At 39.3% G+C, this 56573-nt stretch overlaps 1 protein-coding gene across 3 annotated transcripts; it reads right to left on the bottom strand.

Annotated features, from left to right (window-relative positions):
* Positions 1-4130: 4130 nt before the first annotated feature.
* Positions 4131-56354, bottom strand: LOC125456894 (kinesin-related protein 4-like). 3 transcript variants are annotated; one of them, XM_048540408.1, is made up of 12 exons: positions 56248-56354; positions 53624-54631; positions 42170-42349; positions 35309-35393; positions 32349-32524; positions 28881-29112; positions 25858-25978; positions 22873-22961; positions 22084-22218; positions 17022-17187; positions 11425-11658; positions 4131-8806 (listed from the first exon to the last, which is right to left on the bottom strand). In XM_048540408.1, the coding sequence occupies exons 2-12, from the start codon at positions 54593-54595 to the stop codon at positions 8749-8751; spliced, it is 2448 nt and encodes an 815-aa protein (XP_048396365.1). In that variant the 5' UTR covers positions 54596-54631; positions 56248-56354; the 3' UTR covers positions 4131-8748. The 3 variants fall into 3 exon arrangements, with proteins under 3 accessions (XP_048396365.1, XP_048396366.1, XP_048396368.1); XM_048540409.1 differs by having other exon boundaries at positions 32349-32521; XM_048540411.2 differs by lacking the exons at positions 53624-54631; positions 56248-56354 and adding an exon at positions 49008-49162.
* Positions 56355-56573: the final 219 nt, after the last annotated feature.

Here is a 56573-nt window from a genome sequence, read left to right as displayed (position 1 = left end):
TAATAGTCCATATTGCTGTTATTCTGACCAAAATGGATGACCTCACATTTACCAACATTGTTTTCAATCTGCAGACCCTTGCCCACCTTATGTGACCTCTGCAGACTCTGTGTCCTCTGCACGCTTAATTGTACCATTCAATTTAATGTCATCTGCAAACTTTGACTATACTTTGTCCCCAACTCCAAATCATCTGTGTAAATTGTAAACTATTGGGGTCCCAACCGTGATCCCTGAGGCACACCACTAACCACTGATATCCAACCAGAAAAACATTCATTTATCCACATTTTTTGCTTTCTGTTAGTTATCCAATTCTCTATCCATACAAATACATTACTTGTAACATTGTATACCTTTATCTGATGCAGCAGCCTTTTGTGCGTCACCTTCTCAAATGCCTTCTGAAAATCCAAATACATCTCGTCCACCAGGTCGCCATTGCCCGCCGCGCTTCCAATGTCCTGAAAGAATTCTTGTAAATTAGTTAAAGATGACCTGCCTTTCATGAACCCATGCTGCAACTACCCATTGAGATAATTTCTATGTCAGTGTCTTGTTATTTATTCCTTAATGATAGATTCAAGCATTTTCCCCACCACAGAAGTTAAGCTAGCTGTCCTATAATTCTCCATCTTCTGTCTCCCTTTTTTAAGCAGTGGCGTCACATTTGCTGTTTTCCAATCTGCTGGAACTGCCCCAGAGTTTAGCGAATTCTGGGAAATTACATCTCTTTTAGTACCCTAGAATGCATTCCATCAGGGCCAGGAAGCTTGTCTATCTTTGGCCCTATTAGCTTACCCAACACTACCTCCTTAATGATAATGATCGTTTCTAGATCCTCACCTGCCATAGCCTCCTTGTCATCAATTATGTTATGTGTTCTATACAAAGGTTACTGTTGGGAGCTGAACAAGAACATTTTGTAAGCTTGTAAAGCAGTATTTTGGATTAAAGGTATCATAATGTTCATTGTGTTTAAACTATTTGAACTTAGGTTATAAACATTTGAATTAGTTTGTCCTAGTTTATCTTCATTTCTTTTAATTAATAAATGTCTGTTTCGTTGTCAAAATAAAACTTGCAACATTGTGTGCTTCTGTCTCAATGAGAGACCACTTCATTAAAACTAAAATAGTGCAAAATGCAATCTATGATCCAGGTTTCAGCCTGCGAACTGATTTAGCCAGTCATAACATCAGCAGGGATCTTTACATTTAGGGGCTGTTGGTGAGGTTTTGAATTCAGTGGATTTAAGAGGGATTTTTTGTTGTTAAATTAGCAGCTTTGAGGTGATTCTGTCCTAACAGAGATCGAGTCTTGTGTTAGCTCTATGTCATTTTCAAGTAACATCACCTACAAACATACATAATTCTTTGATTTTCTTGAAAAAAAATTCTGCACAAAAGGTTATGATTATTTTGGTGGAGTTTAATTCTCGAGTAGTATAATTTGAAAATTGTCATGCACATGGAAGATAATGTTATAGTCGATGCTTTATCGATACCATATGTGAAGGACAGTAAGTGATATGGTGCCCATATACTATTGCAAAATATAATTGCTGTATAACTCATCTGTTTAATGTCATCATGTTTCCAACGTTAATATGACCTAGATATAGTGTGAAGATTTTTGGTGGGAAATTAAACTACCTCTTAGAGATACAATTTCATTATTCTTTAGAGGAGATTTGATATGAAGTGTCCAATTGCATACACATCATTGATTTTAGAGTTTGCATTTGCATTTTGGGTTTGAACTAGTGACATGTTGGTTTTCTATTCTTTGTAGGAATGACTTCAATAATTAATTTGTCAGCCTTTCTGAAGTTTTTATTTTAAAGAAGAAATGTATGAAAGTAAGAAGGTGGAAAGTGAAGAAAAGATAAATCCTATTATGGTTCTGGGAGGACAGAATTAGGTAAAGTGGAATGGACAAACTCAGGGTCTTGTTACCTAATATGGGGCAAATCCTAGATTGACAAGAAACAACTACGACGTACAGTGGTATGTAAAATTTCTTCAACACAACAGATGTGACGAATTGGAGAATCTGGGAAAGTGGAATAGAGTTGTTAGATGGAGTATAATTTGAAGAAGTATAGTCAAGATAATTAGGATTTCATGCATTTATCATGGATATTGGTGGATAGTCCATCATTAGAAATAGAGTTGGAGAAGTTAAGTGAGGAACCAGATTTAGGAACTGGTGTCTTTTAAATATTCCATTGATGTGGCACATGATTTGTATTGTTTCAAGAAGAGGAATTGGGTGGCCTTCCTTTTAGATATACTTCGCAGTATCAATTCTCAATTGCTATTTGAGGAAATCACTTAGTATTTGGGAGAAAATGCACATTCAGTACAAACCGTAGCCAAGTTCCTGATCCTTGCTTAGCATGTTTTCATCTTTGTGATCACTGTCTACACCAGGGTTAGAAAATGAATCTTTTGCATTACCAAAAACATAATCTCACTGAACTGGCTTCTTTTCCAAATTTTGCTCAGAATGACATCTACACTAGATGGCACTGTTGAATTCTCCTAAACCTATGGAGTAAATTTTATATAGCCTTATGAATATAAGTCAATAACATAAGTGCTAATCTATTCCCAAGAACCTCGTTCTGCCTTGATTCCATTTAAATGATTTACAACCCATATTATATCTGTCAATATTCCTTTCTTTGCTTGCTTTGCCACAGACCATTTTAAAAATAAACTGGTGACGAACATGTGTGAAATGGTGTTTACGTTAAATTTATATTGCACTGAATGAAATTTGTTGCATTTTGTCAGAGTTTGAGTTTAAATTCTACGTAGTGGCATGCATGAATTCAAATGTTGGTGCCTATCAGTCTATTTCAACCAATTCTGTTGCACTTGTGCTCTTCAATCATTTCATTCAATTATAGCCAAGCATTTTATAAAATCACAGAATGAGTGCAGCACTGATGGAGGTCATCCTGTCTGTTTCGGTTCTTCATGAAAGCAGATCAGCTCATCCCATTTCACCTTTCCCTTGTAGTACTGGGGAATTTTTCCTCTTCATATGATCTTCCAGTTCCTTTATGAAGGCCCTGATTTTCTTGAGAGAATTTTTTTTAATTTGCTAAGAATGACCTCTTGAAATAGAGCCAAGTTTATTGCCAGAGATTTTTAAAATCAGTATTTTGAATTCTTTAATATTTTCCAGTTGTACTTTGAAGGAAATAACAGAAGAACTACACTGAACTGTGTTCCTAATTCACTCAGACACTATAGGATGACTCCTCCCTCACAATCTAAAATGTGTAAAATATCAAGCAGAGGACCTGAAGAGGACAGCTGAGAGAGGGGGAGGAGAGATCTGCTCTGGTGCCAACAGGGATCGGAAGAGGAAAATCCTGGGCAGGTGGTGAAGAGACACCAGTGTGTCTCTTCCTGAACTTAAACAACATTTTCCATTATTGTTACTCTAGTTACGAACAGAGGGTCTTCTGTTATAAGAGTAGTGAAAAGTTAAGTTGCCTCAGTGGAATTTGATTGAGTAATTCAGGTGATTATTTGTTAATATAGAACTTTACCATTGGAAATCTGTTCAAAGCTAGGCAATTTTTGGTTTCTTTTCTTCATGAATGGGTATGTATCTTCAGTTACTGAGTGTAAGTTATAAAATTATGGCCTCCCTTAAGTCTGGTTTCATGCCTCTGTGCTCATGCTGAGGATCTGTATTCTCAGAAAGACAATGTTGGAAGTAAGGCCACAATATTCTCGCTCCAGTTCTCAGGGTTTTTGCTCTGGCTGCTGACAGTACTGAGCCACTGTTACTATTACTATTCCTGCTTCAATTTGAACAGTTTGGGTCTCATTAAGGAGTTAGTGATGCCCACTGAGGGGAAATCACCCTGGACTACACTAAGAATAAAAGAAACAGCATTGTAATTACTTTTTAGAAGAAAAATCATTGAGCTGATCTTCTTTAAATTCTTCCTGGACTTAATTGCTACTCCCAATTTGTCATTCCTTGACCCCTTTACCCATCCTGGAAAAAAAAGTAACGTGAAGCAAGTGAATAGAGTATCCATTTATTGTAATGTGTACCTTTACAAAAAAAAACATTGAAAAGCTTTGTCAAATACCATGGCACCAAAATTAGTCATAAATAAGAAGAAATAAAAGTAAAACTTCATCACAGTTCAATTAACAGCTCCTGGGTTTGGGGTACGCTGGTAAACCGGACCAAAACCACAATGCAGTGCCAGGCCAAGACGGCCCTGCCATGGTGAGATGAGACCTCCCCTCCAGGTCTGGACGTCTACACTGGGCTGCTGCAAGGCCTGGAAGCTGCCTTCAAAGAAAGGACAAGATCTTCATGCTAAGTTGAGACCTCCTCACAGGGGCTAGCCCTCCACACCACACCAAGACTGCTCCTCCTGGAGAAGACCACCACACTCGGAGATTGTCACAATGGAACCTGCCTCACTAGGCCTATACCGCCATTCTGGGCTGCCGGAAGTCATTTCGTCGCTAGGCCCAGGCCAAGAGAAGACACCTTCCGTCCAAGTATTTAAAAGAAGGTAAGGTACCATAATAAATGGGGACATTTAAAACATAAAAGCATAGAAAGAACAATAAAATGTAAATGGGATGGAGTAGACTCCAGGGCTGAGGAGCTTGCATGTTGTGCTGCTATTCCGCTACCACCTTGGAGTTGACACCTGGCTATTTCTTATGAAATGAAACTGTTCTCAACAGTAGAAATACCAACAACATTACTGAAGCACTATTTCTGCAAAGTTGTTGCCCTTATGAAGCAATGATGAATTCTGTGGTTTTGGTATGAACAGTCCACCAGTATCTCAACCAAATCACTGCAGCCTACTTTAAGTACTGGCATGTGAGAAGTGTAGGAAAACTAGTTGATATTCTGCCCTGATGGAACTGAGCTGATTAGAGGAGTAATGAGGGCATTTTTCCCCCACTGATCTGACGGATGAGATGTTAAAATTGCCCATGAGACTATCGCCTGATGTGATGCACTCTGTGCAATTTTATCCTGCTGTTTAAAGTAGGCAGGAAAACCTTCAAAGGATGTCATTAAGCTACCTTAATCAGAAACCTGCAATTGTAAAACCAATCAAGTGGGAAGGACCATCCAAGCCGAGGAGTCGAAAGAAAGATAAATGGTTTCACTTTTTCTTCGATTTTCCTCTTGGACCAGGTGGATGAGGAATTCTGTGATTGTCAGGCTGTCCTGAACTTTGTCTGGCGAATTTATCCATACACCTGTAAGCATTCCTTGGCTCTGTGGCAGTGACCTCCTGATGTCTGACAGTTCACAGATTTCAGTGGGAAAATTTGACGGAGCTGATGCAGATAAGACCCAGGAGTTGAGATTTCTCAAGCCCGATTGTGTCAAGATCTGCACTAGTTTCCACCCACTATACTGATGCCCCAAGTCAAAAGTGGGGTTAATGTTCTTACTGGCAGATAAGATATCGAATAGGTCTTGAATGCGACTTGCGGTTTAAAAAAAACTCATCGACAAATCAGTATTCAACGCACTTCCGTTATTGACTTAGTAAAAACACTTTAAGTCATAATTAACCAATAACAGTTCATTTACTAACAGTTCAGATATTACATTCATTTTAACAAATTGAATTTGACAACATTAAACAAATGACAACTAACAAACAGAGCATCGTATTTACATATAGAAAAGTCACGCAAAACAAAATATTTGCCAGAAAGTGCCAAAATGATTTCAATGATAATGTATTAGAGAAATAACTTATTTATGGTTAATCTGAACAAATCCCACCCTAGTGTATAGATCATACCAGGAATGATTTCATGTCCACACATATTCTCCGTTTCAATATGTAGGGTCACAATCAAAAGTATCATTTCATTCCTAGTGCAAAGTTTAAATGACACAACCACACCAGGGAATGTGCTGAATATCTTTTTCCTTTGTAATGTAGTCTATGGTCACAGATCTTTACAATGGTGAAAAACTGAAAGGCAGGAGAATTGAGATGCTAAGACAACAAAGTGGTACCAAAGATGTCCTGTCAATGAAAATCCTGAAATCACATTGACATGATTTATATATAAAAAGGAAAATATGCCCTTGTTGTCACAAGCCCGGTTTAGTCAGTAGTTTTCTGTCTGCAATAGTTGGTTTTCAGTGATGCCTGATTGATTCTCTGAGATTCTGCTCAGAAAAATAATTTATAATTTATTACCTGGAAACTTTAAGGTCAGTATATAATGACACAAGTTTCTATAATTCTGAATAACTTAACATGAATATCACATGGTATTTCAGAAAAAAAAATCACTATCTGCATAAGGAAGGAGAATTGAAACTTACGCTGCAGTTTGCTGGTAACATTTGATTTAGCAGGTAACATAAAATGCACAGTTGCAATTAGGTATCTGACAGAATTATCATCAGCATAATCATTAAATATTCATGAATATCTTGTATTTTTGCCTTTGAAAACACAGGAAATTACAAACTTTCCTCAGTGTTCAGTCATTGTGATGTACATACAGGTATAGAGAACTGTAGATTCTTAAAGTCTACTTAATAGTAGGAGGTGAAACTATAGATACGACTTGATGTGCAAATGCAGAGTGTGGCACATAATGGTTGAATATTGTTGGAGCCATAAGCAACTTAGCTCTGAATTGCTTGTGAGTACGCTGTAAGTTCAGAAACAGAGGAGAATATGTGTCCCTGCAGGTTGCAGGATACAAGGGAAATTGCCTTGGAAAATCCAATGCACCCACCCTTTTACTGTGGATATCAGACAAGGCGGATAAAGAAAAGCTTACAATTTCAAACAAAAGATGGATCGTGCGCTCAATTGCTCTTTAAAATAAAACTCGAGGTAAAATGGGGAAAAAAAGGTGTTGGGGTTAAAGTGCAAATCAGAAGGGTGAACAGTTTTCAGCCTTGAAGGGAGATTGGGTGAAGAATGCCAATTTGAAAGGGGCAGGGTTGAGGGGAGGGAGCTGAATGTTGAGTTCTAACTTGAATTAATTTAGAGGATGTTACAATGGGATTTTTTTTTGGATAACACTTTGATTGACAGGAATGTTGGAGTTTGGACTGTAACATTAAATTTAGGGGAATTCAAAGAAGCGATGTGATGTATGCCTTAGCCTGCCTGACACTAAATCTGTGTGTTTTATTTTTTAAAAGATCAAAGGAAGGCTCAGACTATTTTATTATGGGGATACACAAGGAATTTACATTTGGAAACAATGACTGCTATTTCTAAGCCCAAAATTCCTAGTTTCCCAAAAGTCAGTAAGATGCTATCAAAATGAACTTGTGGATAGTTGTGCGAACATAGCCCTGTGTTTCTAAGGTGAAAGGCCAGTGTGATCAAAGATAGCAGATTAGCTTTGTATACAAGTAGAAATACTAATGTGTTTCCCTTTGCAATGGAGAAAAGGATTGAGGAAGCCATTGAAAGATCATAGTTGTATGCTTTCCGATAAACTCAGAAATATCACACACTAGGAGAGTTGCGATTGTGGGGTTGCAATCAGCTGAGAAGGGTGAAACAAAAAAAAAGATAAAATCTGTACCTTAAGCAGAGAAAATACCGACCCTATTGTTCACCATGTGGGCTGAAAGTGGGAGCTCAAGTTCAGTTCAAAGACTGAGTTTGTGAGGAATTTAAACAAGGTTAGAGGATACATCTGATTGAAATTAAATGGAGAACCCATAGTAAAATTCACATTATGAAAAGTACCATTAGGAAAAGAAAAGGAATAAATCCCTTTGGAACAGTACTCATTTTGGATTGATTGAATGAGGATTGGATGCTCATTTAACAGACTGTGATGTAACAAATTTAAGTTTTCAGTTTGTCATTAAATGTAGAAACTAATCTGTTTTATTTGGTAATTTAAAATATCAGGTACCGATGAAAACAAAGTGGTGCTTAATGGTAATAGTGCTAAAATATGTCACAGCAAAATGTTATAAGGTGAATTCTTCATGTGTGTCACTCTTTCAGCTAATAATTGAAATTTCAAATTTCACTTTGAAAATTTTCAGTCATTATGGAGATTGCAACAAAAGGAAGAATAATGGTAGGTGTCAAGAATATCTCTGAAAATGAATGGGCAATTGACTAATGCATGTTGTTTAACTTGAACCAATAAACATAAGTTTGCATATATTCAACATTTTCCAAGGGCTTTTGCTTCTGGATCTGCTTAGATTGCATTGCCAACTCTCGCAACCATTGGTTTTCATGGACCTCATGGTTTTTCTTGTCTGATGTCAATAAGAACTTTGAAAATGACTGCAGCTTGATTTACAAAACCCCTGTGGAACTGCATATCTTTACACATGATAGACATTGCAACTGGGCTTACTCTTGAGTTGTTCGCTTTTTGCCCTCGTGTTAGCTTTTTCGCTACATTGCTAGTTTGGCATATTCGAAATTATACATCAAACAATTCAATGGCTAATTTTAATCAAGTCTAATTCTTTCACAAATGGTTTTAACTCAATCACTGGTATTCTTGAAAATCAAATCTTTAATTAGCCATTAAGTTTCACTGAGTCCAGTTTCGCCTCTTCTAAAAACAAGATAAAATGAGGCGCATGACGTCACTTCATTCTGAGAAGAGGATGCTGCTTGTTTGAGATGGAAGGAATTTTAAGTCTGGTGGAAAGCGGGTGGCTTTTTTTCTATTTCACATCAGAAGTAACTTGCCTTCCTTTCTATTTCTACTCCCACGCCATAATAACTTTATTGAAGTTTACAAAGACACCTTTGTTCAATTTACTGTGAAGAAAGCAGAAAATGACAGTTAAACAGCTGTAGTGAACTTGCTATATGGTTTATATTTTGTTGGGAGTGTTGATTACTGTCAAAGGTGCGAGTAAGATTTTCACCTATACATCAATGCATACATTAGAATGTCTGAACCTCGTTTCTCACTGTCTCTACAGCAACTATTATGTTTTTACATATTAAGCTGGACCACTAACATCAGCGAAATCGTACATGCTCCATCAAAGATCTTGAATCAAGACATGCAAGCATCTGTTTCAGTCAAGGTTATATTTATGCTTCATATCTCTTCTACTAATCTTTTCTGTCTGAGATAATAGCAGAGAACGTATCTTGTACTTGGAAATGTAACTTAAGCAATGAGAAACCCAGTTCAAAACATTGCTGTAATAGCATTCTACCCACTATCAATCTGTCTACACTGTAGAGATGTTGGATAGAGATCAGCAAAAGATTTTTTTTGTTGTCCAAGCTCTGGTCATGTTCTGCCTCCGGTATCTTAAAACTAACATCTTGCAAGCTACTGCATTGCCACAGGGTTTGCCAAGCAAGACAAACTTTTGGAAAAGCTGGTTCACCTTTCAGCCTTATTATAGTTAGCACTCATCACTGACAATCTGTTCTCTGTAGAACGTGTGATATTTAATGAGACATGGTTCCCATTCTATGTGATTATACCAGTTCTGTTCCACAGGATTATCTAATAACTCCAAGTTGCTCTTGTGACCAGTATCAGTTCCTCAATGCTTGATATTAAAAGACGCAGATGATGTATTAGTTTCATTGTACTTATCAAAACTACAGTGCAATCTGTAATATACGACATTCCAAAACTATGTAAGACCTGTTACGTTGTACTAAAATACTTACAAAAATTGCTCAACATCAAAGAACTTTAAAACTGATGTATCAAGCCAAATGAAATGAACTGGATATTTCATCAGGTTTACTCAAATAGATGGCTCTTATTCATATGAATATGTCCTTGTGCTGTATGTGCAACTTGGATTATACAGCAAACTTCTAAGATTAGTCTGCATTACCCTTGGAACCTATTTAGTTTATCATCATCACAATTTTTACATTTAACTTTTTTTTAGGAAGCTGTTTTTAATTTAGGGTGGAAGGAAGGAGTCATATTACCTCCTCTAACATCTGCCTGACAGAAGCCTGAGTAACGTGGCAGTTTAAGATTCAAGAGAGGCCTATGTTAACTTTGCTAGGATGAAATGGGAAAGGATCGCACACTCGGACACAATGTTTCAGAGTCCCTACAGTGGTTAGACAGTTATTCTCCAAACTCTAAGGAAGATGAAATGTTGACAATGCCAAATTGGAAATTGTTATACTTTGAACTGTCCATTTATTTTGAAAAGAAAGAGTTGTTGTTGATATGAAGAATAGCTCATTTGAATTTCTACTTGAATACACAGCCCATGTGATTCATGTTGTCAATGAAATGTGTTTTTAGAGGATAAGGGTGCAGACGAAGCTATTGTCACTGAATATTGAGACAGAAGTCAGTCTTTCAGAAATCCAGGAGTGGGAGAGCAATTTAGAAGTTAGCAGTTGCTGTAGCTCACTCTGCAGGAATGTAGATTGGAACTTGTGCTCAGATTAAAAAGATCAAATTCAAGAAGAGTTAAAAACAAGGTTGGAATGTTCACCCAACTTGTGCAACAGGGAGAAATGCCGGAAAAAAACCTTCATCATTAAAGTCAGTTCTGAGTTTACATATTATCAAGTTGAAAAAAGAAAATAATTGTTGTAAATCCTCAGGAGATAAGAATCACTTTGCACTGATTCTGGGAGAATTGCATGTCCTTGTAAATTGCAGTGTAATATCTCATCATGATTTTTTTCCAATTTTGTTAATAGTAAATGGGGAAATTCTGTTCATATAGCTTAAAGTGTAAGCTGTCTCCAAAAATACTATCCAGTCAATATTGCTTTTAAAATTTGTTACATCAGAAGTCTTAAACTGCAAAATCCTGCCCTTCATTCACTTATTAATTTCAAGTTTGAATTTCTTTTAAAACTAATCAGTCTCTATGGGAATCATCCTGATCACTTTTATTTTTTTCATCAGTCATATCTGTGATTGAGTTACTTATGCAAGAATTTGAGATATCATATTTCACATCAGTTGGAGTAACTGTTCTTCCTCGTGGATGTAGTCTACAAGATTTTAATGAAGATCACTTTGGGGTTATCGTGGTTAACTGTTCAGATTGAATTCTATATTTCAGTATTAGAATAGACACTCTGAATTCTTTTTGAGATTACTGATATTATCTATGACTCAGAAATATCATAAGAGTGGCCCATGCAAATATGCAAAACTAAATTAAATATGCATCCCTGAGAGCTAATAGACATTATGAATTTGTTGTTGGTACTGTTACTATGTATTCAATAAACTTTGTTTCATAATCAGTAATGTGGCCAAGCTAAATATTCAGAAATACTTACTTCACAGAAGTTCACCACAAATATGATGCATGTTTAGTGTTAACTCCACTATATGAGAAAAGTAAACACTCCAGTGAAATATGCAGCCTTTGAATGTATTTTGCTTCAAATCAAAAAGTTGGAATGTTTAAACGTACCAAACAAAATAACAAACTCCTTCAAATGTTCCATTATGCCGCCCTACTTCATCACCTTCCAGTTCTACACCCAGGTATGCTTCCTGTCGACCTGGTAAGTGACCCAAGTATTTAACCAATCCTTTGCTGATTTTCCCTGCAGGGCGGGAGAATTTAACAAGATGCCCAATTTTCAGATCTGCAATGCTCCTGGGAGCGAATGGACGTCGGGGCAGCACTCCCTTGTCAATAGACCTGTTTAAAAGAAAGATAATCTTTTAATTCTGCTTGGAACTGAAAACCATTCCAAGGATGTTTCAACTACTTCAAACTTATTCACATTTCCAAAATAAGATTTCAAGTTTCCCTAATAGCTTTTGAGAAGAAGGTGGTGAGTTGCCTTCTTGAGCCACTGCAGGGTGTATGGAGAAACATAATGCTCTTGAAGGGGTGGTATTCATGGAATTTACCTAGCAACAGTACAAGAATGATAATATATTTCTACATCAGGATGGTGAGGAGCTTAGAGAAGAAATGCAGGTGATGGTGTTCCAATGTCTCTGCTGCCTTTGTCCTTCTAGATGGTAAAAACTTGCAAAATAATTATGCATTAAAATATCTCCTGTTAAGGTGGAATACAACGTTCTGTAAAAGAGGGTGCTCAGAGATGTGTGTTGTGGTTGCTGTAGGAGAGAAACTTAAATCAAAACTTTTTGAGGGTTAGGAGTAGTCAACTTCTCTATACCGTATCTTGAAGAAAAATTGAAAGCTGTTTCTTGAGATGTGAAGGCAAAGGAGATACTGCCATGGGGAAGTAGGTGGACTAGTTTTGTTAACAACCACACGGGAAGCTCAGAGATAATGGGAACTGCAGATGCTGGAGAATCTGAGATAACAAGGTGTGGAGCTGGATGAACACAGCCAGGCCTAGCCGCATCTAAGGAGCACAAAAGCTGATGTTTTGGGCCAAGACCCTTCATCAGAAAAGGGAGATGAGGAGACGGTACTGAAATAAACAGGGAGAAAGGGGGAGGTGGACCGAAAATGGATAGAGGAGAAGATAGGTGGAGAGGAGCATATAGGTGGGGACGTAGGGAGGGGCTAGGTCAGTCCAGGGAGGATGGACAGGTCAAGGAGGCGGGAGGAGGTTAGTAGGTAGGAAATAGAGGTGTGGCTTGAGGTGGGAGGAGGGGATAGGTGAGAGGAAGAACAGGTTAGGGAGGCGGGGATGAGCTGGGCTGGTTTTGGGATGCAGTGGGGGCAGGGGAGATTTTGAAGTTGGTGAAATCCACATTGATACCATTGGGCTGCAGGGTTTCCAAGTGCAATATGAGTTGCTGTTCCTGCAATCTACGGGTGGCATCATTATGGCACTGCAGGAGGCCCAGGATGGACGTGTCGTCTAAGGAATGGGAGGGGGAGTTGAAATGGTTTGCGACTGGGAGGTGCAGTTGTTTATTGCGAACCGAGCGTAGGTGTTCTGCAAAGTGGTTCCCAAGCCTCCGCTTGGTTTCCCCAATGTAGAGGGAGCCACAACAGGTACAGTGGATGCAGTATACCACATTGGCAGATGTGCAGGTGAACATCTGCTTGATGTGGAAAGTCATCTTGGGGCCTGGGATGGGGGTGAGGGAGGATGTGTGGGAGCAAGTGTAGCACTTCCTGTAGTTGCAGGGCAAAGTGCCAGGTGTGGTGGGTTTGGAGGGGAGTGTGGAGTGGACAAGGGAGTCATGGAGAGAGTGGTCTCTCTGGAAGGCAGACAAGGGTCGGGGTGGAGAAATGTCTTTAGTGGTGGGGTCGGATTGTTGATGGCGGAAATGTTGGAGGATGATGCATTGTATCCGGAGGTTGGTGGGGTGTATATGATGACTAGGGGGATTCTATTTTGGCAGTTATTGCGGGGGCGGGGTGTGAGGGATGTGTTGCGGGAAATGCGGGAGACACGGTCGAGGGCATTCTCGACCACCGCGGGGTGGGTAGTTGTGGTCCTTGAAGAACTTGGACATCTGGGATGTACGGTAGTGGAATGCCTCATCCTGGGAGCAGATGTGGCAGAGGCAAAGGAATTGGGAATAGTGGATGGAATTTTTGCAGGAAGGTGGGTGGGAGGAGGTGTATTCCAGGTAGCTGTGGGAGTTGGTGGGCTTGAAACGGACATCGGTTTCTAGGTGGTTGCCTGAGATGGAGACAGAGAGGTCCAGGAGGGTGAGGAATGTGTTGGAGATGGTCCAGGTGAACTTAAGGTTGGGGTGGAAGGTGTTGGTGAAGTGGATGAACTGTTTGAGCTCCTCTGGGGAGCACGAGGCAGCGTTGATACAGTCATCAATGTAACGGAGGAAGAGGTGGGGTTTAGGGCCAGTGTAGGTGCGGAAGAGGGACTGTTCCACGTAACCTACAAAGAGGCAGGCAAAGCTTGGGCCCATGCACGTGCCCATGGCCATGCCCTTTGTCTGTAGGAAGTGAGAGGAATCGAAAGAGAAGTTGTTGAGGGTGAGGACAAGTTTGACTAGGCAGATGAGGGTGTCGGTGGAGGGGGACTGGTTGGATCTGTGGGACAGGAAGAAGCGGAGGGCCTTTAGGCCATCTGCATAGGGAATGCAGGTGTACAGGGACTGGATGTCCATGGTGAAAATGAGGTGTTAGGGAATGGAAATTGTAAGTTCTGGAGTTGGTGGAGGGCATGGGTGGTGTGGCAGATGTAGGTAGGGAGTTTCTGGACCAAGGGGGAGAAAATGGAGTCCAGGTAGGTGGAGATGAGTTTGGTGGGGCAGGAGCAGGCGGAGACAATGAGTCGACCAGGGCAAGCGAGTTTGTGGATTTTGGGAAGGAGTTAGAAGCCGGTGGTGTGGGGTTGGGAAACAATGAGGTTGGAGGCAGTGGGCGGGAGGTCACCTGAGGTGATGAGGTTGTGAATGGTGTGGGAGATGATGGTTTGGTGCTCGGGGGTGGGGTCATGATCCAGTGGGCAGTAGGAGGAGGTGTCGGAGAGTTAGCGTCTGGCCTCAGCAATGTAAAGGTCATTGCGCCATACTACAACTGCGCCTCCCTTGTCTGCGGGTTTGGTGATGAAGTTGGGATTGGAGCGAAGGGCTGTCCGTTCTGCGGGGGAGAGGTTGGAGTGGGTGAGATTTATTTCAGAATCCTCTCCCCATCCCCCTTTCCTGATGAAGGGTGCTCCTAAGATGTGACACGGGAAGCTCAGGAGGGTTTAGTTCCTGTTAAAAGGAGAAGGAACTCTTGACGATGTATAGAATGGAAAGTTTCTGTGGTATTCCATAGTGTAACGGCTGTCCAAGAACACTGAAGGTTTTAATCTAACGGGATGGAGAAAAGTGAACAACTTCTGGAAAGCTGGATGTGCCTCTGGGATTATGTTTGTCATGCAACATACCAACTGCAAGTGTGGTGTTGAACAAAAGTGTTTCCTAAGATATATTTCAGTTGTGTTTGTCAGCGCAAAACTGATAATTCTCCTCAGTTTGACCTGTTCAGTGATGTTTGATCTGCTTTGATATTTAGTTTGTTTGTTATTGCAAAGGCTTTGAAATGTAAAGTTTTGCCCTTTGGTTACTTTGGTTGGTCGTTGGGGAATTTCTCCTTAAAAGCTCTTGGTCTCAGTGGAGATATTAACAGTTACTCACCTTCAAGCTTAAAATCAGGTGTACACAGATTGCTAATAGAAGCTCTAACAGTATTACCAGTGATTGTCTATGCTTTTAGTGTGCAAGGGACTTTTGAACCATAAACTGGAAAGTGAAAGTTGGGCACTGGTACATGGCGAAATGTTCTGGGAGAGTTCTTTTGCAACTTGAAGGTCAAGTGAAATTGTGCATTTTACCCTCTAGCTACACAAGATTATGCTATTTTTTTTGAAGCAGTGAGGCAATACTTTATGAGACAAAGTGGCACCAGACGTCTTTTGAAATGAGGAAAGGGCCACCTGAAAACAACCTAAGGATTGGTTCAGCTGCTGTTTGTCGTAGAACCGTGATTGTCTAGAGACTCTGAAAAGAAGGAATTCTGATACGATAAAGGAACTCGGTCCACCTGATGAGCTATTGAATTAAAGACCAACCAATACCAAGATATCATCATTGCTCAAAATCAAAAGATCTGGGAGGGGAATATAAAACTCTTCCCATACCTGTGTTCCAGACTTTGATTTATAGAATTAACTTACGCTATCTATGTTTTAACATCAATAATATTTATGTCACACTATCTGTTTTTGTCTGTCTTATTCTTGAATGACTGTGTGCATGCTTGAGTTTTAAAAGGGGTATAGCTTAAGATTCATAATTAAGAATTCATTTTTACAATTTTAAAAGAATAAGTCTGTATATGATAAATCATTATTTTCCTCTTAATGATGAAACTTGACGTGAATTATTTTTGATAACATGGTGGAGGGATGGATGAACACAGCAGGCCAAGCAGCATCAGAGGATCAGGAAAGCTGACGTTTTGGGCTGAGACCCTCCATCAGAAATTTCCGAAGAAGGGTCTAGGCCCAAAACGTCAGCTTTCCTGCTCCTCCGATGCTGCTTGGCCTGCTGTATTCATCCAGATCTGCATCTTGTTATCTCAGATTTTCCAGCATCTGCAGTTCTTACTATATTTGTGAATTATTTTTATCCTTATTAACAGTCAGTCAGGAAAATTAATCACTTTAGTAATTGTGACTGCTTGTGGAACAGTAAGTGAGTGGAATAGTGATTATTCCAATCGTGTTGTGATGTTTGCACACTGTTAATCCATTGCCTGACACCCGACAGTGAAGATTGTGTTTTGATGTTGCATTTTTCTTTGTATGAAGGTTAAACTTAGGTTCAGTTGAATGTTAAGTAATAGCATGTCAGTTTATATCTGCATAGATTTTAATCATAAATGATTTTGTTTCATAGTTTGGCTCCATGTATATGGTTATGTATAGGTTAGGTAATAAATATTAATCAATATTTCTAATTCTGTTCCTGCAATCCCACCTGATTGCCCACGGATAAGGAGAGTAGACGTTGCTGATATTTTAAACCACGTGGAGACCCTATTTTACTAATAATACTATTTAAGCGAGGGATTAGTAATGTTTTAATGCACGAATTACATTGCTAAAAGGCATATTCTCCGAAGCACAACAGTTGGATAAAGCATTAAAATTTAGGTTTAAAAATTTAGCCTGGCCGCCCACATTAAAAGGGAAAGTAACTGGAAAAAAATTGTGTTTGTGTACATTGCCACAAAGATATTTCAACTGATAACTAAATTTTGTGTGAACAGCATTGCTTTCTGTACCTGTTCAAAACTGTTGTGAAGTACCACTCATGACTATATTCTGATTTGTATGTTACAACTGTACACAGATCTATTAGTTAGTCAGCTGAGGGTCAGATCTTGTGAGCAGAAACTTTGGGTCATTTTCATCTTCACAGATTGGGCAACAGTGTGTCAGAGCAGAACATCCCAAGATAGACTGCATCTGAGTTTCACTCCTTTCAAATTATGCAAATCAGACAGATTCCATAAAGGGTAGACGATCTGTCACATTAAAACAAAACATGACAAAGGCAATAATTTTGGTGCTCGCTGATCTAAATTGTCAAAGATGATTCCTCACTAACCTCCCTGTGTTTTTTCTGTTGAGGCAGCTGACCCAAATTTCAGGGGATGAAGCTGTGGAGTTACAAGGAATTGAATTGGAACACTGTGGGAACTGATATTGACCATTAATTTGGCTTATTGATGATGTATCATCATCGCTGTCCCCATCCAGATCACACAGGTTACCTAGAGAGAGAGAGAAAATAATCAGTTAGATAAGGCCATAAGACATAGGAGTGGAAGTGAGGCCATTCGGCCCATCAAGTCCACTCCACCATTCAAATCATGGCTGATGGGCATTTCAACACCACTTCCCTGACCTTACCATGCTGTGCCAAAACTGCATCTTGACCAGAAATTAGTCAGTCTAAAGGCTGCGCATGAAATAATGTGACTGTGAGGAAATGCATTTTAAGGTAGCCAATGGTTATGGGCTGGACTGCATTGCGTAAGAGTTTGATGGAGGCAGGATCAATGGAAGCATTCAAAAGGGAATAAGACAGCTAGTCGAACAGCAACAATAGGATCTTTCAGCAACTGGTTTACAAGGATATCCAGATTTCACTGTAACTCCCCCTTTCCTAATTTATCACCATTCAGGTCATGCATCTTCCAATTTTTGCTACCAAAGTGGGTAATCTTACATTTATCCACATAATTCTTCTGCTGTTTAATGCTCTATCCAACTGTTGTGTTCAGAGAATATGCCTTTTAGTAATATAATTGGTGCATTAAATCATTACTATTCCCTTGCTTAAATAGTATTATTGGCAAAATAGGGTCTCCACACGGTTTTGGCCACTCTGTCAGCTTGTCCAAATCACACTGAAGCATCTCTGTATCTCCTCACAGCTCACGCTCCCACAGAGGCATGTAAAGTATGATTTCATCAAAAACTTAAAGGACTCTTCCACCAGAAACTCTAAACTCGATCATTCATTCAAAAATGTCTCAGAGGAAACAATTTATTAGTGGGGAAGCTCAAAAAGTTGGCTCTCCAAATTATGTTTTCAAAATGAATTCACTTGATGACAAAGGGTTTCATGCCAAAGTGATTTTATTATTCAACTATATCTATTACCTGCTTCTAACAGTATAGTGGTGAATGATATCAGACATGTCAATGGACTTTTGCTGGTCATTCTTCCTTTAGGGCTGTTGAGTTCTAGCGGGACTATTAAGTAGGTCCATTACCACTGTGCATTTGGGCAAACTAGTCCAATGGTCTTACAGTGACACGAGTTAGGAGTCATGCTTTACCTCATTTCCAAAATCCAAGCCAGCCTCCAAACACATTTAGCTCTGACCATTTGTCTGGAAAAGCATGACCGGGGTTATACTGTTGGCTTGTGTTTGGGAAAGGAATAAGCTGGGTGCTGAGGTGGAAGCTTCTCATGTTGGGCTCAACAAGAGGGCATTTAATGGTGCCCTTCACAATAATGGCCCTGGTTAGACACTGAAAAGGCTAGCAGAAGTCATTTGCCCATTGCATTAAGTCCTGTTGATATACTGTTTCCCTGTGAGAACTGGCATTAACTGCATTCCCGTTGTGTTACTAAGAACTATCGCTGTGCAAAGCAGACTACTAATGCTCCTTCAAGACACATGGGCCAAAACTGCATACTTTGACTTGGACATGGCTTGCCTTGTCACTTGTTACGCACTGCTCAGGCCATGAAGCCAGTGCCAGGCTACCTCATATGGCACACACACACCAGTCCCTTCCCCTCAATAATGTCACATCCCTTAGGGTTAATGACAACGTAAGCCATGAAAACCATACATCCAGATACGTGTAACTCCTTATCAGAGGATGACCGACTCAATAGAAGGCAGCCATACTGATATTCAGTGAGTATGACCTTAAGTGCCTCCCATCAGAGATGGATAACTGCAAAAGCACATTTTACTCAAGTGCACATTGCCTCCGTCGATAAGACAATTGTTATAATAGTAGCAATGATCTGGGTGGAATTATAGAAATTATTATATGCTCAAAAACCAAAGAAATTCACCTGCACATTCATATGCCAGGTTGTCTAAATGTTGCTATTTGTTGGTCACTGTCTCAAGGAAGAATGAACAAAATGAAAATTTCACTACAGCAAAATGCGCAAAATTAAGGTTCTGGTGCAATAGTAGGAACCCTACCTTGACTAACTTTTTTAGGAACAGGGACACAATTAGGCCAAAATGTTGTGCAGGATAGGTGAATTGGCTGTGGTAAATTGCCCATGGTGTCCAGGGATGTGCAGGCTAAGTGGATTAGCCATGGCAATTACAGTGTTACAGGGATATGGTAGGTGAATGGGTTTGGTTGGAATCATCTTTGGAGGGTCAGTATTTCCCAAAAGGCCAAATGGTCTGCTTCCAGGCTGTAGGTATTCTACAATTCTATAATTCAGCTCCTTGACCCTGTTCCGTCATTCAGTGAGATTGTGGTGGATCTTTGACTTAAATCCATATTCTTGCTTTTGGCCTATGTCCCTTTTCCAACCTAATCTCAAAAAGTTTTGCTATGATCCTTAGCAGTGCCCATATATTACTGTCCAAGGATTTCTTCAAACAGTTTTGCCTCAACAGGTTTGAGAAATATAATGCCTTTTGCCTTCAGGAATAAAAATGGGAGAATTAACATGAGAGTCAAGCTGTATGCAACTTCTCTTGGCCTTCCGAACTTCGTGACCTTATGAAGTTAAGATATAGATTAGTATAACAAAGAGTAACAATTGCTACTCACAACATGCAACTCATTGGAGATACAAGGATATGAGTATATGATCGAGGAGTAGGCCATTCAGCCCCTCTAGCCACTCTTCCACTCAATAAAATCTTGGCTGATATAATTGTGGCCTCAACTCCAAATTCCCACCTACTCCTGATAGCCTTTCATTCCATTGTTAAAAATATTAACCAAGGACCCTGCCTCTACTGCTCTCTGGTAAAAAGTTACTAACATTCATGATCCCGAAAGAAAATAAGTCCCTCCTAAACTGCATTTCCCAGCTCTAACATCTCACAAAAAGGAAACATCCTTTATCATTCACTCTTCTAAGGGTAAGAGAACCTCCCATTCTTCTAAACTCCACTGGAAAGAGGCCCAGTTTGTGCAATCCTTCCTCTTAAGATAATCTTCCCATCCCAGAACTTGATCAAATGATCCTTCTCTGAACTGCCTGTAACACATTTACATCCTTAAGTAAGAAACCAAACTGTACTCCGACTGCAGCCTTACTGATGCGGATGCTCGATGTCCACACTCATACATTCTATTCCCCTTTTCATAAATACCAACATTCCATTTGCCTTCCTAATCACTTGCAGTATCTGCATTTTAACAAAACTTGGGATCACATGGGATAGCCACCCACCTTCCCCCTTCTTTGACAAAAACTGAAATATGGTAGCAACAGATTATTTTGTACAAATTAAAACTACTTGTTTAAATAAAAACTAAAAGAACTGTGGATGCTGTAAATCAGGAACAAAAACAGGGGTTGCTGAAAAAGCTGAGAAAAGTTCTGAGGAAGGGTCACCGGACCTGAAATGTTAACTCTGATTTTTTTTTCACGAATGCTGCCAGACCTGCTGAACTTTTCCAGCAACTTCTGTTTTTGTTCCTACTTGGTTAATTTATTTGAATAGTAAATAAATTTTAGAAGTCATTACCAAATCAATTGCATAGAGATGCTGAACTTGTTCAACATTCTACAACAAAGTCAGAATGAAGTTTTTGTTCTTGTCTGTGTAATTTTAATTAATCAGTTATTAACATGATCTTTTATTTTCTTTTTCTATAAAGTTATGAGAAATTTTGGTGAGGTAAATTGGAAGTGTGCGTGTGTGTCTGCGTGCATATGAGGGCATGTGTGTGTTCCAGAACCTGAGCATTTAAAATAGCTAAGATTTAAGTAACTGGCAAAAGAACCACAGGGAAGATTGGAATAATTTTCTTTGTCATGCATTATGTATTCTGGAATTTGCTGCGTGAAAGGGTAGTTGAAGCAGATCTATTCATAACATTTCAAGAGTAAAATAAATAAATAGTTAAAGAGAAGTTATTTGGAGGGCGATATGGAAACACCTAGGGAGTGGATGATTCCATGAAACAAAAAGTTCAAAAATAAAAAGCTAAAATATAAATGCCTTTTGATGAAAGCATCATTTCAGATGCAGTGCAGATGATGCATGTGTCAGCTCATCTATAGAGCTTGAACGGAACTAAAGACTAGAGGAGAATTTCCTGTTCTAAGGCTTCTGTAGTCAGAGCTGTCGATCATCTATTATTAAAGGTACAGTGCCAGAATTCTAGGAAATACTGTGAGCAAGTAATCATTTTACATGGTTTATGAATGCATGTTAAATATGTTGTTTAATAATTAAAAGTAGATCTGACTTTAACTTTAGCAATTTCAAGTCTGTACAAAATAATAAAAAACAGACATAATCATGTTTTGTTACAGTGAGACTGAATAAGGCAAATTGACCTCTTTTGCTAATGAATCCTTCTCTAAAATGTTTAAGTAGAATTTATGTTCCTATTACAATGTCAGCTGAGAACTGGTGATATTTCAATTCATATCTTTTTCTTTAAAGAAATAGACTACTATCAGGAAGCCATACAGTCGAGCATCTGCCTCTTCTCCTTTTCGATAAGATTTGCTAATTGAAAGGAGTAATATGTAAACTTGGAATGTAAAGCTTGGCCTGGACAGGAATGAAAGGTTAAAAGAGTCATTGGGTTCCGCAGCCTTGAAGTCCAGGAGAAAATGTAGAAAGGGTTCGTTATAGTGAAGCTTGTTTTCAGTAGCACAAAGCAAGGAGAACACATAAGGTAGTGCACTCAGAACCTAGGAGGAACCACAAAGGACATTTCAGAGTAGAGTCGGGAAAGACAAGAAAGTTTGCAAACATTAATTCTGTGAATATATCCTCAGCAAGCTTGAAATGATGTCAAAGGATTATTTAAATCTAATTGATTGTTGGGAGGAAGAAATGTGTAGCCCATCAATGAATCGAGCTTGCAGAATGAGAAAAGAGCCCAGCTGTTTATTTCCTAGTGAAACTCATTCTCGTAATTACCTTTAAGACACTGTTTTTTTGAATTTGAGCCCTGATCAAAGTTCAAATCATTGCAAGATGCAAGTAGAACCTCTGTGTTGTCGCTATCCACTGAAATGGGAGAGTCGTTGCTTGTAGCTCGGCTTTTATCTTCATCTGAGGGCAGAAAACACAATAGTACTGTCAGGATCATACAGGTGGCCTGATCTAACCCTGCCAGTGTGCAGCCATGCTTAATTCAATTTCTCATCAAAAGTATTCATTAAAAGGCTCAAAGGAGTCAATTGCCTACTACTGCTCCCGTTCTTATGTTATGTTCTTTGAATGCTTCCTTTTTTTCATTCATTCATGGATGTTGGCATTGCTGCCTGGCCCAGTATTTATTCCTATCCTATTTGCCCTTGAGAAAGTGGAAGTGAACTGTTTGTTCTGTTCTTCTTAATGCTGCTTTTTTTTTCCCCCTTCCTGTGATCTCCGAAACTCAATTAAAGAAATATCAGTTCTGGAAAACTAATTTCACCCAAATTCACACATCACTATCCAAGCAGATTTGCCCACAAATCACCAAATGCTAGCATTTGTCTTGGAAACAATAAATGTAAATTTTAATAAATATGACGCTAGACTGCAACTCCAACCTAGCTATAATTGGTTAAAATAATACATCTCCTCCTCTCCACTCACGTATTATACTGCACATAAAGAAGGCTTAAATGATGCTAGTTAATTTTCTGTGAACAACTTTACCTGCTGTTTTCTTTACCTGCTCTTCAAAACAGTACTAACTGATGTTAAGCAACATGAATTTACCGTCCCATGTTTGTAGACTTGGATTAAAGGTCACTCGCTCACTCGATTTGTTTGAACTACTCCTCTCTTCAATGTTGAAATATTCAAATCTGTGCAACAGTTTTGAAAACAAATCAAGAAAGTCAGTAAATTAGTCCACAAGTTAAAATAAACAATTGACATCACCGTCATAAGGGAGTTGAGCACTATCCTGTCTGGCCTTGATGTAGCAACAGCATATCTGAAGAGACAGGACACTTAGGCTGATACTGTGTGCAGACTTATCCACTTACTCTCCCACTACTCTCAAGGCACTGCCAAATGAACTCAGTTCTCAGATATGAGCTGACAGGAGCCCAGTTTTTTGCACTCTGTCCAACAAGCGAGAACAACAATCATCCTTTAATCAACATTAAGAGGCACCCAGAGTAGGAGCTGGGGAGAAAACAGGAAAATGGAAGTGATAATTTGAGAACTGTGGGTTACTTTTTAAGTTTCTGACCCACTCTCAGTCAGGGAGCCTGGAAGCCTTTGGAAATCCTAGATGTTTCAGCAGCTTGTTTATCAGTGGTTTTTTTTAATGTAACCACTGCATCTGATTTCTGGGTTTCCTGCCGAATTGAAGGCAAAGTCTATTTCAGCTTAAAAGGAGCCGTCTGGAAGCAGGTTGGCAGTATAACAGATCTCTCCCAATAGAGGAGGCTGCAGAACCAGAGAACAAATTACCAAGGCAAAAGGACGATTCAGCACTTCTGCAGAATGAAAAAAGGAAATCAGCGCCTGAAAAGAGGCATTCACATGCACTTACTCTCCCTTCCCAAGCCCTTATCTGCAGGTTGTTTCTGATACTGATACACCTAGCACCCATCCCTCTGTATTGAGACACCTCCTTGCATCCAACAATGACACACACCTACAACTCATTGCAGGGTTACACCTATCGCCCTCTCGGTGATCTTCCAGATATCTTTCCATGCTCTCAGAAACTTTCTACTTTGAATGTTCTTGCATCTCTTCCTTGTTTTCCTTCTTGCAGGTCAAGAGCACAGAACAAGAGAGGGGCAAAAATCAGAAGCAATGCTCGAGAAATCTCTACTTTGGCACTTATGTGAGTGGTGATGAATACAAGTCAGTTTCAGTATTCTTATGCCTTTGACAATGCAAGGAATGGGTTACTCAGTGATAAAATTCAATGTCATCGAGCCAAGTGACATATAACACTCAAACATGTTGACTGAATGTTAGAAGGTCATATTATCCCAGCAATATGGGATACTGACCCTCAATGTGTCAGTTCTAGAAGCATGAAAAATAGGAGCAGGAGTCAGCCATTTGGCCTTCGAACCTGCTCTGCCCTTTGATATGATTATAGTTGATCATCCAACACAATACCTCATTCCTGTTTTCTCCCACTCCCTTTAGCCCTAAGAACTGTAACTAACTCAAGTAATTCTAATGTGGGTCTATCATCTCTTACAGATCTTTAGAGCTGGTGCCAGGGGAAAATGAAGATTCTTCAGAGGAGGTCGCTCACTCTGATGCAATGCATCATACCACCCTCCAGCAGCTGGGATACCAACATGGAGGGGCACATTGCACAAGCAAAGAGGAGCTAGTGCTGGAGGCAGGTAGACCAGTCGGAAATCTCTGTTGGATAGCGCAGCATCCCCCAAACACTACTTTGCTGAACATCGACACTGTACCCCCACGGCTATCGATACAGCGGACAATTCTGGAACATAGTTTGACTTGTGCAGGATGAAAATCCAATGGCAGCTCCTGGGAAATGTGTACACACCTGCACAATGACCTTTTTGGCTGCAGTTGAGCTGAGCATTGTCAAACACGGTATTGGTCACATACACATGCAAATGAAATGATTCTAGATTTGTTACCAGCAGATTCCTGGACGTGCCAGTCAAAAAAAAATTAAAGGCTTTCATGAGACAGTTATTGAACTTTGCAGTTGACCTCGTCTACTTGGAATGAGGCTGCAAACATCAGAAACCACTGGATGGTAAGCTGTCAGCTTCCAGAGGTACTGGTGCTCCCTTCCATCTAGGCATCTTATCCTCTGCCTTTTCATGTACTTTTTGTTGTAGTACCAACAACCGGCAGCCTGTTGTCATGGTAGTATGCTGCCGTATAAACCACTACCAAGTCTTAACAAGAAGAGGCACTTGTCTGAACGGAAAGATGTAGATCATTGCCTGAAAGCAATGGGTACGAGTTACATTAACTAGGTCAGCGTGATTGACAGGAAGCTGATGACATTGGAACCTTGTGCTCAAATCTTCTTCTCCACGCAAAGACTATGCAATGTCATCAGATTGGTTTAACTTAATGCATCATCACTGTTAATGCCTTTGGAACCATAACCATATGTCACAATATCCTGCACTGACAACCTTCATTCGCTGTGTTCAGTCCTCATCTTCATACGACAATAGCTGAGGGAAAAGCTCCCATTGTACTTCATTAGAGGTCCACAGTGGAGCTTTTTAAGCCCTCCCATGCTGATTTGAAATCCAACCTTTGGGAAATACAGATGCAAGGTAGGAGTAATGACCTCCAAAGTGGGAAAATTACGTTCCTGCAAATCTTGTAAACAAAATGCCTTTCATTTAGAAAAGTATTTAAATTGTAGCTTGCTTGTCATTTGCCACTTCAACTTGAAGTCCCCGGTGATTTTGAGGAAACTTATGCACTCACCCTTAATGTCAGAACCATTATTAAAGAAGTAGGTTGTGAGGAGTCAACGTGTTTCAATAGAAGGTGCTACCCTTTCCATATGGGTTCCCTCTGTGTGCTCAGCTCAAAGGTAGAAGTCAATAGGTTCCTCCTAGCGCCCTAATGCACTGATAATTTCAAACCTTGAATCTGCTGCCTACACACAAACCCATCCAACTTGCCTGGTCAAAATTCTTCCTTTCTCTCTACAAGGCCATAGCATTTTAACAGACTATTGTCCCATAAACAACATTAACAAATATATTCTTTCCTTACTTGAACTGTGAAGACAGAGATGCTTCTTGTGACTGGAATGGAAGAGAAGATGTTTTCTGCTGGGCAGTCTCCTCTTCCTTTTTAGGTAGATCCAACTTCCTCGCAGACATTGTACCCCTACCTGGAAATCGAACCACATGTAAATTACTCGCCAAAAGTTAAGTGGCAATCCAGAAACTGAAAACACTGAAAATGTAATAATACAAATCCAATTCTGTCAAATCACAACCTTTTAATGCCTGGGATGTAAATCTTTAATTTTAGTTTGTAGTTCAAAGCACTAAATAGCCTACAATTAATTGTGAAATTAGTGCGTTGGATACATGTAGTACAAAGTGAAAAACACAGCAAAATAAATCAGAACTTTGAATACAAGACATAACTCGGCTTATACGCTGAAAAATATTTTCTACCATGTATAGCTAACCACATCAAACATGTACCTTGTTAAAAATCTTTCAACAGAATCATCAACTCATTTACATAAAGTACGAAGGTATTTCACACACAACCAGCAAGCAACACAGCATCCTGACTTGGAATCAAATCACCATTCCTTCTCTGTCACTAGCTCAAAATTCTGGAACTGCCTTGCCAATGGCACTGTGGCTGCCCCTACACATCAGAGACTGCTGTTGTTCAAGAAGGCAGCTCATCACCACCTTCACTAGGGCAATTGGAGATGCTCAATAAATGTTAGCCCAGTCAGTGATGCCCATATCCTGTGAATTAATGAAAAAAAAATGCCCATAGGTTTGAATATTTGAAAAGCTAAATCCTGTAGCAAGTTCTCCATCAGCCACATGCCTTAATTGGATATATTTCTTTCTGTGTTAGTGTCCTGGACAGTTGACAATGCATCTAAATTTTGATAGTCTCCTGTTTTTACTAACAGCAGAGAAATTTTTGTCTGGAGCACATTTTTTTTTAAAATAATGTAAAGAAGTTAAATAATACTTGCACTTAATTAAGTTTGAGATGGAAAATTTGCCTACGAACCATGAATTTGCCTATATATTTGCAATGCATTTATTTGTGGTATCCAGTACTCCCCAGCACCAACATCACCATTCTTCAATACACTTAATCTGTTGATTTCACATAAAAATAACAAAGCTAAAATTTGTTAACAGTTAGCTTGCGTCAGCTGATGGAAACTTCCAGACTTTTCTAATGTATCTGGTACTTATTCTGCATTCTGTTTATAAAAATATATTCATATTTTAATACATGTCAATAGTTCAATAATTATAAACTGCTCAATGCCTAAACTGAACATGAGAGATGATATGACCAATTTGATAGCTCGTGGATAAGACAGTGGCCCAGGCCCTTTATACAGTCCTGGTCTGTAGCATGTTAACTGATTTCATTTCAGCCTTGGCGACAGGCAGATTTAAAATTGACCAAGCTTCCTGTTATTGATAATCTAGTGATGTAAACTATACAGTGCATGTGTGGAAGTTGGAGTGAACTCAATCGAGTTTGGCTATGATGTCATTAGTATCTTGGCTCATAAATTATAAGTAATCAACTTGGGTGAGATTCTAAAACTGTATGGAATGTTATAAACAGATCAGAAGTGACGCTTTCAAGAGAGGAGAGAGCTATTAGGGTTAAAAATGAACAATTAAGAGAAGAAAATTAAATTAATGTATTAGATTTCTTAAATAGATTTGCAAATAGTAATCTGTTATTACCATGTTCAACATTTCCCTCGCTCCTGTGATGTTTAAAGGTACAACTGCAAGCTATCATTACCAATTAAATTCCCTTGTCACTTTACAGTAATATGGGCACAAGGGTAAGCATTTTCACTTTTATATATCTTATCACAATATCCTGTCGTCTTGAAGCGCATCAGATTTAATTAATAACTTTACACATCACTTTTATTGCACAAGCAAATGAGGCAACCAGTATGTTCACAGCAAGATTTCATAAACCGCCAGTATGTAAATACGTTTGGTGGTGAAGACTAAAGGAATGATAGCTCAGAAATCAGGATCTCAGATATAGATAATAGTATGGCATCTTATTACAGTGCATCTTTTACAAAGATCTTACAGCGATTATCAGCAACACTCAATCAGTACAGAAATGTCAGGCTAAATTGCCAGTCCAAGTTTGCACTGGTTAGTTAACTCACGGCTGGATTATACTGCAAAGTCATGCCAACGGTGTGGTTTCACTTCCTGCAACAGCTGAGGTTACCATGAAGGACTCTCTTTCACAACCTCTCTTCCCTTGCCTGAAGCATTGCACGTCCCAGGTTAAACCACCACCATCTCTTTCTGATGAGTGACCAGCCCTGTGGGCTGGTAAGACTGTGGCAAATTTATCTTTACTGCTTGAATGTGGAATTTCTAATTCAGGGGAATCAATCTGATATTGTAAAGCCAAGAAGTAATGTTCAAAACTAATATTCCTAATCTACTTTGTACCAAGTAGTTATAAGAAGTCAGCAGTGGGTTGCTGCTAACAAGCTTATTCAGAGTTTCAGTCCAAAATTTGAGTACAGGTTCCAGTTGGATATGGCAATATAGTAATGAGGAAGGGTTGTGTTGTTGAAGCTGCATTTGGAAGCTACATTTCTTTTCTTCAGTGAATGTAAAGGATTGGATTGCATTAATCCAAAGAAGCGCTATGGAGTTTGTACTTTCGACTATCCTGAACAACATTCATTCTTCAACTAACACCATTAGGAAAGAGATGCTCTGCTCATTATTATGTTGCAATTTTTGGGAGCTTGCTGTGCACATGTTGGATGCCATGTTTCCAGTATTAACAACGGTGGTTACAAGTCAAAGACACGTCATTGGTTATAAAGCTCTTTAGGATATACTCAGATCATGAAAGGTGACACATAAATGCAAGCTGTTTCTATTAAGTCCAAGATAATTTTTCACAAACTACAATGATAAACATTCTCAACCCTGTTCTGTAAAGGTTTGTGGGCCATTTTTAGTGTAAATTTCAGTATTTCAGTGAGATTTTGAGGTGGTTGCATAATAAATTCATACCCTTTTTGGTAATTTCAACCTTCTTTTTCTTGAAGTTTTTCTTTGAGAGCCATTCCCGCTGTTGCTTGAAATCCCACAGCACTTCCTTCAATTGACGGTTTTCTTCAACAAGTTTATGGTTGACTTCTCTAAGCTTTCGGGACTCATTCCGTAATTGATGGATTTCATCCAATAAACCAAAAGCATCCTCCTCCAAAGTAAGTTGGGATGGATGGTATTGCAATCTGTTAATCTGAGTGTGTTAGAACCAGAGTAAATTAGAGGGCCATCCTGATCAACTCCATATCGGCGTACCAGTCACTGAAGAGTGATGTACCAACTGCTAATGTTATTCATTGACATGTATACTACCCTATAAAGCTTTCCTGATTAGGTGCTCTGAATTTTATGCCTGTTATCAGATATTTGTATTTGTTGGTTTCCCAGCACTTTGGGAGGAATTTTGCCTTCACCCACCATCAGATTTGCAGCTCGGGGGAAGTAGGGCACTTGGTAGCCTCTTGGTGGCTTTTCCAACAACTTAAGCTCAGGATAGCAGATTTAAAAGAGAGATGAGGAAGAATTACTTCTCCTGTAGGGTCACATATCTGTGGCATTCACTACCCCAAGTGCAATAGACACCAGGACACTGAATAAATTTGAGGGGGAGATTGATTAAAAATGTGTCAATGACAGGTTAAAGGGTTATGGGGAGTGTGTGGGAAATTTCTGTTGAGACTACAATGAGATCTGACATGATTATGTGAAATGGTGGAGCAGACTTGAGGGTCTGAATTGCTGTCTCCTGCTCCAGTTCTTATTTTGCACCGAACTGACTTGGGTGGAAAGGTGGCAGAGCCAGGATACCCCATCCACTGCTAAATCCAAGCTATTATTGCAGTCGATGCACTGTCATTAAAAAAATGTATTTTGCCATGAGGATACTCCTTACTTTGAGCACCCGATACAGTCAGATTTCAAGAAAGTTTGTCTCATGGTTTATGGCAATATCACGAAAAGAAATGTTTGAAAACTGCAATCTACTAACTATAGCACAAATATGAAATGGAACTGAGGGTAGTCACTTCAGACTACTCACATTAATGGCACAAAACAAGAAACAGGTAAAGCCAGTCTGTGCACTAATTTAATACTTTATGCTTGATTGAAACATTACAAAATGAAAATTCTGGAAGTCTGTAGCAAGACTTCTTGCAATAGCCTGCATTTAGCTTCTCTTCTTCTGACAGATGATGATTCTGTACACTACTGACATCAGGGGCTACGGGAAGAATTCAGGGAAGTGGAGTTGAAATGCCCATCAGCCATGATTTAAATGGCAGAGTGGATTTGATGGGCCGAATGGCCTTTTACTTCCACTTCTATGACTTATGGTCTTATGGCATCTTTCATTTTTATGTCATGTTTCCAACAAGCCTGATTTTCTTTTGCTGTTGAATTATAACAAAATGTTATTTACATCTGATGGATGCATAATCCAAGGTGGCCAACTGATGTACAGGAAATAACCCGTGGTTTTCATGTGTTACTATTAATTTGAGTCTATTATTTATTCAAACTTCCATCCTGTGTTTTTAAAAACATCAAATCACATAAGGACAGAGGTGTATTTGCATAGGTTGTGCAGAGCGAACAAGTAAAAGTAAAATAAGAAATAAAATTGTGTTCCAAATGGGAGTGCAAAGTCAGCAAATTATCCTTTACATGCAAGTTTTCTCATATTGAAACATTTTTATGTCAGTATAACTCTTAGGCTACAATTTGCTTGCATGGAGAACTGCTGAAATAGCAAGATGGCAACAAGATTCATGGATAGATTGGAGTGGTTGGGGTTGTTCTCCTTGGAGATGAGAAGATTTAATGCAGGCATTCAAAATCACAAGTTGGAATAGTTTAGAGAGAGAAACATGGTATTCCTGTTGATAAAAAGATCAGAATCAAAGGGCACAAATTTTAGATGATTTGCAAAAGAACCAATGGTGATGTGAGGAAATAATCTTCTAAGCCTAAGGAATGAGTGGTAAAGATCAGGAATGCCCATCCTTAGAGTGTAATGGAGGCAAATTCAATCATAGTTTTCAGAAGGGAGTTTAAAATCTCCAAAAGTGATAAAATTTTCAGTGCTATGTGAATAGCAGGAGAATGAGACTAGTTGGGACACTTATGTTTAAAGACAGCATAGACATCTTAGAATTATAGAAACCCTACTGCATGGAAGCAAGCTATTCAGCCCTTCAAGTCTATGGTGACCCTCCAGAGAATATTCCATCCAGAGCCACCCCATCCCTATAACCCTGCTTTTTCCATGACTAACCCACCCCTGGCACTATGGGCAATTTGGCATGGCCATTCCACCTAACTGCACTTGTTTGGACTGCGGGAAGAAATCAGAGCTCGTTTCGGAAACCGATACAGACACAATGAGAACGTGCAAATACCAATTGCCTGAGGGTGGAACTGAACCTGGGGCCCTTGCACTGTAACGCAGCAGTAGTAACCACTGAGTCACTGTGACACTCCATGATTGGCCTTGTAACTCCCTTCTTTGTTGAACCTTTGCTGCTTTATGATGCTATAATTCTCAACTTTCACTGCTGTCTAATAAAGGATCACTGGTCATCACTGCAGAAATTTCTTTTAATCACTAGATCCACCCCTTCTTTTGTGTGATCGTGGCAGTCTTTCTGGAGCACTATCAGCTGTTGAGCCCTCACAGTGGGATTCCACCACCAGCTCAGCCTGTATGACAAATGAAGACCCCAATTCAAGAAGATGGGTCATTGTGGAGTGCAACCAGGTAAAACATTGTATTTTAAGTTTTAAACCCTTGCAATTTCCTGCAGTGTCTTCATTGCTGAAGGAATTGGAGTTGATGTTCCATGGGGTAGTGGCGTGAAATACACAGTGACATAAATTGGACAATCCTTTGGAGCTCGTTTTACTGCGCACTTCATTTTATTTTATACTTGGAGAGACTAACCAGTTCAAGTGTGAAAAGAGCTGCTGGCTTACTTTATTGTTCCATGTGAGGAGCCAGTTCCATGAATTACAGTTATTACCCCGTTTTTTAACCAAGCGATTGTTAACCATACTCAGGATTTGTCAGTGACATGTGTAAGGTTAGTCAACAACATAAAACGTCATATTCAAAAACTGAGCTGACAAGGTGTAGAGGTGGATGAATGCAGCAGCCCAAGCAGCATGAGAGGAGCAGGAAAGCTGACATTTTGGGCCTAGACCCCTCTTGTCTAGGCCCAAATTGTCAGCTTTCCTGCTCCTCTGATGCTGCTTGGCCTGCTGTGTTCATCCAGCACTACACCTTGTTAGCTCAGGTTCTCCAGCATCTGCAGCTATCTCCGAAACATATCCAAAAACTGATTTTGTTTTATTCCTACAGAAAGCACATTAGCAATTAAAGCATTTTAAAACGATATCTGCTTAGCATCAGTAATAATTAAAATTTCACACCTTATCTTGAAGGTGGTCATTCTGTTTCTTGGCATCCTGCAGCTTTTCTGCATATGTTGATCTTAGTTTAGCCATTTCGCCTCTCAGTTGCGAGATTTCCTCATCAGCCTTCATGAGTTCATTGACAGCACTATCATTGGCGTCCTGGAGATCTTTGAGGTATCTAATTAGGTCTTCTTTTTAAAAAATGTACTTTTGTTGCAATGGTGTAAAAGTAAATAAAAATCACTACTAACGACATCATCCAATAACATGTCAGGTCCCATATTTACGGACTCACACCACCACCTGCATTCACCCTGACTACCTGACACCCTATACTGGGTGCTGAGAAATTTCCTCCAACCTCTCAGAGAAGTTGGAATATATTCACATGTTGTTAAAACTCATTACCTGCCCAATGTTTGATAAATGAACATTTGCAACAGAAACAAGTTACTGCTTTGTGGAATTCTATAGTTTCACTGTGAGTACAGAATGTTGCCCCACCACCAATGTTACTGTGTTTGTTTGTTTGGGCATTTTTTCCTTTTTGATGGATTACTGTTCAAATTGCAATATTGAGAAATTTACAATTGACTCCTCAGTTAAAGGATTCATGAACAAAATCAGAGAGAGATGCATTTAAATGGAAAATTTACAGTTAAGATAATGTGAATATTCTTGGTTTGCCCCAATATTTTCCCTGAAACTGAGTGAAATGGACAGTTTTCCAAACGTATTGTACAATAAAGGTCCAACAAAATGCTCCCCTTTTGGGAATCAGGTCCCTAAAATGGTAAAAGGCAAATAGCCATAGTCTTACCAGACCATTGCAGAGAGACAACCAATGATGGTTTAACCTGAGAGTCATCCCTCCTCAAGCAAAGAGAGGGGTTGAGAAGTCTTGGAAACTTCATGCTGACCTCACCTGGCGTGGGAATTGAACCCCTGCTGTTAGTCAGTGGTCTGCTTTCACAAACCAGCTGTCTAATCAGCCAAGCTAACTGAACCCCTCCCTAAAGCTATATAATTTACTGTTACGATCTGAAGTATCTGTGGTTGAGTTTATTGAACTTTCAAGAGGAGGAAGAAGATAAGGCAGATTCACTCTTTCACAAGGTTTGTCTACCTCTCTCCCTCTCTCTCAATTTCTAAGCTTTATCACGTAGTCAGTCTCCTTAATACTGAGCCATCCCAGACTTGAAAATGCTGGAAAATGTACCAAAAATACCTTAAAAATTAAAATGTACAGTGGGAAAGAATAGTGGGGGATTGCTAGGAGACAAAGCATCAGTTAAACTTGGAAACCTTTGGGGAAGAGGTTTTGAAGTCCCTTTAAATATTTTGAAAATCCATTACCTCAACAATTGTCCTTCTGAACAATTTTTTTACTGCTTATAAGTGAATTGATTTGGTATTATCCACTTCAGTGTGTACTGAATATCACTTTAGATGTGCTATTTATGAGCTTATTGAGTTTGTTTTCAAAGTAAACCAATGCTGAATTACAGCATGTGACTTCGAAATGCATATTGAATTCTGTGGCTATGAAGTACCACAGAGACCTTTATTCAAGGTTGTTCCTCTATCTTACATTATTATTTTGAATTGTCAGATTTTTGTTTGAACTTGTTTGTCATCCTGGGCTTTGTGAGTTTCTGTATTTTAAAATGTTTAACACAAGAAGGAAGGTCCTGAAATCCTGTGGCAATTTCAGTTCACTCCCAATCCGCAGTTTGTGGGAGAAGGTAAAGGTCGTTACACCAGGTCTTATTGTTCCCCTCCCTTGGAGCTTTCATTTTGGCTGCCAGACTGGCAATCTGGACTCTGAATGTTGGGGTTTCTACACTCTACACTTTCACTGAGGTGTGGAATATGGTCGGCAAGGCAGGTTTTCCTCATTTCTGGGTGGAAATGGGAACATTCTGGGTTTGCAGAACAGGATCAAAGACTAGGTTCCAAAAGATGAATTCAGCTTAAAAAAATATAATTTTCCATTCTACAAAACCTTAACGCACTCAAAATTTCAGTCATACCTTGACCTTTGTGCTCATTGGCATGTACTGGTACTCTATCCAACAAAAAACAATTAAAATGCTCTTTTTAATTTTTAAAAAAATAATGTAGTTCCTTGGCCACAGCACTCCCTGTTTCATTAGCCTCCCTGAGCCCTACAGAGTGTCTGAGCTCTTCCTTAAGAACATACAAAAGTATTTTTTAGTTAGATGATTCAGCCCCTCAAGCCTTCTGGTTCTTAATGAGTTCATGGCTTCTCTAATATTAGTTTTGTCAACTTACCGCCCTACCCCCATATCCTTTGATTCTGCTGAAATTGAAAACTTTAACTCCAAACTTGCAAATATTCAATGACCCAACTGCCACTGCTTTCTGTGGAAAAGAATTCTGAACATTGATGAACTTCTGAGAGGAGAAATTTGTCCTTTCCAACTTAGTTGAAACTTATTTTGAAACTATGTCCCTATTCTAGATTGTCAAATCGGGGGAACATCCTCTCAGCATCTTCCCTGTCAGATATGCTCAGAACCTTCACATGTTTAATTAACATTACCGCTCATTCTTCTAAACTCAAATGAGTGTAGGCTCTAACTCCTAGTTCAATTTTCACCTCAAGCGTTCCTGGTTTGAACTGTTCCATCAGTAATTGCTGTGCTTTCATATTCCTGAAGGAAATTCTTGCCTGAAAACCCTCTGCCTTTGTAACTCTCCTCTTTTAAAATGCTCACTTTGTTTTATCAGTTTTCTTGCTTTCTCCTTCCGTGACTTGTCAAAAAATGTCCTCACTATTTTTAAACACTTTGAAACATTTTACCATGTTGCATGTGCTGAAACAAAGAGAAGTTGTTGTCTCAGTCAGTATGTTGTAACTAGTGTTGGTCAGAGCTGAAGTAGTCAATGAGATGCTTTTTTCTAAAGATTTTAATTGGAGTTCTATGAGGATTAAATGGAAGGAAACTTACCATTTCTTTGCTGAAGCAGTACAGGTGCAGTGGGATGAGAATCACTTGTGCCTCCTTTCACCTTGTTTTCGAGAACTTTATTAGTCTAAGTGGTTTGAACAATAAACAAGAATACATTAAAAACTTAAAATTGCAACCAATGCATTTATTCACTAATTTCACATATTTCAACGTTTTAATTTAGATCCAAAGTCATGGTTTAAACCAAGTGGAATTAATCTTCACTGAAAATATTGGGACAATGCAAGACCAGCAAATGGATCAGATAAATTATTTTATAATTGGGCCTGTTCAGCAACATAAAGTTAATAGTCAAAGTTTTATTTTTTTTGTTCAGCTCTTCTGACCAACTCACAATGCAAGGCCGAATAGTAAATGCAGATTAAGAGCCCCAACTGTCTCCCCACAAAGTGCCCCCACACTACAGGTAGACATCGGAGCACATCTGTAGGGTTCTGGTTTGCAGTGGTAATTGGCTGGTTTTAGGTGGTTCAAATCACTCCCAGACCCCTGATTCTACACACTGGGCTTATTGAGTAAATGTGAAATGAAGAAGGCAGTAGACTGTTTCAGGGCAAAGGAATCTCTGCATTTATTTAAATACAAGAGGTGAGTATAATACAAGAAATACAGATAAAAGCACGAAACAGCGAAATTAACACTATCAATTAAACAGAGGACAGTAGTTAATGTGCTAATGAATTGAATACAGATTAAACACCATTAGAACCGAAACAGCAGCATTAATGACAGAAACTTTAATCAGGCTTTAGCATCTTGGAATTTTAAGCTCAGGGGAGGCGATGGCCTAGTGGTATTATCACTAGACTGTTAATCTAGAAACCTAGATAACATTCTACGGACCTGGGTCCAAATCTTGCCACAGCAGATAGTAGAACTTGAATTCAATAAATATTTAGAATTATAGGTCTAATGATGACTGTGAATCCATTGTTGATTGTTGGAGGAAAAACCCTTCTGGTTCACTAATGCCCTTTAGGGAAGGAAACTGCCATCCTTACCTGGTGTGGCCTACATGTGACTCCAGACCCAGAGCAATGTAGTAGACTCTTAGCTGTCTCCTGGACAAAAAATACTGCCTAGCCAGTGACACCCTCATCCCATGAATGAATTAAAACAAAACTGAGGAATATGTTGTTTTAGAAGTACTACTGGCCTGTGCAGACAACGGCCATTGCCTTCACATACTTGTTCCTCCCCGTGCATTTGTACAAGCCTTGCTGACACATCCTCTTAAAGACTGAGGCATACGCATGGGGTGGAGATGAAATATGTTGGAAAACACTTAATTGTTTCAAAAACTTTCTAAAATCTGATAAATTGTTGATGTGTATAAAATTATTTTCTGAGATCCAGGTCCGTTGTTCAATATGTTTTTTTAATAATGCGAAAATTAAAAACCCAGTCATATGTGTAAGTTTTTAAATGGAGTTACTCATAATCATGCGTGAGCAGGAAAGCTGAAATTCTCACTGACTTCAGTGATGATTGAGTTTGGGACTCACCGCTGTACAACCTATGGTGAAATATTGAGTGACGGACCATGCCAGGATTCCAATTCTAATCTGTGCATGTCCAATAACCTGGAGTTGCAATCATTTTCAGGGGTGATAACCAGCTTCCCTACCCAAATAAAAATGCAGGATAATCATTTGAAATACGTTTGGATTTTGGTTTTGTTTATTAATTTCAGTAAAATTTTATTATTCAGAGCTTTTACTGTCAATTTTTTCCCTTTCACAGGTGAAAATTATTGACCATTGGTTGTGTCTGAAATGACATATGCTGTTTAATGTTTACACCTCAATTACTTGCGCCTGTGCCTTGATTGCCAGCATCACTAAAACTGTGGAAGTATCATGCATGAGTCTGCACGTATCTTAAGACCCATTTCTGGCAAGAAAATGCTACATATCATTCAGGAGCAGGAATACTTACTAATTCTGTCCTTCTTGAATTCAAATGCAGACATTTACTATTTAATTTCACATCAGGTAAAATGAGTTAAACTGTTACTACCAGCTATCAGAGTTGGGATCTTCCTTGTCTTTATCGATTACTCTGTGGATTAACCTTTAGTCCTCAGATGGGGCAAATATGTTCTTTTATTAGAAGGTGATAAATTATGAGGAAGGATGAATATTATGCTATAAAATTAAAACGGCAGCCTTAGAAGTATTCACTGAGTTTATCTGCAACGATATATTGCTTTAAAGTGGAATATTATATTGCTGAGCTTTCATGTGGCAATTGCTGATATTGCTGTGGCTGTCTTGTGAGTTCTGGCGCCTATCCAGGTTGCTTAGTCTTGTTTTTGCTGTGCCAACCACATCACTATGGTAACTGTTTGGTTTGCGCTACTTCGGGCTTCATCAATTGCAACTGATGGGATTCATCAGTTCCATGATGTGAATTTTGCTATTTGATTTAAGTCAAGCATTTTAATAAAACTTTTTTTAAAAAAATCACATTCTTTGTAGCTAAATGAAAACTGAAGATTTAATTTTATCACTTCTTGCAGTTACCTAATTGAGGTGGAGTTGCCAGTTGTAGTTTGACCTGAGCCTGAACATTTTATGATGTGACATTTAATTGTGTGATAACTGATGGTGTATAATCACAGGGAATTTGCCCACTGCATGCAAGGGTTATTGCAGTTACCATGGTCAAGTGTTTCATTATCACCAAGCCCTGAAAAAATAGATGACGATTTGTTACATTATGAGCCTACTAGTATAATTTATGAATCAAAAGAGGACCACTAAAGAAAAGAAAGATTTAAGAATAATCATGCTTAAATTAATGTTTCACACTGATGAAGCATATTTAAAACAAGCAAAATTCCACATGTTTAACTGCTAGCTAAGATTTTCATGCGAAGGTGCTACAATTTTAACGATTAGGACAAGGATGTTTAACAGCTCAACGTGACATAGTCAGAAGTCATATGACACCAGGTTACAGTGCAATAGATTTGAATGAGTTGGGGGAATTACTAACTGTGCGAATGCTTTGAAATTTGGGAGGGTGGCAGTGGGGGTGTGTAGCGAGCTCAGCATTGGTACATTGTAAGGCTGCATGTACTCTATTGATCTGAATCTGCTGAATGGATCTATCTGAGGTTTCCCGTAGTTAATGAGTGGCTGCAAGCACCAGGAGCCAATTGGGCTCCTTGTTGTTTGAGAATGACAATTTGTCTGTACTTTGCTCCTTCTGTAGCTCTGTCTGCAAGGCACAACAGGCCACCATCATTCTCAACACCCTTGGTGATGCAGAATGGAGGATGCTTCAGAGCCAGTTGTGAAACTTTGGAATTATTTGTCCCCAAGGGTTGTTGATGCTCTGTTACTAAGTATAATTTTTGGTTGTGATTGATATAAATCTTCTCTCAGGGATTCAGAGAACTGGACAGGAAAGTGGAGTTGGAGTAGAATATTGATCATGATCAGATTGAGTGTTAGAGCAAGCCCCAAGGAGTCATTTAGTTTAGTCCTGTTCTCACCCATCAGGTTCTTCTTTTGCCACAACTGTGAAAAACAAAGCAATAGAGATAGTTGACAATTCAAACAACTTTAATAGCTTAGATGTCTAGCAAATGTTCTCCGACAAAAAGACCACCGGGTATATTATTTCTCAAACAATGGAGCAGGTCTTCCATCTGAATTGTTATGGGATATGTCTTTAATGTATCATGTTTCTTTTGAAAGCCAGTGTTGTAAACTTGGAGACGAGATGTCTGCTCTGAGCCAGCAAAGTTGCTAGCTCAGAGACAGTAAGACCTGCCAATGCTGGAGAAAGAGATAACACAGTGTGGAGCTGGAGGAACACAGCAGGCTCGGCAGCATCAGAGGAGCAAGAAAGTTGACGTTTCAGGTTGGGACCCTTCTTCAGAAATGTTGCTAGCTTCACTTTTTTTTTGAAACAGATGAAGGAAGCATGAGAGGGTGGGGTTAAAGGCCCACAAAGCCAGGATTTTAGGATAGCTTTCAGAAGCTGGTGCAGTTTGGAAGCTGCTATTTCTCTTTCCCTGCTACAGCAAAAATCTTGAGTTCTCTCTCTCTCACTCTCTCTCTCTATCATTCACTCTCTCTCTCTATCATTCACTCTCTCTCTCTCTCTCTCTCTCTCAGAATTCTCTCTTCATGTTCTTTACACCTGGACTGGAGAAACATTTGATGTGAGATAATTTAGTTTAGTGAACTTGTTTCTGCCAAGGGTGTGTAGTTTTATTTATATATATATATATAAATATATTAGCTTGTCAAGTATTTTGATTGAATTACAGTTAAGCAATTTGTTTTATTTCTCAAATAAAGGATGCTTTGCTTCAAGCCTGGCTGTTTGACCAGTCAAATTGCATCTAGAGCACATCACCTTATGCTTGCCTTTCAAAACTAAAAGAGTATAAGTTATCTTCTTAATATATTTTGAGGAAGTTTGGTCTTATCGATAATAGAATGTATGAGCAGCAGTGTTCCTCCACAATATTAAAGATCACTAGCTAGATGGCCTTTGCTGATTTATTTCATAAGATCGTGGATGAGATCTGCAATAAAGGATTCATAATACAAATGGTCTCATGAAAGCCTGAAATAGTAAGTACTTAGTCTCTCATCCCAAAACTCTGTGAAGATGACAGTGATTCAACTACTCACTGGATAAATAAGTAACCTTGATGGGTAGCAGTGCTTTATCTTGACTCTCTGATGAAGGGTCTAGGCCCAAATGTCAGCTTTTGTGCTCCTGAGATGCTGCTTGGCCTGCTGTGTTCATCCAGCTTCACACTGTGTTATCTTGGATTCTCCAACATCTGCAGTTCCCATTATCTCTTTATCTTGACTATCTTACTTCTCTTTCTGATTACTGAGAAGGTCCAATTAAAAGCTGACAATACAATACCTCTGTTTTGAAGCTCATAATTTGTTCACCTCCGAAGTGTTCAAGTACAAAAAGCTTTCTTTTTGTTGTGGAGTAATTCTTTGTCACCGATGTAGCATAGCCAATTAACTCTCCAGTTTATACTGTAATTTATGTTCTGGATGTTGTGTTCTTTCAATGGGACAAGCAAGCCTTGCAATTATAATTGTAAATCAGTACAAAGCCGACTGTAATTTTAAACCTACTTGTAAAGTTTAAAATATATGCAAAACTTTATTTGTTTATTTTTCATGTCACTCACAATCATTTTTGATTTAACTTTCTGGCTGTACAACATCAGCCAACTACTAATAAAGCAGAGATAATGGGAACTGCAGATGATGGAGAATTAAAGATAACAAAGTGTGAAGCTAGATGAACACAGCAGGCCAAGCAGCATCTCAGGAGCACAATAAAGCATTTGTATTGAGGGGTATGCAAACAGCAATTCCCCTGTCTTGTTTAGTCTGGGTACAGTTTGGCTATATTTGAAATGTAGTTACTCCACAACTACACAGATAACCTGTGATGCAATGATTTTGCTAATGCCATATCAGAATTTTTTAATGTCATATTTTTGAAACTCATCTTGATAAATAAATTGCTTACTCCTCATGACTAACAGTCTGCTGAAAATTCTTCCCTTTTCTGTCCCACCTGAGTAAATTCATTGGCACCAGCTGACATTTCCCACCTGCCATTCTTTTCTGAAATACTCCCCTCCCTTTCTTTGTGACCTTTTGCAGAGCAAGCTAAGAGTCTGCGCCTAGTCTGATGAGGTTGGAGTCGAATAGGAGACAGGCCAATGTGCAGAGCAGCAGTGGAGTGGATTACATTTGCAGGGCCCAGGAAAAGCATTCCTGCTGATTCCCACAAACTAATTTGCTGTTTATTCCACTTACCTCCAGTGGTCCCGCTAAGCCACTCAACACTTTTATGATACAGGTAAGAGTCATGAAGTACTGTATGAACATTTTCTACCTCTAATTCTAAAATGTGTGTGTTTTTTTTTCAAAAGAGAGTTGATACAACCAAAAACCAAAAATGGCTGTGAATGTAAATTAAGTGGCTGTCTGGCAAGAGAGACTCATGGAATGTCATTCCTGACAATGTGACAAGAACATGAAAGTGGGAAGAGGCAAGTCACATCAAACTGCACTGTGATATTTTGTGACAACAAAGATAGCAGGAAGCTGATGACCTCCCGTGCTACAGTAAGTCACATCCTCTGATCATGCCCCAAATTACAAACACATTTTATGTTCTCCATTTTGAAGAATATAACAGGACAGGTGTTAAAATAAAACAGTTTCAACTTTAGTAATAAGCTTACACTTTATTAACTCAAGAAAGACTGGATATATTAGCTACTTTTAAAACCCAAGTTAATTTAGGAGGAGAAAGGTATCCACGAGGAAAGTGATCTATTTTTAAAATAATCTTGTTGCAACAAGTGAACAGGCAAGAGAAGAAAGGAGTGGAGCCAGTTCAACCTCTTCACCCAGGACCTTAACAGTTTGGGGCATCCCTTTGGGAACCATAATAAATTGGAAAACTATGCCCAGGATCTGGGCATAACAATGTTAATGGGATAGGAATATGTGGTGAATAATCCACCAGTCATTCCACTTGGTACCCAACGTGTATTATGGAACTAATTTTCACAGTGATTTTTTTTTTAGAAAGAGGTGGTTTCAATTAAGCACATTTACGGAGACACTTACCGTAACTGGGTCGTTCAGTTAAGACGTATGTTGTCATGTTTCACTCTGTACATTAATGTATGACTCAATAAAGAGTGACTTCAGTCTTATCCATATATTGTGCATTTCTAATGTTTTAAACGATATCTTCTCCCTATATGAAGTTTGTATTTACACAGCTGTACGTTATGATTAGAGAAATCAATGAATGAAAACTTACCTTATCGCGAAGTCTTTTATTTGTTGACATTATTAAGCACTGTTCCTCTAATAATTGCTTGTTGATAAGCTGAAGTTTTTTCATTTCTTTGTTGAGCTGATTGAGATCCTCATCTTTTTCAGTAAGGAGGGCTCTGAGAAGAGTCACATGGCTGTCTTGGGGTGCGTCCATCTCTGTAGCCTGAAAGCAAAAGAAAATGTATCCAACTTCTCATAAAACAGGTTTTAAAACTTCTTTTGACAATTATGTACCATGTTTCTGGAAATTGTTGAATCCTTACTTTTATTTAGTTCAATATTTCATGAATTATTGGTAACACTCTCATTCCTGAATCAAAAGATTCATTATTGGATGAGGTGTGAAACAAAGGCTTTGTTTCTCTGTAGGATCATTGAACCCCGTGGAATCGAAGGGAAGGAGTTAGACTGGGTATAATGTTGTTTGAGTGACAGGAAACTGTACTGAACAGCTGTGACATGAGAAAAAGTATTTTTTTCAAACAGAACAAGTGGAAATGATCTGAAGTTGTAATGGAAGTAGATACAATAGGATCTGAAGATAAACTATTTGCAGAGCTAAGAGAAAGGAACGGTAGAGTGAAATCATTTGAGTTGCATTTGGAGAGCTGACAGAAGCACAATGGGCTGAATCCTTGCTATAATCATTCCATGATTCCAAAATGCAAAATTGGCAGTTCAAAGAGCAGGAGGGTTTTCCCAGAATCCTGGCTACAGTTACCCTTCAAAAAACATTTAAGAAAACACTTATTAATTGGGCAATTGTTGTTTGTGGAGCCCAGCAGTGCATAATTTGGCTGCGAACATGCTTCCTTCCATTGTATGAATACACTAAGAGAATTCTCTGCTCTTTTTTATGATTGCTTGTACAGGCAAAATGATTTTGTTTTGATATAAAAGATGGCACATCCTGTAATGCAATGCTTCTTCAGTGACACACTAAGGTGTCAGCTGAGATTGTGTACACAAGTTTTGGACAAGACTGGAGCCCACAGTGGTGTGATTCAAGAATGAGTGTTAATATTCAGCTAAGCTGACATCAGTATTGAGCATTTTGTTCAATGGCAACAATTAACAATTTATCAGATGTGCGTCGGCTGTGATTTTTATGTGAGACAATGAATTAGCTGAATTTGCCTAAACGGATTCATTTTATAAAGATATTTTTAAAACTTAACACTTATGGCAAGGAAAAACGCGAAAAAATTCTGTAAGTTTGTACAAGGCAGTGCAAGAGCTTTAAACCAATGTATTGTGTTTGGATCAGCCAACTTCAAAAGTGAAACACAAAATCATGGAAACGTAAGTTCTTACAGTACAGAAAACTATCCAGCTCTGCAATGTCTCGAAGAGTGATAATGGGGTATTCAGTCATGAAAATGCTATTGAATGTCAAGGACAACGGTTACACCATCCACTGGTCCATGTCATATATGCCGTAAGACTGTAAGACATAGGAGCAAAAATCAGGCCATTCAGCCCATCGAGTCTGCTCTGCCATTTAATCATGGCTGATAAGTTCCTCAACCCCATTCTTCAGCTTTCTCCCCGTAACCCTCGACCCCCTTGATAATCAAGAACCTATCTATCTCCATCTTAAATATACTCAATGACCTGGCTTTGTGCTTTGATTGCAGTTTATTGTTGGAGATGGTCTGGATGTTGTCCCTACCTCGCAGCATATAGACAGGGAATTCTTCAGTATCTGAGGGCTTGTAAATAGTGCAATCATCAACAAAAATGATTACTTCTGACCTCATGATGGGCAGAAGGTTATTGATGAATCAAGTAAAGATGGCAGGGTCTACGACAATACCCTGAGAAACTCCTGCCCAGGTGTCCTGCCAACTAGAATGATTGACTTCTAGTGACCACAAGCATTTTTCTTTGCACCAGGTATGATTCCAACCATAGAGAATCTTCCACCTGATTCCCATTGACACTGGTTTTACAAGGATCTCTTTATTCCAAACTTGATCAAAACGTATTACGATGTCAAGAGCAGTTACTCTCCCATCATCTCTGGAGTTCTGCCCTCTTACCCAGGTTTGATCAAAGGTTGCAATTTTGTTAGGAGTCAAGCAACCCTGACCCAACCCAGACTGAGTATCGTTGAGTAGGTCATTACTGAACCAGCGCAGCTTGGTCGCACTGTTGATGACAGCTTTTTTTCACTTTGCTGATGATTGAAAGCAGGTTTGCGGGGCAGTAACTGGCCAGGTTGGATTTGTGGTTTTTGTGTCCATGACATACCTGGGAAATTTTCCACATTTCCAATGTTGTAGATGCAATGGAACAGCTTGGCTAGGGTCACAGATAATTCTGGGGCACAAGTCTTTAGTACTATAGTCAGAACTGATTGTTGCCAGACTATTGTCAGGACTCATAGCCTTCCTGGTATCCAGTGCCTCCAACAGTTTCTTGAAATCATATGGGGTGAATAGAATTGGCTGAAGATTGCAATAAATAGTACTGGGGACCTCAGGAGGAGGCTGAGATGGGTCAAACACCCAGCACTTTTAGCCTAATATGGTTGCAAAGGTTCAGCCTCATCTTTTGCACTGACATGCTGAGTTTCTCCATCATCGAGAATGGAATTATTTGTTGACCCACTTCTCTTGTTGATGTTAATTGTCCTTTACAATTCTTGGCTGAATGAGGCAGAACTGCACTGCTTAAACCTGATTCATCAGTTGTACGATCATTTAACCTTGTCTATTGCGAGCTGATTATCCGGTTTGGCACCCAATGTGGCTTTACCAGGCAAACACCTCATTTTTACATCTACCTGGTGCTGCTCCTGGCGTGCCCTCCTGTACTTTTCATTGAAGCAGAATTGATCTCCCAACTTGGTGATAATGGTAGAGTGAGGAATATGCCAGGACATGAGGTAACAGATTGTAATTGAATACAATTCTGCTGCTGACCCACAATGCCTACTGGGTGTCCAGTTTTGAGTTGCTAGAATACCTTTCTGCTACAAAGGGAATTGATTGAACAGTGAGCTCTTCTTCCAATACTTTCATGGCCAGATAGATCAGTGAGTTCAAGGACATGCATGTTCCCTTCTTGTTGATTCCCTCATCACCTGCCATTGATCCAGTCAAGCAACCATGTCCCTTGACACGCAATTAGCTTGGGGGAACACCAAGCCACTCTTGGCAGTGGACATCGTAATTCTCCACCCAGACTACAAGGTGCACCCTTTCCGCACTTGGTTTCTTCTCAGTGGTTTTCGATATGGAGTAATAATGATTCATCAATGGGAAGGCCGGGACGGGAGGCAAGGGGTCCCTATAATAATAAGCAGGATATTCTCTTACCCATGTTTGACTTGATGCTGTGAGACTTTATGAGAATCAGACCCAATATTGAATGCTTCCAGGGCAATTCCTAACCACTAGTACACCACTGTGCCTCGTTCTCTGGTGGGTGTATCCTGCCAGTGGGACAGCACATGCTAATATTTTGCAGTTAAGTTCTGATTCCAGACAAAAATTAGGTGGGAGAGGGGCCCGGATCAAGCCAAAAGCGAGAGGAGAACAAAGGAATGGATAATGATCTTGCTAAGAGGATGAATAGTTGCTGATGGAAACTGTTAGTGGATAAAAATGGGTGGTGTGTAATGGCAGACTAAATGATAACAGGGCCTGGTGTGTGGGGTATGGGGATAGGACATGGGAGATTTCAGGCCTTAAAATGATTGAATTTGATATTGTGTTCAGAGGCCAGCAGGTATCCCAAGCAAAAATGAGATGCTGTTCTTCAAGCTTGCACTGAGCATCGCCGGAACACTGCAGCAAGCCTGAAACAGAGATGTTGGTGAGGGAACAGGGCGGTGTGTTTAATAATTTTAGGATGTTGCTGCAAAGTTGCGTAGAGTATTTGTGGATTGGAAGGCAAGGCGTTCAAATCTAGTGTTTGTAAAATATTTTGTAAAGTGCTAGGAATAAAGCAGTGCATGGTCCCTTTAAAAGATAATATGCTTTTTCTATGCTCAGAGATTCAAGAAAAGAAGGATGTCTGTGAGCAGCTTGTGGGTTTGCAGATACATACAATGCACTCGAGTTGAACTTTTGTATCAGAAGGCTGTACAGTTAGCACGCCAACCAAAACTTTTTTCTATAATCAAGACAACAAATTAAATTTAGCCAACTAATTTGAACCGGGCATCCAGATACCAAAAAGCAAGTAAATTTAAATCTGATGGTTTTGATGACATAAGGCCAATTTTATTGTAAGAAATTGATATGTCATCAAAGGTGTGAAAGAAGGTGCACTTAGGCAAAAAAAAGGACAGCGAACTGCCATTTGCAAGAGTTAACCACTCTCAGCTCTTGAGAGAATTGCTAGCTCTCACAGGCTTCTCCCAGTTTGACAGAAAGCACCATGTAAATCAAAGGTACTTATGGCACTCCCAGTTAAGATTCATGACAAAAGACTTCACAGACCAAGCATTGCTGACAGGCTATTTGATGGAGGAGGCCCAGAACATTTCGGAAGACATATCACCAGGCTGCAATTTTGACACTCAATTCTTCTTCTTTTTATTTTACATAAGTGGGAGTTGTACTTATTAGAACAGCATACCATTAGAATTTTGTTTTATTCAGGAATATTTGGTAGTCAGAAGGGGTTTATTTGGCTTGTTAAGAATTTGGTTAGTTTATTCACTGTTCGAGTTAGATAAATAAATTGTTACTTATTGATTGTAAAGCGACTGTCAGGGATTTATTTTATTTAGCCACTAGAAATTGCAGAAAAGACAGGTTACACCACTTTTCAACTCTTTTTTACAGACTATAAGGTGAGGTGCTCCTCTCTAGGAGTTTCAGTTTTAGTTATCAGAGGTGGGGTGGTCAACCTCTGCTTTATAACAGGCCTGAACTCTCCCAAGCCCTAGCCTCCTAGCCCACACAGTAAGCCTTGTTATCAAACAGCCTGCCATTACACACGACCTATTGTTAGTCACCAACAATCTGCATTTACCGATTTGCACCCTCTTGGCCAGATTGTTATCCACTTACTCTTCTGTCCACTGTTCTTCTATCTCTGTGGTCTCTATCCCCACCTATAGTTTTCTCTGGAACCCATCCTCAACCCAATTTTCTGCACATAAAACAAAATTTTCCTGGATACAGAGATAACAAAGTGTGCAGCTAGATGAACACAGCAGGCCAAGCAGCATCTTAGAAGCATGCTGCTTGGCCTGCTGTGTTCATCCAGCTCCATGCTTTGTTATCTCAGATTATCCAGCATCTGCAGTTCCCGTTATCTCTGATATAATTTTCCTGGATACCATCAGTTCTATTGAAGGATAAGCAGATGTGAAATGTTAACGCTGATTTCTCTTCACAGATACTACCAGACCTGCTGAGCTTTTCCAGAAACCTCTGTTTTTATTCCTGAATCCATGTGTGTCTGGTTGGTGCTTCCCTAATCTGTAATTTAATCAAACTGCTAAAGTCAAAATTCAAATCACTGACTCAATTTTTTTTATTAATGCATTCTCTTAGTTCTTCACAGCAGTTCTTCAAATTATTGGTTTTCTGCACTTTTGCTAATCCTTGCCAAATTTGCTGAATTAACCCACAGGGTAGAAATTTCTATAGCTCTATTTCTGGGCCTGAAATAGGCCCGAATGGCATGATATGACTTTAGCCTGAAATTTGGCTTTGCTTCTTACCAACATTATCTGGCCAAGCTATAGGCGCCTCCTGTGCCTTCGCAGGTGGCTTGTCCATTTATTCAGTGAACTTCAGGTCTTTACATTGCCAGTGGTAACAAAAGCAGAAAGGTAAATACTCAGTAGCATGTGGCATCGGAGGAGCATTCCTGCTATTTTAGAAAATCAAACCACATTCTCCCCTTTAAGTGGAATGTATGGCTAAGGTCACAATAATTGTTGAAGTGCAAAAAAAATACAGCTTGTATACATTCCAAAAGGCCTGAACAATCATCAAGTCTGTTAGGTGTCCCTAGATGCAGACTGGTAATCCCCAAAATTGGCCTCTGGTACCTTATCTTTTTTCAACAATTGGCTGACTGATGCATTATTTTCTGATTTATACCCTTACCCCCCTTTGACAGAAATGTTCCTTCTTTGCAGGTCTCTGTTTGTGCCTTCCATCTCTTTCTCCAATACGTACAATACTTATTTTTTGTTTCCCCACATAATATCTAAACTTAATTCGATTTTCTTTGGTGCTTTTTAATCTGGACACACAGTATGTCCACGTTGAATTGCATTTTAATTTCCCTGTTTATCCAAGAGTTTGTTGTACTTCATTTTGTTCTCACAGAAGTTTGTATTTTCCTCATGTCCTATTTGTAAATTTTACCCATGTTTTCTCTGTTGATATTTCCCCAATTAACTGGTCTAGTTTTCTTCTTTTCACATCATTCATATTTATTTTTTCTAATCATGTGTGTGTTCCTTCTCTGTTCAACTCTTATCACAAATCTAATTAGACTATCTCTAAGCCTGTTTGAAAGCTTCTTTTAAAGACTGAATATTACCTTAGAACACTTCAACAATATCTAAGTAATGCTCCTACGATTTATTGCAGCTTTTGCTATGCTCATCTGAATAAAAACATTTGTTGAAATCAGGTAGTCTGTCATTTCAGAACAAAGAGGACTTGGCTACAGGATTGCATAGCGCACAGCTGCTTCTGTTCTGAGACACTATACAATACACAGTCTAACAGGCACACAGTTTGTGGGTAAACATGGATTTTACTAATAAACCATATGCAAAATTCAAAATGCTGATGATTATGACTCCAAGTACAGCAAAGTGATGCAATTTAATTATTTACCTTCATGGTTAATTTGTCTCAGAAGATGACTATTACATCCAGCTTCTTCACAGAAACCGTTGCCTTCAGGCTGTCAATGGCAACAATGAATTTGCATGTGCTTTCCTACAGCAGGGATCGTGCGTCAGCTGTGCTTTAACATTCATAGCAGTCAGGTTAAGCTACAATCGATCTGTCACTCTAAAGGAGAGGGCCTTACCATGAGTATCTCTAACAATACACTGCCATTTATCGTCCAATCACATTTCCTCTCCTGCTTTGCCGCTCCCAGTATCCTCTTGAAAAACAAACTGGAATAATTAGCAGGATTTGTGCTGCTGCAATGTGCTCCACTCAAAAAAAAATCCAATTACATATATTCCCTATCACTCGGGCTAAATCATAGGTACCACATCAGTTGCAAGCATTCTTTCTTAAAACCAGATGTTTTCTAGATTGATACCAGATCTTTTCTAAATTGATGCACACAATAAAAAGAGAAACCTTGCCTTAAATAAATCACCAAACAAAGTTAGAGCTTTGAAAAATGCTGTAATCAGAAAAAGCAATTTAATCAGTTTGACATGAGGTGGGGGAGAGTACAGTCTGTCAACAAAGATCGACAAAGATTAATCAACCTGAAAAATTATTTGTGCTAATGCTCTCATTGAAATGAGTGCTCGATTTTCATTCTAGAAGGTTGATTATGGATGCAAAAGGACATTTTAAAAATGGTGATCAGACTAGAACTGTGCAATTTTTGGGACTTGAGATGGTGATTTGTACCTGTCCGTACCTGTTGTTAGGTATTCCCTCCCCATTTACCAGCTAGCACTGGTTGGTCTAAGCAGAACCAGTGCTGCTGGCTACTCATTAGGGGACGAAGGACAGCACACTGATAACGCAGAGTGTAGGTACCCTGTCGTCTTTAAGAAAGGAAAGCTCCATTGAATCATAGGAGGCTGTTACCGAATGACAATGCTGCAAATCTGAAGAAGAGAACCAGAACACCAGGGCAATGAAGGAGCTTCTGAATTCACTGATGCAGGACTCTTGGACCTATTCATGGAAGAGGACCAGGCGAGAGATGCCATGATTCTCCAGATCCCAGGAAGTCCTGAAGGACAACCCATAAAGGGAATTGTGAGCAAGTGGTCAGGATCCTGTGATCTGGACACAAAGACATGGCAGCATGCCACGAGAAACCTCATGAGTGTGTTGCAGGCATTTTGATATCTTCCAAGAACTAAACACCCAATTTCTGGTACTGCTGTATGCCCCATGCCCTCATCACTCATCCATCGATAATTTCTGGTGCTCAGGATCACACATTAAAATCAGATACTCCACTTCACTCTCTCTCACATTGCAGTGATACCGATCAAATTCCAGTTCCTGCTGTTTCCACATGACTCAAACTGTTCAACACCTAAAGACGACATAACACAATTACCACCATACTGCTCTCTCTTTGCAGGATATGATGACACACAATGAAAAGGAAACAGAAGAGATTTGCAACACCAGATCTCGCAAATCCTATGGATAAGTTGATTCTCTGCATCATGGACAGCTACGCCATCAGACATCACTGAGAACATTAAAGTGAATGAATAGTTCACTGTTTTAGAAAACAAAGGGTAGAGGAGCAAACGAGGCCCGAATCCTAGTAACAGAATATCTTATGACACAGGGAGACAGAGAAAGGTCCTTTTGGAATGACAGAATCACCCTGAGGGTTAGTGAGTAGGTCACAGACAAGTAGGTCATTCAACGAGGCAAAGGTCTCAGTTACGTAATTCAGCAGTGTCCAAAACAGTCAGGAGCAGAAAATAATCATCCTAGGTGGCTTAGAAATTAGTAAGAGAAAGGCTCCTGGAAGAGTAGACTTTAAATTGTAAGAAAGGTAAACATGTTAAAAGGCTGGTGAAGGCATTTGTTTAAATGATACATGTGAGGGAGTAAGGGAGCGGTGTTCATAGTTTCTTTAAGGGTCTCGTGAAGAGATACATTAACTGAAACAAACAGCATTGAGTAAATACAAAGCTTCTTGAAAATAAGTCAAGCCCAACTGTGCCAACTGAAGAAGGAGCTTTAAAATGGAAAAAGGTTGACACATTTCCTGAGGTTTGAGTCGCTATAAGTATGCTGTTGATGGAAAAAAGGTTGGCTGAATCTTTATTTCTGATATTTGCAATAAGAACATTTCAAATAGTTCTTGCATAGGGTTATTCCTTTCTTCCTTTAAAAGTAAAAGTTAAATGTATGTTGACATTCCCTTGTGAATATATTCTGACTGAACAACTTGGCAAACAAATTTCAAAAGTTAAATTAATGTTTATCAAGCTTGGTTTCACTCTGGAATCTAACTTAATCAGTATTACTGTTGATTGGGATTATGACAACAGCCCTTCCAATCTTTCAGGGTGTAGTGATGGCTATCACAGAATATAAATTCCCTGACTAGAACTGTTAACCTAGTCCAATCAGGGAGCCCTGGCTGACAGATATAAATAGGAATGTCCGAGCTTCTAAGATAATAAAGTGTGAAGCTGGATGAACACAGCAGGCCAAGCAGCATCTCAGGAGCACAAAAGCTGACGTTTCGGGCCTAGACCCTTTATCAGAGTGTCCGAGCTTCTGTTCACTGTGAGAGCTGGCTCTGAGGAAGCTGCAATAGTATCAAGGGCTCTCCATGTGTAAATAAAGGGTGACTTGGTGACAGAATACCTGCATCTGCGGAATTATTTCACAAGGTAGCCTTAGCCAATGCATTGTTCATGTCACCCAGATACACATTGATAAATCCACCTTCCATCATAGAATGAGAGACAGGGTTGTGGGAAGAATTGGAGAGCTACTGTTACCAACTGGTACTTAGACTGGTCTTAATGCCCTTCACAATTTGGGTTGAGTAAATGTAAATTGTCAATATCATTGGGGGGGGGGGTGGGGCACAGTGATTGTTGATGTTAAAAATGGAAAAAAGGCTGTAATAACAGTCTTATTGAGTCATAGGCCTCATCATTAACGACCACCACTCCTCTGCATTCTCTACATTGTGTTGGAAAGCGTTAAAGAGTAAAATCCATGTAATCTGATTCAATAGTTTGTGCATATATCTGGAATTATTTTTATGAAGATAGATCATGGGGCATCCTGCTAAGAAGAGACACGGCACTTATTAACATATTTTAATATGGCGAAACCAGGGCTCCCTGTTTGAAATTAATTCATGTTCATGTGTTTCCTGCGTTTGAGAAAGTTCAGTAGTGAAATTGAGCTGGATGGATTTAGCTGTAAGCAGCATTTTCAATATTTACTACAGGGTCAGGAACTATTGGGTTGACGGGTCTTTCATAGCCCATGGACCTTCCAGTCACAAGCCTCATAAACCAAACCCGACTGCTGACCAGAGATTTTTACTCCAATTAGTATAAGCTCAACCTAGTCCTCCTCATAAATGAATCCATCCTAGTGAACCTTTTCCAGGCTGCCTCCAATGCCAATATAACCTTCCATGGATAAGATGCCAAAAATGATTCATAGCCTCCTTCATTTTATTTTATTTCTTCCTTTTTTCCTTCCTCAATTAACTCAATTTTACTTTCCTGCTCTTTTTGTACCTTATTTCACAAGAATTCACTCTCCAGCGAACTTTCCTTGTTTTTCAACCTTTAAGTCTCACTGGTTTTGGGATTGCACATTTGTTTCTGCCATTTGCTAAGTATGCAGTTGTGTTGTTACCCTCATTTACACTGTAACTTGATGAGAGCTTGAGCTGAAGAGTGAGGAAAATGTCTCATGGTGTGCATTACAATTGCCAGGATTAAAGATGATTTGGTACATAATAGTCAATATGGTACACATGCTTGGAAACCTTTGAAAATTGTAATGCATTCTCTTTTCAATGTAAAAATTCATGAGTTCAAATATTCAGATTCCATGATAGCCATTTGTGAGACCTAATTTTGAAATAAATTTATCCTTCTATATCCGGTAAACAGATCTTTGATGTTGGCAAATTATCAAGTGGATTTCACTCCAGTATCTATATGTTGTGTTTATAACCATTGAATTAAGTGACTGGTTTCATTAACTACCCAAGCGTATGTTGATCACATCATCCTCTTTTGAGAATTTCACTTCTATGTGAAAAATCGTATTAGTTTTTTTTTAACCAGTTTCTTTCATCTAAGCTTGGTTTTTCACTCTTCTCTATGACAATAGGTCATTTTGCTCATTACATTTTGGAGGTGATTAGAACTCTCACATTTCTCAACTTGGGGATTTTCTATCCTCCATGATATTTTAATTCTGTCCACACACACACACACACACACACACACACACATAGCAAGGATCTCCACTAATCCTATACTGCAGCGGAAAAAAGCCTCCAAAAATCTCTGAGAAAGAACAGTGAGCATCATTCTTCATCTGAATTCAAATTCCCAGCTATTTCTATGAAAAGTAAAACCAAAATATTGTGGTAATATTTGCAATTTCTCAATTATAAAATAACCTCCTGGGAAACTCACACTTGAAATATAAGAGAACTCATTTTTGGCCATGAGCTTTCCTTTTGACAAGTATTAGATACATTTTAAGGTCAGAATGTATGAGACTTCACCTACCTCAGCTTTGTTAGACATGTTGCCACCAGTTTGTGATATGCTTGGCTTGGAAGCATTACTGGAATCTGCACGATAACTTTTTTGTTCTGACCCCAGAGTTCTGCCTTCTACCAGTGATGAAATGGAATGCAAGGATGATGATGAGGACGAGGATAATGAGGAGGAGGAGGAAAATAGGGACACGGTACTCTCAATTGGTGAACTAATTAATTGTTCAACACTTTTGCTGCAAGATACAAGCTGCAACTTAGATTTTGTTTCATTGTTGCTTTCTGTAAGAGAATGCTCTGACTGTGACCTCCTCGGACTGGATCGATTTGAACAAGAGATTCTTTCTGTTGCTGCATCAGGTAATTTCACAGGATTCTTTAAAAGAGATGGAATATGTTTCTCTGGGGCTGTGCTTTCTGGAGCATCATTACAGAAGTGATGGCCAGAAGAGAGTTTACCATCAAGCTCATCTCCTATGACATTATCGATTGTCTCTAAATCAATTTGTTGTTGATGCATCCCTGCTTGTTTCAGGCCACTCTGTCTAACTATATCATGTATACATGATAATTGATTTTCTACTTCTTCAGAATGGCAAGAATACAAAGATTTCTCTTGCAATGAATGAAAACAGTGCAGCAAAGAAACATTCTCTGTAGAATCACTCTGTTCTATTTGGAGATGCTTGGACTTTGCTTCAGCATTACTGATGCAGCATTCAGAACTCTGATTAGGTGTGAATCCAGGGCACGGGCAGCCCTTTCTTATATTCTTCATTTCAGGTTCATTATCATGGCAGTAGGAGTCCTGTCTATTGGAATCTTTTGATCTTTCATTATGGTATCTTAAATTCCCTCTCAGGTTCTCAGTGCTGTTCTTTTGAATCTGTTGCAGATCTCCCAATGTTGCTGAACCAAATCCTGGGGAGAGTGCAGGGCTATCAGGCATCTCTTCAAAAGCAATTTTCTGGGATGCTGCCATAATCTCACAAGATGTTGCCTGATAATTCTCTTAAGTCTAAGAAAAAGAAAGGAGTTTGAATTGTTTACTAGTTTAAAAAAGCACAATATTAAGAACATAAGAACTAGGAGCAGGACTGGGCTGTATAGCCCCTCGAGCGTGCCCTGCCATTTAATAAGATCGTGGCTGATCATTTTGTGACTCAGCTCCACTTACTCGCCCACTCACCATAACCCTTAATTCCTTTACTGTTCAAAAAATTTATCTAGCCTTGCCTTAAGAACATTCAGCGAGGTGCTTCAACTGCTTCACTGGGCAGGGAATTCCACAGATTCATAACCCTTTGGGTGAAGAAGTTCCTCCTGACCTCAGTTCTACACCTGCTTCCCTTTATTTTGAGACAATGCCCTCTCGTCCTAGTTTCACCTGCAAGCAGAAACAACGTCCCTGCTTCCACCTTATCTTTTTCCTTCATAATCTCATATGCTGCCATAAGATCTCCCCTCATTCTTCTGAATTCCAATGAGTATAATCCCAGTCTACTCAGTCTCTCCTCGTAATCCAACCCCCTCAACTCTGGAATCAACTGAGTGAATCTCCTCTGCACCCCCTCCAGTGCTAGTATATCTCTTCTTAAGTAAGGAGACCAAAACAGCACACAGTACCCCAGGTGTGGCCTCATCAGGACCTAATACAGCTGCAGCACAGCCTCCCTGTTTTTAAACTCCACCCTCTAGCAATGGCTGACAAAATTCCATTTGCCTTTTTAATTAGCTGCTGCACCCGCAATCCTACTTCTAGCGATTCATGCACAAGGACACCAAAGGCCCTCTGTACAGCAGCATGCTGCAATTTTTTACCATCTAAAACATAGTCCATTTTGCTGTGATTCCTACCAAAATGGATGACCTCACACTTGTCAACAAATCTTCCAACATTGAACACATTCCATTGGAGGCAACTATTATGGCGAACATGATCAATCCAGACAATAACTTGGCAGATATAAAAGCAGCAGAACTGGATTCAGGAAACGTGATGATATTATATAGTCACAATATGGAATATCAGTAAGTCTTTAAATCATTTAAAATCTAAATCCAGTCCCATCCAGGAAAAATAGCTTGCTGTTTTGTTCATTTGTTCCATTTCTTTCACTAGAAATCAAACCTAAACAAATCTTCCTGTAGAGATTAGCAGTCATCTGCCTAAGAAGACTAACAACTTTTCTTATACAATATTACCTCTACATCCATTCCCGTGGATGTCATCAGGAATCATAAAGTCCCAGAATCCCTGCAGTGTGGAATCAGGCCATTCAGTCCAAGGGATCCACAACAACTCTCTGAAGGGCATCTTTCCAGACCAACTCCCCTACCCAATCTCTGAAACTCTGTATTCCCAATGGCTAACCCACCTAGCCTGCACATCCCTGGACACCATGGACAATTTACTATGGCCAATCCACCTAACCTACACATGGTTGGGCATAAGCTTTGTTTTAAAATAGTTGTCTAAAGTGCCAAATACTAAACTTGAACACATATGGTTTTTATGTAGTTTTCATATAAAACTAATATATATTTATAGTTATATATTTTTATATAGACTTTACTATTTTATTGGTTGTTGTGTTATCCAAGTCATTTAGGTTTGACTAAGCATGAGCTTACCTTAAAACATGTATGTTCTCCAAATACACTGTTGGCTGGTAAAGAAATAACTGCTTAACCGTGTACATCGAAACAGCAGGTGAACTTTTACTCAAAATGTTAGAGACTTTTATTTTTCTCTGTTGTTAGTTGGCTACCCAGCAGCGATTGGCTCTCTTCAACTTCCGTTTGCCTCGAGGCAATGCTAGGTATTGGTTTACAGTGTTCCATTCCCTTTTATTCTTTTGTCAGTTACAGGTCTGTTGATGAGCTTTCCCAGCCTTTACAGTTTCTGTGGGCAACAGACTTATAAACAATGTGGCAGGCTTGAACTTGTTGACTTGAAT

This window comes from Stegostoma tigrinum, chromosome 12, assembly GCF_030684315.1.
Source record: "Stegostoma tigrinum isolate sSteTig4 chromosome 12, sSteTig4.hap1, whole genome shotgun sequence".
Classification (NCBI taxonomy): Eukaryota; Metazoa; Chordata; class Chondrichthyes; order Orectolobiformes; family Stegostomatidae; genus Stegostoma; species Stegostoma tigrinum.
Note: the sequence above shows the minus strand (reverse complement) of the source record. Positions and strands in the feature narration are given on the sequence as shown.

Bases quoted from the DNA above. Each gene is read 5' to 3' on its own strand.
- LOC125456894 (XM_048540408.1), bottom strand. From the start codon at position 54,595: ATGGCAGCATCCCAGAAAATTGCTTTTGAAGAGATGCCTGATAGCCCT. The intron at 42,350-53,623 runs GTAGGTGAAGTC...TTTTGCTTTCAG, and splicing joins ACATGTCTAACAAAGCTGAG to GCTACAGAGATGGACGCACC. The intron at 29,113-32,348 runs GTGTGAAATTTT...TAACACACTCAG, and splicing joins ATGACCACCTTCAAGATAAG to ATTAACAGATTGCAATACCA.